The 66,584-nt window shown below is 41.2% G+C and overlaps 1 protein-coding gene and 1 long non-coding RNA gene across 2 annotated transcripts in view; one reads left to right on the top strand and one right to left on the bottom strand.

Moving 5' to 3' along the window:
- LOC117879404 (chondroitin sulfate proteoglycan 4-like) overlaps positions 1-664 on the top strand; it is a 116,852-nt gene extending 116,188 nt beyond the window's left edge. The window contains exon 10 of the mRNA XM_034774583.1: positions 506-664. Coding sequence (XP_034630474.1) covers positions 506-525 — 20 coding nt within the window. The 3' untranslated portion in view covers positions 526-664. The remainder of the gene's footprint in view (positions 1-505) is intronic.
- Positions 665-9,100: 8,436 nt separating this feature from the next.
- Positions 9,101-40,333, bottom strand: LOC117879405. The gene is made up of 3 exons (XR_004646258.1): positions 40,127-40,333; positions 37,378-37,488; positions 9,101-9,213 (listed from the first exon to the last, which is right to left on the bottom strand). It is a non-coding gene; the product is annotated as an uncharacterized LOC117879405 (long non-coding RNA).
- Between the last annotated feature and the right edge of the window lie 26,251 nt (positions 40,334-66,584).

Below are 66,584 nucleotides of genomic sequence, written 5' to 3'. Positions count from 1 at the left end.
AAGAACAGGAGTACTTGTGGCACCTTAGAGACTAACAAATTTATTAGAGCATAAGCTTTCGTGGACTACAGCCCACATGCATCCGAAGAAGTGGGCTGTAGTCCACGAAAGCTTATGCTCTAATAAATTTGTTAGTCTCTAAGGTGCCACAAGTACTCCTGTTCTTCTTTTTACGGATACAGACTAACACGGATGCTACTCTGAAATAATTCTCCTTAATAGTCTTCCTCCAGATAGCTGAGGTGAGTATTCAGAAAGGGGGTTAAGTTCTGTATTTTAAGTATGACCAAGCATCTTTTTTAATAAATAAACTTATATTTGTAATAATACTGTGTGTCTGTGACTTTTTTTTTTTTTTTTTTAAGTGTTGTGATGAAAGAACTCGGGGTTACGTTTGAACCAAGCTGTGTTTTCTATTGCTGTTTTATATGAAATAAACCTTCCAGAGGCAGCTCTTTCATGACTTTTTCTCTTTAACTGAAATTTCCACTTTTTTTCCTCCTAGGATACTCTCAGCCTTTTTGACCTGATTCTTATCAAGAGATGCATTCCCTTTTCTTTGTGAGTCTATTTGGTGGAAATGCTCCAAGCAGAATACTGAGTTTGCATAATTTTAATTGACAGCTGCATTTGATGACACAGCAGAGCCTATTTAATTATTTTACTGTTGTAATTGCCATTTAATTATGAATATGTTTCTGAAACAGTGGCATATATCCTGTGCTTTTGGTAACAGTATATGAATAAAAATCTTATTCTTAAGTACCACTTCAAGAGAGGTTCACGCTAATTATAACCGTAATATATTTAAAATGTAATAATGAAGCTTATCCTAGATAGAGTACTGGATACCAGCCAGTGTTCCTTGAAAGCTTTTTTTTTTTTTTTTTTAATACAATGAAGTATTTGAAACTTCACTCAATTAACAGAGTTGTTTGTACTGTAACATTTGGAATAGATGTTCCCTGACTATTTATTAGACATGTATTGAACTATCTGGCTGCTCATCAACTGGCAACAGCAGCGAGCTACTCCACACAATTAGTTTGCACCTGCAGCTGAATAGCTTGATTTCGTATCTTGTCCTGGAACCTTATGCAACGTGACAGGACACAAGATTAAAAAGTATATCTTTAAGTGCAAACCACAGCAATGTCTGAAATGTTTTTGTGAGCTAAGCTGGCACGTTTCTACCAATGAGCAGTCTGATATTTTTCATGCAGGCTATTATTAGAATTATTTTACTGTTTAAAGACCAGCAGTAGCCTGGTGCTTGTTATTTCATTCACTGTGTGAATCTGGCACAACTGGCAGTTTCTGCAAGTGAGAAACACGGGGCTGGAACAGCAGTGTTGTTGTAAGTCAGGTTTGAAGCCTGCACAACAGTCTGAGTTCCTGCCAATCTGGAAGCAAGGAACTAGAAATCAAACATGGGACTCCCGCTGGGCACAGCAAGGCACTTGTGATATTAGCAATGGAGTCCGTTACAGTCATACCATCTGTGGGTCAGAATTGGTTGGTTATGAAAAGGCACTTGGCACCATTTCACCAATGTTGCTTTTAGAAAATTGATTAACACCATTTTTTCATTTTAGAAACCAAATATATTTACCAAACAAAGCATTTGCTCCTAGAACTCTCAGCTAAAGGGACAGATTTTTCCCCTCAGCAAATGTCTTTTAGGATATTCAGTCAGCATCCTCTCTCAAGTCCTCTATCACATAGAATTTTTCTTTATACAAATGTTTATCCCTGTTCTGTAAATGACCTTTGAATAAATAAAGATTGAGTTAAATTATTGGAGAGGCTCTAACAGAGAAATTCCTATTTAATGATTCACTCTATAATACCATGTAGTGAACAACTCATTCCTAGGCCAGAGAAGGCTAAATGCTCTAACCCTCCTGACTCTGAACAATCAAATGGGAGAAGGTTACTTGAAACCTGGAGGGGAAAAAAAGGAAGAGTTTAAATGAAATCCTGTGCTGTTCCATGCAGCTGCTGGCCCCCAGACCTCTTAATTGGAAGTTTGAGATCTATCTATGTGCAGAACTGGCAGTGTCTCCCATAGGTCATCATCTAAAGGCCATTTCACAGCAATCTAATCAAATCAGGGCCAATGATGAGGTCTCTCTGCATGGCCACTCTGTTTGCATACACCAGAGACACACACCCTTCAGGAGTTCCATTGGACTGGGGGGCTTTGGCAGGCACTCTGCACCTGGGTGAATTATATATAAAAAAAGATACACTGAAATGTTCACCCCAAGTCTGTGACCAATCATTTATTTAATAACTAACAAGGAATTCACCCACTTTAGAAGTCCAAATCCTCTCAAGTCTCAACTAAGCAGAAGGTGCTGCACTAGCCTTGAGAGGTTTTCTGGGCTAATGTCTCCTTTTGCAGTCTTCAGTGGAGGAAAGAGAGCCCATTACACAAGCATATCCATTAGCTATTTTTACTGTATGGCCCTCAATTAATCTCAGGGAAACCAAATACTACTGAAATGAGCTACCATCATCAGTCACTACTAGTTAACTTTTGTAAATTAAATAATTTTTCTGCTGTTGCATCAGGCAACTCATGCTGATAAATGAAGGACCCAAATCACATTACAACATCATGACCCGTAAATAATGGAAACCTCTTTAAATCCATTAGACAGAAAGATGACAGTACTTGTTAGACATTAGGGGCCCAGGCCAGATTCATTTCTGCTGTAACTCCACTGTAGCCAACCCTGATTACGAAAGAGCCACAGCTGGGTAATGATCAGGTGATTTCCCTACAAAGAGCACCTGGGGGGAAATGAAATGAAGATCAGAGACTGATTGGAGTAAGCAACCAGCTGGGACTGAGAGGATTCCAGAACCCATAGGGCCTGCCAAAGGAGGAAAGGGCCCAGGTAGGATGGTCTGTGAGTAGGAAGAGAAACTTGCTCTGTGTGGACTTCACTTGGGGACTTGGAGTTGTATTTGGAGTCTTAAAAAAAGCCTGTGTGGTGTTTGAGGAGCTAAGTGAGACCACCAAGGGGCACTGGGAGGTGGCAACCCATTCGCATCTTTGTGTCCATTTACGTGGAGAGAGGGATATTGAACACATACTACATAAAGATAATATAAAAGCAATATTTCATCATTAACCATGGCCCTTCTATTGCACCTTACATCTTCAACGTCTGTGTAAATTCTTTCTGACACTCAAATCTTTGTACCAGACTTTAAATAAAATACAAATTTAAAAAGTTTACTGTGAAACACTGCTTAAATTATGAACAAACTTAAGTATAGAAAATATGATGGACAGAAGCCTGGAAAACAGAATTGTCTGATGAATCTCAGAGTCTACTGGTTCCCCGGAGTTTTAATTCTAGTTCTGATATCAACACTCTGTGACTTTAGGCAATTTATTTAATCTATCTGCCTCAGCTTCCACCATGTAAATGGGGCATGGGCGGACAATATAAAAACAAAAATAATACCACACGGGTTTGTAAAAATAAGTTAATTTTTATAACTCACATTGGAGATGACTTTTCTGCTAGGTACTATTATCAAATATATTGGTCACTCAGTGGATGGGCTAGCATCAGCTCCCAGTTTATCTACACCTGCTCACTCTGGACTGAACATTGAAATCCAACATTTTTAAATATCAGAAGAGTCCCATAAACAAGCCAATTTAATTCCAGCCTTTCTAATCCACCACATGTTCCAAATCAAAATTCCTACATAGGTACCAATAGTCAAAAATTTTCAAGTTTTCTGGAAAAATTGCTGTTCTAAAGGTTTATTATATTGGAAACAGTGAAACAGAACCCACAGCACATGAGTAAGTGCTTGACTAAATGGGAGCTTAAGACCAGAGAATCATAGACTTTAGAGGTGGATCATGGTAATTATCTTCTCATGTAAACAATGCAGAAAATTTCCCTGCTGTATATATTCAGTCTAGCTTTAACCTTCAAAGAGATACTTCTCCCACCTTTAAGCAGAAGATGGATGGCATACCCAACCAGTGTGAATGAAATAAAGAGCAACCTTTCACTTATGTGAATTTGCAAATACCATTCCCAGCCTCAAACTCAGTACAATGTGATTTTTCTCTGCTGTCTTTGCATCTCTCCTTTCTTCAATAAGTTTGTTCCCTGATGAGCTGACATCAGAGCTCATATGCTACTAGGGAGGTCAGGTTAGCTGCCTCATTTGATCTTCAAATCAAACAATTATAGTTCTAGAAAGAGTCTCTGGAGCAGCTGCTATTAAACAATCCATTGGAACTAAAAGAAACACATCCACATTTGAGACACAAAACCACCTTTTTAATAACATGTTAAATGTTTCCATTTATAGAGTAATTCACAATCATAGCAGGTAACCCTATTCAAAACATTCTTCTGAGCTCCCTTTAGCTGTGTGGATTATTCAACACTAGCATTAAGGTCATGTTTTATATTTTGTAACAATTAAAAGGGCTTGGGCTGAAAAGTTCAGCCCTAATCTAACAATATAGCCTTGGCATTGTAGAGCTGTGGACCCTGTAGGATGTAAGGCTGTAGTTTTAAAGGTGTATATAGGCATTGCTGCACTCAGCAATCTATAAAATTTTATGACATTTTAGTTTCCTGCATGAATTATTGTGTGTCCTTCATTTGTGGCTTTTGTCACACATTGTATCCTGTATTTGGGCCAGGTTTAAACTGGACAGTTACAAGTATTCATGCATGCTCTGTTGTTCTATGCATGAAAGATGAGTACTCTACTTGAAAAGAATGTTTATGCAATTTTCTTTCTAATTCCAGTACTTGAAGCTAATATGAACTCATAGCTAGTGTTGTATGAATTGAATTAGCAATATCATTAGGACACAGTGAGTTCTACCTATATTGCCTAGAACTACAGTACATTTACCATACTGACAGTAATAGCAAAATTGTCTATTACTATTGTACAGTATCCTGTTAACTCACAGTAAAATAGTGGGTCAAACAATAGTCATGCTTTCTGCCTGTTATAAGTATCAGTATGTGGAGTGTGGTGAGCTTTGCTGAGGAACTACCAAGGACCACAAAGTACTTTCCACAGAAGGGAGCTGTGTAGCATTAACCTTGTATGCCATATATAGCACACACAGGCAAACAGTAATCAATACAGGAGTCAAATTCAATCAATACAGCCTTGGCTTTTACTTTTCTAACAATTCAGATAATTTTCAATTGCTGATTTCTGAATTCAGGAGGGTGGCAGTTTCTCAGAGACAATATTAAAGGTTCAACGGAAAACTATCCTGATGTGATGGAAAGAGAGGAAGAATCACAAAAGGCCAACTTGGCTTCATCAGGACCTCTTAGTAGGATTTCTTTTTGATTTCCAGGTCATTAAAAAGCAGAAACATGAACAAATGGCTAAGAATGAGTACAAAAGAATAACTCTAGCATGTAAGGACAAAATTGGAAAGGCTAAGGTACAAAATAAGTTACCCCTAGCAAAAAACACAAAATGCAAAGAGATTCTATGAATACAGTGAGAGCACATGAAAGATGAAAGAAAGCGCAGGCCCTCTGTGTAGTGGGGAAGGAGAGCTCATAACAGATGACATTCAAGGCTGAGGTGTCTAATACCTATTTTGCTTCAGTTGTCATTAAAAAGGTAAACTATGACCAGATATTTAACACGATTAATATTAATAGTAAGGGAGGAAGGAACACAAGCTAAAATAAGGAAAGAGCAGGTTAAAGAATATTTTGACAAATTAGCTGCATTCAAGTCAGCAGGGCCGAATGAAATTCACCATAAGGCTACTTAAAGAACTAGCTGAAGCAATCTTGGAACCATTAGCAGTTATCTTTGAGAACTCTTGGAGGATGAGTGAGGTCCCAGAGGCCTCAAGAAGGGAAAACATAGTATCGGCCTTTAAAAAGGGGGAACAAAGAGGACATGGGGAATTATAGACCAGTCAGCCTAACTTTGATACTTGGAAAGATACTGGAAGAAATATTAAACAATCAATTTATAAGTACCTAAAGGATAATAAGATTACAAGAGCAAATCATGCCAAACCAACCTAATTACCTTCTTTGATAGAGTTACTGGCCTAGTGGATGGGGGAGAGGAAACTGTAGACATGATATCTTGATTTTAGTAAGTCTTTAGGCACAGCCCCATATGACATTCTCGAAGGAAACTGGAGAAATGTGGTATAGATAAAATGTTCATAAGATGTGTGCAAAACTGGTTGAAAGATCATAGTCAAATAGTAGTTGTCTAGTAATGAACTTCAGTAAAGACAAGTGCAAAGCACTACACTTAGGAAGGAAAAATCATATGCACAACAACAAAATGGGGAATAACTGGTGAGGCAGTAGTACTGTTGAAAAAGATCTGTGGGGTTAGAGTGGATCACAAATTAATATGAGTCAACAATGTGATGCATTTGCAAAAAAAGGCCAATATTCTGGGAGCATCATGTGTAAGACATGGAAGGTAACTATCCCACTCAGCACTGGTGAGCCCTCAGCTGGAGTACTGTAGCCAATTTGGGCACCACACTTTAGGAAAGATGTGGGCAAATTGGAGAGGGTCCTGAGGAGAGCAGCAAAAATGATAAAAGGTTTAGAAAACCTGACCTATGTAGAAAGGTTGAAAAAAACCTGGGCAGATTGTCTTGAGAAAAGAAGACCTGATAACAGTTTTAAAATATGTTAAGGGCTGTTTATGAAGAAGACCGTGATCAATTGTTCTCCGTGTCTAATGAAGGTAGGGCAAGAAGTAAAGGGCTTAAGCTATGTCTACACTACATACCTTCCAGTGGCATACCTATACCGCTGCAGCTGCACCTCTGTAAGGTCTGCCGTGTAGCTGCTCTATGCGGATGGGAGAGAGCTGTGCTGGTGGCATAATTAAACCACCCCCAAAGAGCAGTGGTAGCTATGTTGGTGGGAGAACGTCTCCCACTGACATAGCGCTGTCCACACCAGCGCTTTTGTTGGTTAAATTTACGTTGGCTGGGGTGTGAAAAAGAACCTTTTGACCAACAAAAGGTTGACCAACAAAAGTGCTAGTGCAGACAGAGCTTCAACTGCTGTAAAGGAGATTTAGGTTAGATATTAGGAAAATCTTTCTAACAATAAGGACAGTTAACCCCTGGAATAGGCTTGCAAGGAAGATTATGGAGTCCATCTCACTGGATGTTTTTAAGAACAGATTGGACAAACACCTGTCAGGGATGGTCTTGGTATACATGCTCCTGTCTCAGTGCAGGGGGTTGGACTAGAGGATCTCTTGAGGTGCCTTCCAGTCCTAGGTTTCTATAATTATATAGTTTTATTTCAAACTTTGTCATTGTTATTAGTGTATATGGGGTAGTGCCTAATGGCCCCAGCCTTACTGTGCTAGGTACTGTACAAACACATAGTGAGTCGGTGATGGGTTGGACCCCCCCCATCCGGGGGTGCCACCTGATGTGCTGGGGTTCCACTGAGCCCGCCCGTTCCACCAGCCTGGGCTTCCTCCCCCTGTCCTTGCTGAGCCAGGCCCTTGAGCCTTCTCTACTACACACAGATGAAGCCACACCCAGCTGAAGACACAGACTGAAATCAGCTCTGTGTGAGACAATTCAGTTCGGGACTTTACCCAGCACTCGCTTCCACACCTCCTTCGGGGTGTACACCCAAAATTATATTGTCTTGTGCTGTATAGAAAGATCTGTACAGCGTAAGCTCATAAAGATCACCCCCTCCCTGAATGTGGAGGGAGATATGCACAGCTTTTTGTTCCCCCAGATATGAATTGCACAAATTGGGTTTTGAAATAAACCAGAAATAAGTTTATTAACTACAAAAGGTAAATTTTAAGTAATTATAAGGGATAGCAAACAAAGCAAAGCAGATTACTGAGCAAATAAAACAAAACATGCAACTTAAGCTTAATTCACTAAAGATACAGGTTACAAAATGTAATTTCTCACCCTAAATGTTGTTTTAGGCAGGTTGCAGAGTTTCTGCAGCTTAGAGTTCCAGTTATTTCTCTTTACAGGCTAGTCTCAGCCTGGACTCAGCCCTTGCCTTTCCCCAGCTTAGTTCCTTTGTCTCTTCAGGTGCTTTCAGCATTTTTCCTTTTTGGGCAGGGAGGCAATGGAGAAGAGCCCTGATTGATTTACTCCCAGCCTTAAATAGAAGTTGCATAAGGAATTCTTTGTTTCCAGTGGAAAAATACCAGCAGTGTCCAAGGTGGTACTCCATATCAGGTGACATCATCAGATGACCCTGCAGTGTCAAAGCAGCATCCCAGGAAGCTCCTCAGGAAGATGGGAGTTTAGTATATTCAAAGTTCTATTGTCCTTCTTAAAGGGCTCATTCAAACTGATTGCCTATGTCTGGTGGGCATTCCACCAAATACACACACAGTTGTAATTGTTACATAGTCAATATTCCTAACTTCAGATACAGAAATGATACATTTATACAAATAGGATAATCACATTCAGCAAATCATAACCTTTCCAATGATGCCTTATATGACCCATCTTGTATAAAATATCTGTTCTGCCATATTCATAACAATATTTCTATGACGAATATGAGATGTAGCGTCACAGAGTCTCTGCCTGACAATTTTTATTCATCTGAGGCTGCTAATGTAATGATCCATAGTTGCATGCATATGAACACCATGGTCACCAAGTAGGATTTAGATTAGGAACAAGTATCTATCACTTGAACTAAAGTAGTGTCTCTGCCATTTGATAATAAGCAACAAGATACTAACAATGTCCAGAAAAGTCACTGGAAAGAGACAATGGGACATACTCTTGGGGTTTGTCTTGTAGGTCAGGTTTTGTCAGCTTGTTAGCTAAATCTGAGCTAAATTTGTAGTCCAGTCAAGGCCTCAGCCAGGAGATGACACTAGGAACCCAGGTTTCAGAGTAGCAGCCGTGTTAGTCTGTATCCGCAAAAAGAACAGGAGTACTTGTGGCACCTTAGAGACTAACAAATTTATTAGAGCATAAGCTTTCGTGGACTACAGCCCACTTCTTCGGATGCATACTAGGAACCCAGAATCCAGCCGGAGACTTTGGTGTGACCCAAATGTAATATCATTGGACTGATCTCTTTTTCTTTTCAAAGTTTTATGGTAGCTATGCATGCTTTCTGTTTTTCATTATGGAATGTGTGAATACTAGGTGTGGTCAAAACAGTTTTCATGTTGGTTTTCCTGTGGAAAACATTAAAACAAAGATATATTATTTGAAAATTTGTAAACATTTTAAATTTTTGATGGAAAACTTTAGAAGTTTTTTAAAAAATGTTTGTGTTTGAAAATTTTACTTTTGTATTGATGAGAAAAATCCCACATTCTTATTTTTAAAAACTTTCCACTGTTTTCCCCCATTGGAGAAGAAAAAATGACCAGAGAACTAAGTGGGGGAAAAAAACAAGCTTTCTCTCTCTCTCTTATTTTTTTCCCATGGGGGAGGAGGGAAGGCAAAGCATTAATTTGTGTTTCTCTAATTTAAAAATAGAAATGTTAAAAAGTAAGTAACAGAGGCATTTCTATTTTAAAAAAAATGCTTTCCCCACTTTTCTAGTGAAAGAAGATAGAGCAGAAGTGGGAAGGAAGGACAGAAAGTAGACACTTGCCCACAACTTCAAAATGAAATATTTCCAATCACTGAAATGTTGAAAGTTTTTTGTTTAAGAAAGAAACACTTTGCCAAATGATTTTTAATGAAAACTTCCTTATTAGATGAAACCCCACTTTTCATCAAAACACTTTCAATCAACTCTAGTGAATAACTCATAACTTTAATGAAAGTCTGCTTTGCTTTTTCTAATCAGCAAAAGCAATAAAACAGATTCTATCTACTTACTGGACAGGCAAAGAGAAAATAATACAGTCATAACACAAATGCAGACTAGAAACACTACTACCAAAACAACTGAATAAAATTTAATGTAATTATTTACATTTTTTAAAAGGTTCCTGGTTCTAATATCTGTTCTAAGTAATCTTCCATAAACTGGATAGAGGTCCACTTTCCATGGTGTCTGCAACACTCCCTTTTCTCTCAGCAACACACCCACAAGTGCATGTTTTGGCAAGCTTTAGAATTTTGGCACCCGTGTTCCCTTCTTCCTGCCTTTGTTCTGCTTAATGGTAAGTTGATGTTGGACAGCTTCCAGGGGTGACATGCTGTGATGTATAATAGACTGGTGTTATTCTAAGAATTTGGCTTAAAAGCCAGAGAATAGGAAAGTGATGATAAGCACCTGTTCAATACTGGCCAGACACGACACTTGAGCTCCATAACACTGCTGCTTTTTCAAAGAAGGGCAAAGAATTAAACATGCAGGCTTTAATTCAGCAGTCCATCCCTACTCAGCAAATACTTCTTGTTCGGCACATGCTTAAGTGCTTTGCTGAATAGGGATGCACTTTAGCATACGTTTAAATGCTTTGCTGAAGTAGGGACTAAGTTTGTCAAAAATATTCTCATATGCTGGTTTTTTTTTTTTTTTTTACTTCTATGGTCAACATACTGTGGACTGAGTGCTCTGTATGATGAATTATTCATTAAAGAAACTGCAGGAAACCAATAAGGGAAATATGTATCATCTGTAAGTTATGCATGACACTTCCCCCTGAATTAAACAGCTTAAAGTGTGTTTGAATGGAATCTCCCCTGGAAATTTGTGAAAAACAAAAAGGGTCCCAAATGAGGCATCTTAAATGTGAAACACACACACACCTAGACAGTAAGGGAAAATATTTATTTTTGTTTCTTGGGGTCTGATGCTGCAATGCTTAATACTTGATTTCAGTGAGCGTTTTACTTGACTAAAAACTGTAAAACCAAGCCCTACAGATTTGTCCAGGGTGTGATATCAGCCTTGGCAAATTCAAATCTTCAGGGAGCAGGGATAACAATTAAACCGCTTCCCCTCCACCCACTGTTTACCATATAGGATACTTCTGACAACTATACCAACTTCCACAATCATTTTACGGCGTTGTCTTTCTCATCTTGTCATTTTTTTTAAGTAATAGGCCTATACTTCTTCATAAACAACAGGGATGTTTATTTGATAATTGAAGCCCAAGCTAGAGCATCCATATTTGAAGTTGTGTTCTTAGAGGCCATTTAAGGAAAAGATCACAAATCTGAAAGCCTGAAATGTATTCTATTTGAAATCAAGTTTTCTGTAAGGCTCATGTGTTGCTTTGATACTCATAACAGTTCTCATAAATTAAAACTAACCCAGCCATTTGTTCCACTCATTCCTACAATGTTGGATTAAAATGTAAAGAGCTGTTAGTGGAAAGAAGCATAGTCAAGAATGCCATGGCATTAAATATCAGAGAAAATCTTAGAGCACAGATTTTTTTCCCCCCAATAACAGGCAGCTTTCTATTAGAGACATAAAATTTATACAGCGAAATACAATAAATCAAATGACATTCCACAAGTCTCTCTTTTTATACCATATGTTTTATTAATGCTCCAAAATACACAGCAGCTGTAAAGTTCATCCAGGAGCAAGGAGTAAACTAAACATTACCAGCATAAGTTTACTGTAACTTGTTATCCAATACTCTGTCCTTGTAGAATCCTTTTCACAAAGTGTAAGATTTTTGCAGTGGTATTTTTATATTAATTTCACAGGGCATTGAATCTGAATCCCAGTGAAATGTGGTGGCAAATGCCAAGTATTTTTGCTCTGTGTAGCCAGACCCCCAAGAAAAGAAAAAAGTTGGAAGCTGCTCGCTCCAGTTTAGAGTTGTATGGTCAATACACAGACATCATTGAAAAGCTGGTGTCTGTCACTGATCAAAACTATAGCAATGAAGTAGGAAAGGATGGAAGGGAGTGACACTGAGTGGACCCCCTAAACTTGATGGCTATTTATTTTATGGTGTTTTCTTTCAATTTAGAACAAAAAGGGGCCCCCGCAGCTCTAAGCACACTCAGGGCCGGCTCCAGGCACCAGCAAAGAAAGCAGGTGCCTGGGGCGGCCAATGGAAAGGGGCGGCACGTCCGGTGGGTGGTGGTGGGTCCTTCAGACCCTCTCAGAGTGAAGGACCCGCCGCCGAATTGTCACTGAAGAATGAAGTAGCGCAGTAGAGCTGCAGCTGAAGTGCTGCCGGTCGCGGCTTTATTTATTTATTTTTTTTCCGCTTCACCGCTTGGAGCAGCAAAAACGCTGAGAGCAGGCCCTGAGCACACTGCCAATTATTTCAAATGACAAAATGAAATAATAATGTTCCTTCTACCAACCAGCAGCTTTAAATACAAATGATGATAATCCTTCACATTGGCCAGTACTTCTGTCTCCTCTAGCGCTCCTCAAAGATCAGGCAAAACAAATGGGCCCTGTGGCGTACCCTGAAAATCAGCAAATCTGGCCTATGCCAGACCTGGGGCTTAATCCTGCACCAGTCATGTCAATGGGAGTTTTTCCATTCACTTGAAAGGAAGCAGGATTGAGCCCTTAGGGTGGAAAGGCAGTCCAGAATCCCCCATACTTTACACCATGCTCTCTATCCCTGCCCTCTTACACCAAGGGGATCTAGTATCAGCACCTCCACTGATTGCTACATAGCTCGTTACTTGTCCATGGCAGATATCAGGTCTTAATAGCCTGGGGCAGCCTTCTTGAGAGGCCCGCTCTCATGTGGCAATCTGGATATTCTACCATACCATGAACTTCATTAACCATGAAGTTAATGGAAAAAACATCAAATCAGGGTTTTGATTAAATATTGATTAAAATATTACAATGGGTAAGAGAAATGATACTGTGACATTCAATTTAGTATAATCTGCTGTATTGAATGTTCTTTCTACAATTCAATGTGTCATGAAATGTCCAGTTTGCCTCAGCATTCAGTGCATGTATGCCACAGAGATCAGCAGGGCTTGCCATAGAGTTCAAATCCAGCAGACTGAAAAGACTGTGGGGGCCCTGGTTGTACTAGACAACAATGAACACTCTCGTATAGGTCTTAACTTTGCACTACTAGGCATACTGCCAGATGACTAGACAGTAATTTGTTGAAAAATTATTATGCAGTCTCCTTTCATGTGCTGAGCTCTGCATCTTCCAAAATGGAAACTCTCTCCAAAAACAATTGGCTACAATGGAGTTTAATCTATTTACACCAGCCAACGGTCTGGCCTTGTAATTCAGATCAGTCTCCGGCTCCTTCATGTGATCTGATATTGCAATTCCTGGGTCTAGTTCACTTCTGATTGAAGTAAATAAATGAAGTTATGAGTCCAGAGAATTTGGAAACTTACGTTTCAGGAACATAGAGGGCCAATTCAGTTACTCTAGATTTATTCAACTGCATATAAGATCAGAATCTGCCCCTTAGCATCCATTCAGTTCTTTGCAAGAATACATCACATATTTAAATTAATGTTAGCATCATGCTTTTCTTTCATTAAATGTGATTTGCTGTTCCATTACTGCTGTAGAAACAATCCCGTAATTTCCCTGTGGAATACATAATAGAATTCAGTTGTAATCCATTACTATGAATTATGAAGGAAAAAGTGATGCAGGACAAATCACTGTTCTTTCTATGGGAGGACTGAAAGAGGGGGAAAAGGAAGACTCATTCTTTTCACAAATTATGTGACTATCAATAACTAAATCTGCTAATAAAACAAACGTGCAACAGACAAAGTGATATTTATCACATACACAATATTGCTCATTTCCCATCAGCATTTTATCTAATGACATTCCTGGAATTCAATTAACAATAATACTGATTATGTCAAAGCACTTCACAATGGGGGTATCATTATGCCCACTTTAAAGATGGGGAAACTGAGGCACAGAGGGCTTAACTGATTTGGTTAAAGTCACCTGCTGAATTAATGACAGAATGAAGATTAGACCCTAGTCCTAAGGACTACACTGCCTCAGGGACCACACGTTAGATATATACAGAACAGAATCTTCAGAAGACTCCATCCATATAGTAGTAATCACTGGTTTTCTCAAAGGAGTATAAAGCTGAAAGTATGGAGGCTTGAACTCTCTTCTTTCCTCTAGCCTCTTAGAATTAGTCAACATGGCCTGGGAGAGAGGGTGTGGCTTTCACATTAATGACCTCCTATCCTAAGTATGCAAACAAAGATTTCCAACAGTCCAGGGCAAGCAGTGTTTTTACTACTGATTCATGGCACTTCTGAATTATGTGGTAATGTTTCTGGAATTTAAAAACGGGCAAATGGTGAAACAAGACTATTTGCCAATATTTAGTGTGGATTATTTTACTATTAGAACCTCATCTTGCAGTCCTTTATGTAAGCAAAATTTTCTTAAAGTCAGCTTAATTTAATCAAAACATGTTCCAAGATCTCTACCTTCAATCTCTCTCTTCTGTCCTCTTCGTTTGAGACAAGGGAAACTGAACACAAGCCAGCCCTAACAGCCTAATATTCTTGAATACTAATCCCATCTCTAACACCAACTCCCTCTCTGGTCCAGGATCTATCATTTAATCTCACTTCCTCAGTTTCCCTAGCAATCAAATGGGGATAGTATGTACCTCTTTTACAGGAAAGTTGCATGAGAGTTACTGAGTTAATGTTTGAGAAGTGCTCTATAGACACTATGGGTTATTAATACCAACTAACACACACATAAAAACCTATTTAAATGAAAAATGTTAATGTCAAAGTTGGGGGGAGGGTTGAGGATGTAATATTAGAGAGGGATCCTTTTTTTTTTTTTTTTTTTAAGTTATCAAAGTGATGATAAAATATTTTGTTTGCCCAAAATAGGTGTTTTAGTAAATGAAAACTTCCAATAACCACCTCAATAAATTTTTGATAATGATTTCAATAACATTTTTAAAAATATATATTTTCAGAAAGCAATGAATTTTTTTTTTTTTTTGCAAAAAAAGACAATTTGTTGACAACATTGATAAATTTTTGTAAAAACAAATAGTTTAGGGAAAAAGTCCACTTTTCAATTTAAAAACTTTTAGTTTGCAAAATTTTGACTAACTCTAGTTCAAATGCGTTTGAATAATAACCTCAAATAATTCATTATGATTGAATCTCAGGTCCCCTCTCTTGTATTTGTTGACCTCCTCTGATATCCTTGCATGTTTCTGGTCCGTCTCTCCTCACCGTCTACCAGTTTGGCAATCTGGACTTTAAAATAATTTATATGCCTAAAATGTACTTAGTAAGAATTTTATTATTTTGTTTATTATTTCAGGCTTGCCAGCGTTTTCTGCTTGCCCTGGATTACTCCCCCAGCAGTGCAGAGATTGTGGTTTTTAACAGCATATTCTCATTTTTGCTAAAAAAACGTTATTCTGGGATTTAAGTGCTTGTGAAATAACCACAGCAATGCTGTGGGGAAGGGTCCCGGAACTGTCTCAGCAAGCCTGTAGTAAGACATTATTAATAAACAACAGGCAGCATTCAAAGATTCCTGGAAGAAAGCAAACAACTGCATGGTACAAAAGATTGTTGTGGCTTCAACACAATTCTCTATTGATAAGTGAACTTCAAGGGAGTTTAGTTTGTTTATATAAAAGAGAGGAAGATATGGAATAAACAGTGAAATCTGTCTCACTCAAGAGATCAACAAAATAGTTGCATCTAAAGATCGAGCACTATTGTACATAAAGGGACTGATCGTCTCTCACTTACACCAGTGAAAATCACGAGCAGAACCACTGAAGCCATCATTTACACCAGTTTTAAACTGGTGTGAAAAAGGAGACAGAACCAATATAACTGGGGCTATTTTGGTGCAATCTCTTGAAAGGATATTGCTTAAAGATGGTCTTTTGTACCAGTTTCACTTGTGTAGTGAACAAACAATGTTGAAATTGCTTTTTAAAAGTACCAAAACTGGAAAATACTATCCACTGATCGCACACCCCTAGTTGTCACCCCACACTGGAACCCATACAGCATTAAACAATTACAACCCTTACTTGATGAGAACCACATCCTGAAAGATAGCTTTCTCCAACCCTTCTAGCCTCCAGTCAACCCAATCAATCTTGGCAACCACATCATTAGAAGCTAGCTCTCCACAGAGCAGGACACACCAACTCAAAGCAGCACCAGACTCATAACAACAGATGCAAAACTTGCAGCCATATCTCCATGGCTATGATGATCAATACCCCCCACAATACAGCCTTTCAAGATCCATGGGTCCTATGCATGCCGACCACAACATGTAGTATACCTCATCCAATGAATCAAATACCCCCACAACAATTATGTGTGTGAAACTAGACAATCACTACATTCTTGAAGGAACATGTGCAAAAAAATAGAGACAGAAACACCCTATCACCTATGGATGAACATTCGTTCACAAAGAGATAACTCCACATCTGACCATCCTCAAAGGAAACCTGCATACCTTCAAATGATGAGTCTGGAAGCTTAAATTCATAACTCTGCTAGACATTAAAACTCATCACTTCATCAAGACACTGGATTTATGACTCATTATAACAATCTGTAACCCACTAACCTTCCTTTGCTCTACAACTGCAGCATTGTCAATTGACCACTTCATCTTAACTGGTTCTCTTGCAGCTTAGACTACGGCCTTGGCTACACTTGAGAATTCACTGCGCTGCCGTGGCAGCACTGTGAAGCGTGAGTGTAGTCGCGCCGCCAGTGCTGCGAGAGCTCTCTCGCAGCGCTGCAAGTACTCCACCTCTCCGAGGGGAATAGCTTGCAGCACTGCGAGCGAGCGTGCAGCGCTGCAGGTGCTGATTACACTGGCGCTTTACAGCGCTGCACTCGCTGCGCTCGGGGGGGGGGTGTGTGTTTTCACACCCCTGAGCGCAGCAAGTTGCAGCGCTGTACAGCGCCAGTGTAGCCAAGGCCTTAACAATCTGTCCCATCTTATATTCAGCTGTGACACTCTGATTACCTTTTCTAAACGTGAAGAAGAGTTCTGTGTAACTTGAAAGCTTGTTTCTCTCACCAACAGAAGTTGGTACAATAAAAGATATTACCTCACCCAACTTTCTCTCAAAACTTTTGCTAACACTTACAGATTTAAATACCCTTTTTAATGAGAACAGTTACACAGAAATAACAGACCTGATTCTCTCACTCTTCCACCTATCTGAACACTTTTATAACTCCATTGACTTCAGTAGAGTTACTCCTGAGTTAAGCCCTGATTCAACAAAGCACTTACTTAATTTTCAGCAAGTGAGTGATCCTATCTCTATTCAGCAAAGTGCTTAAGTATGTGTTTAAAGTTAAGCAATATGCTTAAGTCCCATTGGAGTCAATGATACTTAAGTACATGAATAAAGTTAAGCATTTGCTTAAGTGCTTTGCTGAATTCCTATTGGGAGGGTTACTCGTACTTAAAGTTAAGTGAGCGTAGAAGTATTTTGCTGAATCATGGCCTTAAACTGGTGCAAGAGAGAGGGGTCTTGTGTCAAATTACAATATTTAACAAACAAAAAACATCATAGGCCTGTTATTTTATCTGGATAGCACAGTATATGTCTCGGCAGTATGCAACAGTTCCAGAATGTTTTGCCTGTGCACACATGTGTAACATTTACAATCTAGGAACTCCTTGGATACTACTTAGTTTCTCTAGGAATTTTCAAATATTTGTATTCTTAGCTGTGAACTCCTTGTATGGAAGCCATTACCATACATAACTTCACTCAGTCTGGCCTTGTCTCTGCACAAACTTGCAAGGTATAGTTAGAGTGACTTAGATAAACTGGTGCAAACTCCTGTGTGGACACTCTTTTCTCTGTTTTAGAGTGGTTAACTGCTGTTTAGCTTAAATCAATAGGAATTGATTTAAACTAATTCAAAATTAGCCTGAGTTAAACCAATTAGGAGCATCCACGAGTTTAAAATCACAATTTCCGTTAAACTACTTTCCATGTAGATAAACCCTACCCTTGGCCTTGAGGGGCAGTAAGTGCATGCGTTCTAATGAACTCATGCAGGAGGCAGACATAATCTGTCTGCGACTTGCTGAAGAGTACAAGGGAACCCTGCCTGTTGTTGTTTGTGATAGTGTGCAATTTCTTGACAATGGGTTACACCAGATCTTGTCTGCGTGACTTTAACTACCTTGCTTAGAAGATGGCAGATTTTCTTACACATACTTCATGTTCTGCCTATTCTAAACCCACTTGAACATCATGGATTTGTATGTTTGACTTGACTTCAAAGATGATTAGGTCAAATAAGAAAGAAAAGAAAGGGAGCAGAGCGGAAAAAATCCAGTGAAAGAATAAATTGCAACATTGAACAGGGAGTAAAAGGAAAGTGACACACAAATAGGGTGAGACAGCAACAAGATGAGGGACAGAAAAAAATAAATGAAAAATATGTGCAGCCTTCTAAAGGGTGAAAATGCACAGCAGCCAGACACATTGCAGCAGCTGGTCTGGGGCATGGAGAGGCAGAACCCCTCTTGGGGAGGTGAGGGGGGGAAGAAACCATTTAAAACTGCCCTGTGTGTCTCTGTCTTTTTAACAGTACTTGGTGTCCCACTGGCCACACTGTCCTCATTCTTTATTGGAGGCAGTGTTGAAGAAGCTTCCAGTTTTGTTTTTGTAATAATAGGACATGAGATTGAAAACAGGCAGAGGCTACCAACAGCTGCTGAAAGCAGGGGCGACTCCAGGCGGCAAGCCACGGGGGGCGGCCTGCCTGTCATCGTGAGGGTGGCAGTCAGGCTGCCTTTGGTGGCATGCCTGCAGGAGGTTTGCCGGTCCCACAGTTTTGGCAGCAATTCGGCAGTGGGTACGCCAAAGGCGCGGGACAGGCGGACCTCCCACAGGCATGCCGCTGAATCTGCATTACCAGCGGACCTCTCGCAGGCATGCCGCTGAATCTGCATTACCAGCGGACCTCTCGCAGGCATGCCACTGAATCCGCGTTACCAGTGGACCTCCCGCAGGCATGCCGCTGAAGGAGGCCTGACTGCCGTGTTTGGGGCGGCAAAATACATAGAGCCGCCCCTGGTTGAAAGGGTATATTGACTCTGTATAGGGAAAAGGAGGGAGAAGTGGTCTGAAGAGTCCAGGAACGTTAAAATGAAAGTCAGACAAAAATTGATTTAAGCAAAATGTATTGAAATTAGTAGAGAAATAGTGATCACAAGCTTTTCACTATTACCGGTAATATAAATAATAAGAATTGCTGCCCCTTACTATCCAACTACACAATCTTCTGCAGAGCGAAAGTATATGGTGTATACATTTTCCCCAAAACCATTCCTGACAATGTGGTGGTTTTTTTTTTTTTTAAACAGTATAAAATTTGAAATTAAAATCTTATATAATGCTTGTATTCGGCCAACTACATTCATGCACTTCCTTTGCCACTGGTGGACTTCTGTCTATAAGGTTCTCATGGTGGTGCCCATCACCACAGTATCTGAGTACTTTCTGTGACACTGTATGGAATCTGGGGGACACTTTAGGATATTATGAATACCAATATTTTAAAATTGCAATGAGCTATGCCAGATATGTCATGTAAAGTATCTGCAAAAATGTTATAATTTGCCAAATATGATCTTGTTTATATGTTTGTGTCCCCTTTGCATTATGGGTTATAGATATGTATGTATTTCAAAACTTGTGCTATGCTTCTAGGTGACATCCCCAGACAGTTTGGCATCAGCACTGTCTAGCCTGGTTGACGGCCCATTAAGGACCATCAGCTATACAATTGAGCCATTGAGAGAAAGCAAGGGATACACCTTATGACTCAGCAAGGTATGCAGGGGCATGCCTCTGGACAGAACTCTAAGGCTTCCAAGCCATGTGCTGGGAAGCTTGTGTTTGGAACAAAGGAAGCACAAGCCGCATGGCAAAATAATATAAAAGGCAGCTGCATCTTCTCCATTTGGTCTTCAGTCCTGCTGCTCACCTCTGGAGTATCCTTTCTACAAACTAAGCTCTGAACAAAGGACTGAATGACCCATCCCAAGCTGTGGATGTGAGACTTTGAAGCCAGCAAATTCACTAGTAATGCTAGGAATCTGATGGACTTTGAAGTCTTTGTATGTATGTGGTTGTCTGACCATTTAACATCTCTCTTCTTGTTTTTTCTTGTTTCTTTATAATGAACTGTTAGTTTTAGACATTAAAGGATTGGCTGGCGGTGTGGTATTTTGGGTAAGCTCCAAACCTATACTTACCTGTTAACATAGCTGACCCTTTGGGGTCAGAAAAACATTTTGTTTATAGTGAGCAGGGTTCCAAATAGCTTCTCACTGTACTGGACCTATGTGCTGATGGGGAGCCAGAGAACTGGCATGCAATAAAGAGGGCTGTGTGATTTCTTTTTTGCTTCTTGATAACCAGTGTGGAAGGTCAGAAGCACAGTTTGTGACTGGTTGGGGAGTTTAATTTCAATGTTACCCACCAGTCTTGGGAGTATCTGCTCTCCGTTGTGCAGCCTACTGTGACCGTGGCATTTCCAGTGCGGGCTGCCCCAGGCACACCGGTCACATCTTCCATAAGTAAGAACAAAACAATTAATTTCTATGTTCTTCCCTACAGACAAGCAAAACATGAAGGTGCAGGTTCTGTCTTTTGTGGCCATGAGCCTTCTGCTATTGGTGGATAGTTTCATTGCTCCAGTGGAACTTACCCATATGGGTGGCCATGGTTATGAAAAGAGTGTCTTTCAGGTAGCTCCATGGAGGGCTTATCAAAAACTTGAAGTTTACTCTGTATTAAATGAGGAGCCAGCACAGAAAGAAATCTGTAGCACTCTTTGCCTTCAAAACGCTTTTAGGGCACGTCTTCACTGGCAACGTTAAAGCGCTGGTGTGGCAGCGCTTTAACATGGCTTGTGTAGTTGCGGCACAGCGCTGGGAGAGAGCTCTCCCAGAGCTCCAAAAAAACCCACCTCCACAGGGGGAATAGCTCCCAGTGCTGGCACTTTACAGCGCTGAAACTTGCAGCGCTCAGGGGTCTGTTTTTTCACACCCCTAAGTGAGAAAGTTGCAGCACTGTAAAGTGCCAGTGTAGGCAAGCCCTTAGACACTACCAGTCTATCCACCTTTTGCATTATATCAGTGCCTCAAGCTGATCTCCTTCTCCTCGCCATCAATAAATGTGAGAATTCTCTCCCATTCCTTCACCCCATTGAAAGCCTCCGGGCTTAAAGCTTTCTAGTGAACATTCCTCTTCCTTTATTGACTCATCAGCCCAGCAGACTTGTGACCTTCAAAGGGAGACTCTGAAGGAAACAATTCCTAAGTGAACAAGAGTCTAAGGCAGGCCTGCACAACATGCGGCCCGGGGGCCGCATGCGGCCAGTGTGGGCTCACTGTGCAGCCCATGGGGGGTGAGTAGGCAAGCGGTGGGTGAGGGAGGGAGGCTAAGGAGGCGAGCGGGAGGGTAGTGGTGAGGGGGGCAGGTGAGCCGGCGAGCAGTGAATTTGTGGCTGACCTGGTCTACGGATCTGGTCTGGCTCCCATCCCCTCTCCAAGAGTTGCAGCTGCCTGGAGGTGCCTGCCTTCCATGCCTTCCTCATTCATACATCATTCATTCAACAGGGCAATTGATTACAAAGTGGGGGGGAAGATCTTATTCTACTTCTAGCAAAAAGACATTTTTCTTTTACCTTAATTATACTACCTTAGGAGCCCGCTATAACATATTACAAAGGTTCAATACCACTGTTTTGGTGGGGCGGGCGAAGGAGGAAGGAGGGTTTGTTTCTGTGGGGCGGGCGGCGCAGGGGGGTGTTTCGGGGGGGCTGGGTGGCGCTGGGGGAGGGGTTGGCAGCGCTGTGGGGGGGGGGTTCGGCGGGGCCGGGGGGGTTTCGGCCCTCAGCTGTTTTCTTTGGAGTAATTTGGCCCTCGCCGCTTTACGAGTTGTGCAGGCCTGGTCTAAGGTAACCAAGGGGGTCTCGTAATTTATTTATTTAGAGAAAATGTGAAAGGCATGTTCACAGTTTGACTCTGGGAATGGGCTAGCTGTTTTTAAAGAAGTACCAATCAAAGGAAAAGGACAATGCAAAATTCTGTCTTTCTCCATTGTCTTAAATGGAAAAGGTAGAACATTTAAAAGTATTAATTCATGCATTCAGTTACAGTAGAAAACAATTTTTGATAATGTCCTGATTTGAATAATTTAATCCTTTCCACTAAATTCTACATGAATAGCTTGTATTTACATGGAAAATTACTTCAGAACAAAGAGTAAAGATGACTCACATAGAAGAAGCTTGCTTCTGTAATCAGCAACAAAATAAGCTAAAAAACACCTCTAACTCATATGATATAGCTGCATTTGTGTGCAATCAACCAGGGTTTGTCATTCTGCTATTGCTACTGTTAAAGCATTTTCTAAATTCTGTCAGTATCTATTCATATGGCACATATGACATCATCTTGGCTATATGCCAAACCCAAAGAGCTGCTTGCAGTTACTCACTCTGTATTGATGCAGCAGGTGTACTGGAAATGTCTGCAATGACTTCTTGGAAAAAAAAATACCCCTAACATAATACCCATTGACCCTGCAGTTGAATGGATAACCCAAGTTACCAATAAAGATATGTTGTTTAAATGAAAACTTTTCTGCCATTAAGATGGCAGGATCTCACTGGTATTATCTGCAAAGTTTTGACTAAATATGCTCCTTCTAGCTTGTCTCTTTCACTTTCATCAACAAAAAAATTAGGACAGGACATTTTCTAAATAGAGCTAGATCCAAACCCAAAATTTCAGAAGCAAGCACCCCAGACTTTGCTGAATGTGGAGCCATACACAAATGTGGCAATGGCCCATTTTCTTTTTTCATAAAGAAGAACAGGATTACTTGTGGCACCTTAGAGACTAACAAATTTATTAGAGCATAAGCTTTCGTGGGCTACTGCCCACTTCTTTGGATGCATAAGAAGTGGGCAGTAGCCCATGAAAGCTTATGCTCTAATAAATTTGTTAGTCTCTAAGATGCCACAAGTACTCCTGTTCTTTTTGCGGATACAGACTAACACTGCTGCTACTCTGAAACCTTTCTTTTTTCATATTATTTGCCTATTTATGTATTACTAATACAGTTTAAGGACAGGAGGGATCATGAGATCCTTTAATCTGAACCTGACTTTCAGTATATCGCAGATCATCGAATTTCAGCCAGTTACTGCTGTTCTGAGCCCAGTAACGTGTTCTGGAAAATCAGATTTTCCAAAAAGGCATCCAGTCTTGATATGAATAAATCCAAAAATGGAGAATTCACCTCTTCCCTTGGTAGCTTGTTTCAGTGGTTAACCACCCTTTCTGTTAAAAATTTGTTTCTTATTTCCAATTTGAAACATACTGTATTTATAACAGCTTGAACTTCCCTCTGAAATCAATGGGATTTTTTCCAATGATTTTAATGGAGTTGGATCAGGCCACAAGGGCAGTGTAATGATCGACAGAGAAACCAGATGTACTTCTTAGAGGGTGAACGTTTCAAAGCAGACTTGCTATAAAGTTACAACACTGAGTATTCTTCAAAGGATATTTTCTCTCCACTCCTTTTTTCACTACGTTCTTCAACCTCATGAAATTAAGAGGAGAAAAATCTTCCTAAATCAGTAGCATTTAGCTCAGCCATCTCTCTTCCAACCTGGCATGCTTTTTCTCCAGTACAAATTCCAGTAAATATTTTTATTAAATAGAAAGGAAAAACTATGATGGATGCCAGAAACTCTTTCCCACCCAATAGCCCAAACCACAGTAATTTTATTAAATGTATTCATTTTCCCATATCATAATGCATCAGAGACAGTGTGACGCTCTGTACCTCAGGGGAACACCCAGCACCCCCATGTTCATCCTTGTAAAATTATTGTGTGGTATCCAATGCAAAGTTTGTCATTTTGGGTGTCTTCAGAAGGCTCATGATGCATTGAGCATAATTGTTATAGTGATGTTATAGTAATTGTTACAGTAAGGTTATAGGTTATAATTTCATGTATATAATTATGAGGCTGAAAATGTATCCCCATGGCTTAAAGCAAGCCCATGCAAAAACTCTCCAAGAACAGAGGCAGTTCACACCTCATCAGGGCATGTATGGGACAAACCCAGCCCAGCCTAACAGGAACAAAGGATGCTGGCCTAGGAAACAACAAAAGGATCAGTTAGGCCCTCCAGGAAGTCACCTCCTTCATTTGGTCAGTTTGGAACTGCAATGAGGTAATGCTCACCTGACTCTGAAGGGGGTGGGGGGCAAAGCCAAGAGGGAAGAAAGGACATGATAAAAGGGAGAGACATTTGCCATGCTCTCTCTCTCTCTCTCTCTCTCTCTCTTCCGCCTACTTCTACAGTCACCACGCCAAGTGACTGAAATGTTGATCAAAGGGGAAAGCCTGGGTGAAAAGCAACCAGCCAGCCTGTGGTGAGAAGCATCTGTTTGAAAGGGCATTGAAAGTGTTAAGATCAGCTTTGAATGCGTTTTGCTTTTATTTCATTTGACCAAATCTGACTTGTTGTGCTTTGACTTATCATCACTTAAAAATCTATCTTTATAGTGAATAAATCTGTTTGTCTGTTCTACCTGAAGCAGTGCATTTGGTTTGGAAGCATGTCAGAGACTCCCCTTGGGATAACAAGCCTGGTACATATCAATTTCTTTGTTAAATTGACGAACTCATATAAGCTTGCAGCATCCAGCAGGCATAACTGGACTCTGCAAGATGGAGGTACCTAGGCTTGTGTCTGGGATCGGATATATTGGGTAGTGTCATTTGGTTGCAAGTAGCTGGGAGCAGTTTACATGCCAGATGCTGTATGTGAACAGCCCAGGAGCTGGGGTTCTCAAAGCAGAGCAGGTAAGGCTGGCTCCCAAAGTCAAGGATTGGAGTGACCTAGCAGATTACCGGTCCAGACAACACCAAAGGGGAACATCACAGACCAATTAAAAGAAATCAATAAAACACAATGGGAGGAAAAAATGGTTAAATTTTGTAAATGGCTGACAAAAGAAGTGCACAAGGCATAGAAATGCGCAATTCAAAGTAGAATTGATAAATAATGCAGGAATCTGTACGTACATTTAAAAGTCATAAAGCTATGGTACAGATACTGAGACCCTCAATGTCATCTATGCAATGTGTATCTAATAAAAGAATAGCATATATCCTGTTTATCTCTTATGCACGAGAAAAAAGACCTCTTAAGATAGTAGAATGCCCTAGACACTTGTCATTCCTGGTCATTAAGGGCCAGCTTCTATTGTAAGTTTGCTAGGATCTTATCATTAAGCACTAGTAAGTGGGTTTTTTTGTTTTGTTTTTTTAAACAAAGAGCTGCATTTGAGGGTACAGGTTATTTTCTTCTGATGCTACTCCATTCACTCCCCAAAGATTCCATTAGATCCTTGTGTTTAACTTCTGCCCTTCCATAGAAAAGTTCAAGGAAGGGGAAAAGTTCTGGGGGGAAAAGTACCAGGTTGATTATGCAGATATAGTGTTGCATCTTCTCATCTTTCTCTGAGACAATGGATTAGCAATGGAATGGAGTGGACAGGGATATGGCATTGAAACTACATGGAGTTGAAGAGTATGTCTACATTGCAATTAAAAACCCATGGCTGGCCCATGCCAGCTGACTCGGGCTCACCAGGCTTGGGCTATCAGTCTGTTTAACTGCAGTGTAGATATCTAGGCTCGGGCTGCAGCCCAAGCTCTGGGACCCTCCCATCTCTGTGTCCCAGAGCTTGGGCTGCAGCCTGAGCCCGAACATCTACACCCCAATTAAACAGCCCTTTAGCCTGAGCCCTGTAGGCCCAAAACAGGCCAACTGCAGGTTTTTAATTGCAGTATAGGACTTACCCAAAGGGTTCCCTGAGGAATCCAATGGGCTTTATGACCCTAATAATAGTCAGAGGCATAAAATGATGGCCATACATTTTGCTGATGCCAATTGAACCCAAAAAAGAAAGATCATACTTCAGAAAATATAGCCCAAACGTTTTAAAGGCATCATTAATAACTTTTAAGGCCCTCATGTTGTCCAATATTTAAAATAACTGTTATTATTAATTTGGCTTAAAATGGTATAATTCATATATTGGTATAAAATCTTCCTCTGAATTTCCTGTCTTTTCCCCCTGCATTATAGTGACTACTTGTTCTCAAAGGCTCTGGTAAATTTTCAAAGTCTAGGAAACATCTGAGTTAGCTCCCTTCTTATTTGCAACACTGAAATCATATTATAACATATAATAACATCTGCTTTTTTGTTGGGATTCTCTTCCACCCCAAGCAGAAGTTCCACAACTGCCAAAAATTCATTAAATATATTTTTAACAAGAGAATATCAGTCTTCTTCCTATTTTAATCCCTGTGGTTTACCTCCGTTTAGCTAATTTTCCAAACTTTCCAGGGTAGTACATGACCAGACAGTATCTCAGACAGACATAGATTCAACATTGAATATTCTTTATAATTGCAGCATTTTGACAAATATTAAATTTGCTTTTTCATACCTGTTCTGAATGCAGGATTATATATTTTTTCTAATATACTGTCTGGCAATTTGATAACAGTGTTTACAAGAGAGCCATGATCAGCAAAGATACTCTAAGACCAAGAGCATCAGTTGTAATCCCTTCTTATATCTCAATAGGATAGAACAGGGATCGGCAACCTTAGGCACGTGGCTCGCCAGGGTAAGCACCATGGCAGGCCGGGTCAGTTTGTTTACCTGCCGCGTCCGCAGGTTCGGCTGATCACAGCTCCCACTGGCTGCGGTTCGCCACTCCAGGCCAATGGGGGCGGCAGGAAGTGGTGGCCAGCACATCCCTCATCCCGCGCCACTTCCCGCCACACCCATTGGCCTGGGACAGTGAACCGCAGCTAGCGGGAGGTAAACAAACCAGCTTGGCCCACCAGGGTGCTTACCCTGGTGAGCCGCTTGCCAAAGGTTGCCGATCCCTGGGATAGAAGAAGGTAGAGGTGAAAACCCAGAATTAGCCTACTGACACTTAGGCTTAAACTCCTGGGATAACACTCCATTGCTCTGGTTCACTTCTGCTCTTTTTATCTCTCAAAGTCTTGCTGCAAAAGAACTCTGGAAAATGTTCAACTTTTCCTCAGATTACTTTACACATCAAGTCACTCTTCACGGTTTTTACCTCAGATCTTTTTTTCTGCTAGATCCTCCTACACCAGGAGGAGTATTAACTCTAATACTTCTGGGGTGAATGCCTGGCCCTACTGAAGTCAAAAGCAAAACTCCTATCGACATCAACAGAGCTAGGATTTCAGCCTTAGTTCTTACAAACTATTTTTCTACCTTCTATTCACTCCTTTGTCCTTATTTTTCACTTTCACCCTCCATCTTTTTTGCATCCTTCTTCATTGCCAAATCTCTCACTCACACACACACACACACACACACACACACACACACACAAGTCTAATTTTCTCTAGTGTTTCCTTCTTAACTACTTTTTCTTTTTTTCATTGCTTCCATTTCTCTTACATTTGGGCAGATGGGGGTGGGAGTGTCTATTTTCTGTATTTAAAAAAAAAAATCAGCATAGTTCTTTTACTAGACTGGATATATCCAGGGTCTAAATTTCAGGCCAAGTATTCGTATAGCCAATACAAACTGACATTTGCCCACACCTCAGTGTTAGCTGAATATTTATTAGAACCCCATGTAGTGAGCATCTTTATTCTCTTGCCTTGTTATTTTCATGGGGTTTAGGCGATTTCTAAAAGAGTGGTGTGTAAGAATACAAACCAAATATCCAGATCTTTGCACATTTTTAGTTAATGATGCCCCAGACTGATGCAATGGGAACATTCCCAAAGGAGAGTTCACTGGAAGGATGCCCACCCTCCCTTCTCTTTATGGCTCTTTGATTGGAGATGGTTGAAATAGCCATTGTTTTTGAGAGGGCTCTCTAGTGTGTGAATTGTTTTGACTGCCAGTCAAGGCATGATAACAATGTATCCTTAGTGAGTGATCCTTAGATAAAGTAGACAGAACTTGTCTGAAGCAGGAGACTGCAGTTATGCTCAGGAATGTAAACAAGTGGGGAAAATACTTGCCAGCTTGAAATTGTGACCTATTGTCTGCCTCTCTCAAGGGCAGAGGTATAATACAGACAGGAGGAGCTGCTCACTCCTGGGGCAATGAGCAGTGGGGCTGGGTGAATAGCAGATTATGTGTATACAGATAATATTTGTCAATCAGGTCTCCTCCTCTGAAACTGAACTGAAAAACCACTTCTCCCCACAATGGGACTGGAACTCTTCCCTCAAAGGAGATGCCTCCCACAAAAACATTCCTCCGTTACTTTAATCACCTTCCTGGGACATCCAGCTGCCCCCACCTTTATTCTGGCTTCTTTAGGGAGCAGCCAGGAGCCTCCATTCTGATTCCTCCCTCTCCCTGAAAATCACAGGAACAGCATACAGGTTTCAGAGTGGTAGCCGTGTTAGTCTGTATCCGCCTTCCGGTTTCCTTGATCTTCAGCAGCATTGGGCTGCTGCTGCCCTAGAACTGGAGCTCTGACAACTCTAAGGACAGAGGGCCTAAACAAATTCCTATTCTTCCATGGGTATTTGTCCCCTAGTTGTGGGATCTTCTGCCCCTGTTCCAGCTGACACCAGGGGGAAAGGGCAATGGAGTTAGGGTGACCAGATGTCCTCACTTTATAGGGACAGTCCCAATTTTTTGGGTCTTTTTCTTATATAGGCTCCTATTACCCCTCACCCCCGTCCCGATTTTTCACACTTGCTGTCTGGTCACCCTAAATGGAGTTCTCCTTCTCTCTCCTCCCTTCCTGTCTCCATCAATATTCATGCAAATCAGCAAATGTACTAGTCCTTTGGCCCTTACTTATCAAATGGAGAAAGAGTCCTACCATTTTTGCAAAACCTCAAAGTCCTTTATCATCGTTAAGGAGGAGAAATTTTTGCTAGTACAAATTGTACTAAACCTGAAAGCAATTATTTTTTTGGATTAACTGAATTTTTAACCCCTGAGGCCTGATTATCAGAATGGGCCTCCAGCGCAAAATCCTGAGCTCAGTTATCTAGTGCTAAGTTGTCAGTACAAACTCAGGGTTGAATCTTTTAAAAATTATGTGACATCAGGGGTCAGCAACCTCTGGCACATGGCTCGCCAGGGTATACACCCTGTCGGGCAGGGACAGTTTGTTTACCTGCCGCATCTACATGTTCGGCCAATTGTGGCTCCCACTGGCCGTGGTTCATCACTCCAGGCCAATGGGGGCTGCGGGAAGCCGCAGCTAGCACATCCCTCGGCCCGTGCCGCTTCTCACAGCCCCCATTGGCCTGGAGCGGCGAACCGCGGCCAGTGGGAGCCATGATTGGCCGAACCTGTGGACGCGGCAAGTAAACAAACTGGCCCAGCCCGCCAGGGTGCTTACCCTGGCGAGCCGTGTGCCAGAGGTTGCCGACCCCTGTACTACATACATAAGTAAGAACTGAACATGACGTGCTCACAATGCATGCTCCTATATACACCCTGGAAAGTCAGGCTCTCATGTTAGTTTCAATCTGGGCACACATTTGTACAAGCATAAATTCATGGGTATTTCTGTGCTTCTGAAAAAATGCAGTATGTTACAGCTGCACATTTAGAATGTTCACTGAATGAGAACATGCATTGTCAGCTATAAAACAGAGTAGGCAATTTTTAGTTAATTAAATGAACAGCTTAGCAATTCAATTTGATTTGCTCAATACAAGGTTTAAAAACTGGAGTATAACGAAACTGTAAGAGAGAGAAGAAAGAACATTGAGACATTAGAAGGGTTTGTCCTTTAACTTTATTAAGAAACCGCACTTTTAAAAAGATGAAATTAAGGGATATGTTTATCAAATCTGTATCTTGGCAAAATGGGTGTTTGATCTCTGAGGCATTTAAAGCGGATTTTGAGTGAAGGAAAAAATCTTCTTTAGAATTTCAGACTTGTCTCTTGAATGATCCTCAGCCTTTACAGTTTAAAATTAATTACATTAATCTGTCCTCCTTCCCACTTAGGTTTGAGATCTACTGAGTTCTGCAATTGTGTATGAGAGGTTGCTGTGTGTCAGAGCTGAATGGGAAAGGGCTTCACTAGTGCTCCTTATTAATTCTATCTATTTTCAACATTCCCAAAAGTGTGCACAACTACTGTGAGTGAGCACACATAGCAAGTGGTTAGACTATATGTTGCCTAACTGGACATTCATACACAGAAATACCCAATTTGCATGTTCAGTAAAGTAATTGATCTTGCTAATTATAGGTTCACAATTCCTCATACATTTTAGCATGGCCCTAGGCTTTGGGCATGGGGGTTGAAAATCAGATCCTAGGAATATCTTTTCATATGTTTCAATTTCTCTCTCTCTTTGTGGCAGTGCTGCCATTCCAAAGGCAGCTTTCTCAGCTACAAGGTTGGGGGGTTAAATTAATTGTCACAAACACAAGGTGCTGCACATGTTCAGTGTCCTAGCATAGCATGGTGAAGAGACACAACATCCTTGCTATGCTGAAGAGCCATATGGGGCTTGTTCTCCCATCATAACACTGTAACTCAATCTTATTTCCCTCCCACCACACACACACCACCATCACCACCATTCCCCAGCTTCCAGCAGCTACCTGTGGCCAATGTCTAGATGGACAATCCCAGAATACCAGATAAAAGTACTGCAGTTTTTAGCTACAGTAAGGAGTCAAGGTTCCCTCCCATGCAACACAAAGTTCTTTCTCTGCAGACAAACAACTGAAAAAAGCAGCTAACTGTATTCAACAAACTGGAAGGAATTCAGAGAGGAGCAATAAAACATTAAGGCTCTGGAAAGACTGCTATATGGGGAAAGAATAAAAGAGCTAAATACTTAGCTTTGGCATTGAACAACTCAGAGAGATAATACCGTCTGTCTCCATGTATTTGAATGGCATAAATTGGAGACTTAGTTAGGGTGAAATACAGTTAGAAGTAATTGGTTAAAATTAATACTAGGAAGATGTCAGATCTAGAGAGAAGTTCTGAAATAAACAATGAAGTTCAAGAAAGCAATAAAAATTGTAAAAGTTAGGGCAGATAAAAGAGGACTAAAGACAGCAGACAAAAGGGAAAGGGGAGGGATAGAAAACCTTCTTAAGATCAATAACGTGTTTTTGCTGATTTTTCCCAAGGGTTGTGAAAGGGGAGTATTTGTATAAATCTATGACTGATTTTTGAATCCTACTGGGGACTTCAATCCAGGGCCGGCTCCAGGGTTTTGGCCGCCCCAAGCAGCCAAAACAAAACAAAACAAAAAAAAGCCGCGATCGCGATCTGCGGCGGCAATTTGGTGGGAGGTCCTTCGCTCCCAGGCGGAGTGAGGGACCGTCCGCCGAATTGCCGCCGAATACCTGGACGTGCTGCCCCTCTCCAGAGCGGCCGCCCCAAGCACCTGCTTCAATCCAACTCTACAATTAGCCAAGCCTTTTTTGCATTTCTTATAATGGTACTGTATATATGCTCTCAACAAAGCCCACCACACACACATGCCTGGCTGCTTTTTCACAGTCTGTTGGTCATGAAAGGTTAATAAATCAGGTGGGGGGTGGGGGGTTAATATTTCTTGTCTGAATTAAAATGATCATATATCTGATATGATGAATCAAAGACCACACTGGCTCCAAAAGAAAAATGTAGGTTCTTACAAGCAAAATTTATATCTTTAAATCTTACGGACTCAGTTTTGCTTCCATACAAACTTCGCCTTATGTCATGGGTGGTGGAACAATTTGTATAGTGGGGGGTGCTGAGAGCCATTGAACCAAATGGTAAACTCTGTATATGTTGGAAACCACTTCAAGCCAGGAAGTGCAGCAGCACCCCCATCACTCCTAGTTCCGGCATCTATGCCTTATATAGGTGGGGAAATGGTTTTTATTTCTTTGAAGCTGAGGCTTTTCTTTGTGTAATTAACTTGTAAAGATAGCAGTGAGTCTGATACTAAAGGGGAGCTATCCAACTCACTGCTACCTCAATTTGATTGAGTTTGAATGTATTTTAAAGGCTATTAATATTTTTCCTAATAATTATTCTAGCAATAAATTAGCAGTATGACTGACTTTAATTAAGTTTGATCTGATTTTAAATTAGGTATTTTAATCTTTTGCTATGCTATTTTGTAAAAGCCTGGAATTGTTATATTTACTGTTATTAATGTGTCCGTCTTCTGGTTTTTAGATCTCTGACATCTTTAGATTTTCTTCATTTTAACTCCACTGTTTCTTTTGAAGCCTTTCAAATGTATTCAAGGTTTTGAGCATATCTTTTTTCCAATATTATTGAATCTTAACTGAAATGTGAGTCTTGATTTTAGTTATTGAATGATGTATCTTAAAATGGTAAATCAACTTTTTTAAAACAAATGAAAATTTAGCTTGATTAAGGGGGCAACCTTTAATAACAATGAGACAGACACTTTGGGCTGTAGAATAGTCCTTCTGGGTAATCAGTGGAATCTCCACTGCTGAGACATTTAAAATCATTATTGGACAAAGCAATAAAACTATACTATAGGGATCATTCTTTCATGCACAAGGAGATGAAAGAGATGACCTAATAGGTTTAATCTAGCTCTAAACTCAGTAATTTCAAGGCCCTTGGGTCCTTACTCACACTTCTTTTTGGAAATTCAGCCCTATCCACCATTAAGCAGAAAGGGCTGTTACAAGAATGGTCTGTTCCCAAATCAAAGTCTTCTGAGCCACCGATCTGTTTTCCTGTATAAAAAACATATTTTACTTGAATATCTGTAGAATTTGGGTTTCAAACCCACAGTATTTGTCTAATTCATATTCATGTACATCCCTTCTATGGTCCAGTAAATGTCTTGCTAAAACTCTTAGTGTGGCGGTTATATTCAGCAATGCCACTAGAGAAGTAGAGCACATCATGGAATTGGCCACCTTATTTCCCTGAGAGAACCTGCTTCAATATATGGAAAAAACCCTCATGGATCACATATCCCTAGTTGTCACCTACCACCCCATACATGATATCATCAAACAATTACAGCCCATACTTGATGGGGACCACATCCTGAAATAAATCTTTCCCCAACCTCTTCTTCGGGCCAAGCTCATCATCAGAAGCAAGCTCCACACGGACCAGGACACACCAACTCAAAGCAGCACCAGACTCTGCCATAACAACAGATGCAAAACCTGTAGCCATATCTTCATTGTTACAATGATCAATACCCCCACAATATCACCTTTCAAGACACCTGGGTCATTTGCATGTCTATCACATCATGCCGCCTCATCCAGAGCATCAGATGCCCCGACAACAACCATGTAGGGAAAAGCAGATACTCTCAAATGAGCTCACACAGAAAAATGAGAAAAGACAAAAACTCCATGTCACCTGTGGGCAAACACTTCACAAAATGATCATTCCATATCTGACCTCTCAGTCCTCATCCTCAAAGAAACCTGAACAACACCTTCAAAAAATGAGCCTGGAAGCTTAAATTAATTTACTCCTTTGGACACCAAAAATCTTGGACTCAGTAGAGAGACTGGTTTTATAACTCATTACAACAATCTGTAACCCACTAATTCGCCTTTGTCCTGATTGCAGACATCTCAATTGCCCACTTCATTTTGAATGGTTTCTTGCAACATGTGTTAACTCCTTATGCTTAACAATCTGTTCCACCTCATATTTATCTGTGACACTGAGTACCTTGCCCAGACTTGAAGAAGAGCTTTGTGTAGCTTGAAAGCTTGTCTCTTTCACTAACAGAAGTTGGTCCAATAAAAGATATTACCTCATCCACCTTGACCTCAATGGGATATTTAATTTGTTCATGTTGCACAAGAAAATGCCTGTGTATGGGTTTCTCTGTGTGTGCATGCAACAGCTATTTGCGCTCACATTGCACATGCAGAGTAAATTACCAGGTTTGAAAATTTGGGCCACACATTCAAACCCATCAGACTGGAACAAGTTCTCTGAGTTAAGTTCAAACCATCACACCTCCATACATACAACATAAACAAGAAGAGGCAATGAGATTTGAACTGAAGACTTTTGACTCTCTAACATAGAAAACACTTTATGTGAAGGAAAAGTGTCCGTGGGTTGGTTGGCAGAGGGAACTGCCCCATATAAGAAGTTCATTATACTGCAGGTGCTGGTACATTGTATAGATGCAAATAAAATAATACAATAGACGTCTCACATTGGAAAAGTTTTGGTTTTCACTATGCTTCCAAACCAAGACAGCTGTTTTGTTCACGCAATCACTCTGAACCTCTATTTATTTATTCATGGTAGTGCCCAGAGGCACCAGCTCCCTTGTGCTAGGCACTGCACAAACTTAACAAAAATGTGATCCCTGTCCCATAATACTTACAGTCCAAGCCATCTCTGGGCATGTCTTCACAGCGTTTTGGGACAAGTGGGGGTGAGCCTCTCAGCCTGGATCAACAGACTTGGGGTAGCGGGGCTCATGTTAGGGCACTAAAAATAACTGTATAGATAGAGCTTTGAAGTTGTGCCTCAGGCTGGCACTCAGGATCTAAAGCTTAGCGAGAGGGGTGAGCTTCAGAGCCCAAGCTGCAATTTCAAAGAGCTGTGTCTATACAGCTATTTTTAAGAGCGCTGGTGTGAGCCTCGCTAGCCCAAGTCTGTTGATTTGGGCTGGGAGGCTTGCTCCCACTCACTCCAAAATGCTGTCGTACTCTATGAGACCACAGGCAACAGGTAAATAAAACAAACATATGGTGAAAGCACAAGGAAACAAGGAAACTATACTCATTGGTATGAAAAGCAGTGGACTCACCAGCTGCCTTACAATTGTCAAGGTTTTTGTTGGCATCACCGCAGAAAAGAGGAAATTGAAGGAGAACGTAAGATGGCCTTAAAGATTTCTCTAACTGAAACTTCCCTACAGCGAGTGCAGCTTGTTGTACTTCTTGAATTCCTTTAAGAAAAGGGAATCAGTTTATTTCTTTATGTTTCTCTGGGGTAGTTTCTCAATTATTGTAAACTTGTGAGCTACACCAATTTACACTAACTGAGGTTGTGGCCGTCTAAGTTTTATCTGTAAAATATCTAATAGGGTTAATTCTTATGTGGTTAAACACAAACTTTGTCTTAGAACGGGTGTTTCCTACCACTGAAAAATAACAGGAAGTTTCTGTAAATCATTAAAATAGCTAAAGAAACTAGACTAATGGTTTTGGCAGAGAGTGGACAGAAAGAGGGAGAGAGAGAGAGAGATTCTCTGGATTAAAATAATGCATTTATATAAAGATTATTTTAAAAGCTAGCATCTTATTTTTAAAAAGTCCCATGCTTTATTGGATGTTTAATTCAAAGAAGGTCAGTCTAAGGGTGAAAATGTGACCTCATTTATACCTAATCCAACCCACTGAACTCAGCTGGGTTGCATGAGATACTCATCAAAGCATAATTTGGCCCTAAGCCTTTTCAGTTTACAGCAAACATTTTCTTGTCATGGGTTTTTGTGTGGATTCTGTGGAGATAACATGAATGTAAAGTTGATAAAAACTAACCATGAAACTTAATTTTCATTGCACCTTTAAAAAAGAAACAAAGATTATGGATCAAATCCATAATAACAAGACTATGCATTGACAGATCATTATAAAAATCACATTGTGCTTGAAGACTCTTAGTTGTGTGATCGGTAAATCAGATACAAGCCCTACTCTCTTCACAGTCAAACTGGCTTGTTATAGAACTTTACAGCATCTCGGCTGGGCAAGCTGATCAATTCCCTCCCGTTTAACTGCAACAATTTGGAATGGTGACTTGAGGGCATGACATTCAAAATATCCACATGGGTTACAAAAAATGACTTCCATTTACACGCAGGTCCCAAAGGCCAAATCCTGAAATTCTTACCTCAGGGACTTTAAACACCCCTTCATTCCTTACACACAGAGGCAGATTAAGATTTCATGGGGCCCTTGGCCAGAGCAAGTGGGGGGGGGGCCTCCCCACCTCTTCCATTTGCAGTCCCACCCCTTCTGCCTGCGGCCCCATCCACAGACCCACCCTGTTCTACCCCTTCCCCCCCAGCCCCATCCCTATTCCACCCATGGCCCCACCCCATTCTGTCACTTCCCTCACTGCCCTGTCCCAGTTTCACCCACAGTCCTGCCCTATTCTGCCACCCCCCCCCACTACGGCCCCGCAACCCATTCGCTGCTTTCTGTCCCCCTCGCCAGGGCCCTGGGGCTGCAGCGGGGAGTGAGAGCTCCCCCAGCCCTGGGGTCGTGGCAGGGATCCAGAGCTCCTCCAGTCCCGGGGCCGCATCTGGGGTCTGGGTGCTGGGGCTTCTCCTGCTGTCTAGAGCTTCTGCTGGGAAATGGGATCAGGGTGTGGGTGCTTTCCCTGCCCTGCCCCACCTGCTGCTTGTTTGTTGGGGGCAGGGTGCCAATTTTTCTAGGGCCCCCCAGTTGGCCAGGGCTCCTGGGCATGGGCCCTATGGGCCCATTGGCTAATCCGCCACTGCTTACATACCCAAAATTTCTACTGACTTCAGTGAACATGTTGGGTGTGCTAGGAATAAAGAATCAGCATCCTCCTTCCCTGTCAAGTCAACAAAAATGTTGCCTGAGTAAGGATTGCAGGGCCTGACCCCAGATGTGTATCATTATGCTTATGGCACTGTTATGATTGTTATGACTTAGGGATTGTCCCAATCAAACTGTGACAACTAGCCTAAATGTTCATAATTGGGTTGTAATACTGGGGAATAGTTTAGTTTATAATTACATATTTAAATAACTTTTTTTTAAATAACCAATTAAATATATTGGCTGGGTGTATACATTATTCCACATCTGATATAGCATATATATTGTTATATATACACACGGTTACATTTGTATATAATAAACATCCTTTGTCTGTCTTGTAAATTTAGATTGTAAGCTCTTTGGGGGCAGGGACTGTCTCACACTAAGTCTTTGTACCATGAGCCCTAATCTCAGTTGGGGTCTCTAAGTGCTACTATAATACAAAAAATAATAATCAGTGATAAATTGAAAATCTGAATAATGCAAAAGCAGCAGCATTGTCCATCAGCTGGAAAGACTGGTCAAGGATGTTACTCCAGAATATTTTACTTGAATTGAGATGTCTAATGTTTAACAGGACTTCTGTTTTCATAAAACAACACACTACAGTAAAAAAGTTATTTTTTCTGAGAGACAATGTTTTTAGCCTCACCATTTAGCCTGAAATCCTGTCTGGTCCTTCTACCACAAGTGGACAAAATACAGAGGAAATGCCAAGTTTCTCCTGTTCAGGAAGGCTAGGCCGTAAAGAGCAGTACAAAGAGATTATGTTACTTACTGTGCATCACAAAGCAGCGGTCCTCAGGACTCTCCATGCCAGTGTACAGTGGGGCATTGTGGGTCAGGTGGAGAGTGACAAGGACATGGTCTTGTGGGTCTACACATGGCACTACAAACAAATACAGAGGGGAAGGCTACAATGGCTGTGGGGGCTGTTGTAGCCAGCACAGAGTGCCTAAGTGGGTGACCTGTGCTGGGCTAGGCATGATTCTGTTCCCAGAACCTCTCTGTTGCATCTCCACATAATCTATATTTTTTCAACCTTAAGTATAATTTAGTTTGGCTTAACACACAAATTGAATACATATATAAGTAAGTTGTCTTAAGATATATATTAATGCTTAATTCCTACCTCATGCAAATGCAAGGTAAACAGAACTGGGAGCTGCTTCTTCTAAATGGTGATTAGTCATACTGCCTATGTAACCACACAGTATTTATACTAGGAGTTACTACACTATCCCATCCTCAGGCTTGTGAAATATGTTTTACTGGTATATCCTGGGCCGGTGCTACCATTAAGGCAAACTAGGGGGTTGCCTAGGGCGCCAAGATTTGGGGGCGCCAAAAAGCAGTGCCCCCAATTTTTTTTTACAGTGTTCCTACGCCCCCTCCCCGAGCGCGCGGTCGCCGCTCCACTTCTCCCGCTTCCCAGGCTTGCAGCGCCAATCAGCTGTTTGGCGCCACAAGCCTGGGAGGGGAGGAGAATTAGAGCGGGGGTGGCATGCTCAGGGAGGAGGCGGAGCAGAGGTGAGCTGGGGTGGGGAGCTGCCGCACGGCTCCCGGGGGGTGGGGAACTGCCGTGGGGGAGGGGGGCGCCTCAGGTCGGGGGGGGGGGGTACGGTGGGGGGGGGCGCGTCAGGGCGGGGGGGGGGGGAGCTGCCGGGGGGGGGGGGGGGGGCGCAAGGTGGAAGTTTTGCCTATGGCGCGAAACTTCCTTGCACTGGCCCTTGGTATATCCATATACCCCTTGCTCACCTATTGGAATTTTTGCCACAGGCTTGGGCACTATTGTCATTGTACAACACTCAGCACAAAGCTGTTGCTCTCTCACCAAGGCTATCGCCACAAAGCCATTGCTGCTTTTTCTTCTTCACAGCAAATTTATCAATACGTTTTAAACAGGAGATGACAATAAAAACAGACAGATCTTTAACTGCAATAAAATGAGGGCAATTGTTCAGGATTTTTTTAAAGTGTTAGTCAGTACTTTTCATAATTGAGTGGATGGAAGTGATCAGAAGACTATTTGCCTTCAACAGCATCAACATGTCATAACTAAACACAGAAAGAAAATTAGTCCTTAACTAGGTTCAAAAGTCAGTAGATCTCTGCACTGAAGTTCAGACCCTTGCTTTATATTTTGCAAGCCTACCATGGTTCTTATTACAGGACAGCAAATAATTAATGAAGAGGAATCATTCATCATTTGAAAAATACGGTGGAATTTGCCAAGGAAATTATTCAAGACCAAACTGTAGTCCAGCAGTGCAAGAGGCAAAAGTAGATTTAGCAGAGCTATGTCACCCACTCGTGCTAGTGAGTGGGGAGAGTGCAGTGGGGTGTGAACTGGATGGAGCCGTGACTTGTGCCATCCCACAACATGCCAGTCAATGAAGCTGAGCCGGTGCACTGGGGAACATACACTGCACTGACTACAGGCTTGATTCTATTTACTTCCTCCCTGAGGTGGGGAAATAGGGAGAAAGATTGTGACACAGACACACAATCGCTCTCTCCTGGGCTGCTCTTGTGGCAAGGGTAAAATACATTGTCCCTTAGTCTGGGCACATGGCAAAACCATGATTGAGCCCTCAAGTGAATATATATTCACTAAAAATTCAATTAGTTCTGTAAGGAGGGCAAGTGATGAAAACAAAATGTATCAAATACATTCAAAACATGTTGTGAAATTAATCAAATGAATTATTTAACAAAATAGTATTTAATCAACTGTAGTTTTGCTAATAATTTCTCTTATCTTTTCTAGCATTATCTGCACCTTTCCTTGTCCATTTTCCATGGTAATAGAGGTTTAGATTCAGATTCAGTTCAGATGGTTAGAAGAGCAGAGTCTGAGGCAGTCTGGATTCCATTCAGATTGGATTACTTCACTGATACATGCAGTCCATCAGACTGACTAAAGTCAACATTTGTTGGGGCCTGGTCCTAGTACAACTCAACCCATTTAAATGATATGAGATCATTGAACCCTCTAAATAAAATACGTGCTTACTCTGGTAATATGTGGAAATGTTTTAGCAAAAACAAAGGTTAACATTCAGCAGCTGGCAGTATTTGCCTCAATCAGCAGTTATGCTGGAAGTGGGCAGAAAGCCTATTCCTAGCATTTGGATAGAAAACAAAATACTGTATGGTATAAGCATTTAAAATACTCCAAATCTAAACACAAAGCACACTGTAAATAGGGGTGTTCCTATTTTTATGTTATTGGCATATATTTTATTATATTGAAATACTTAAAGGGATCATTCCATTTCCTCTTCTCCCACCCACACAAAGAAACTCCCGAAGGATTCCCTCTACTACTGTATGTGGTAGAATATCTGTGAATTCAATACTGGTGCTACATGGGACACAACCACACCCCTACAGATAGAATTGTCAACAATTACTTATTAGTAAACAACATTATGATCATAGGACTCATCATCCTTCCGCAACCTACACACTCATTTATCTCTGCTCAAGTCAGTAATCCCACCGAAGTCAATGGAACTACTCACCAGGTCTTATTTTGCTTAGCTGGCTTCCAATCCTAAACTCCAATCTCCACTCCCTTGGGGTGACAGCCATCTCATTGCAACCCTGCTGCACTAAAGACTGACAGTGAAGTTGTAATTCATTAGTCTAATTTGCTAAATTGTCCATAGATAAGTCATACCAGATGTACATTGCTAAACGCACATCAGTATCTGTAGGGCTACTGTATATTGTCATGTGAATAAGGCTAGAAATCCACTGAGCATATCATATATTAGTGCAGTGCTTTTCTAGCCCGAAGAAGGGAGTTGTTGCATTGTTTCCAGCTAAGTAAAAAAGATACTGAAATTGAACTGGGAATATTTAGCTGCAGCCATGAGTCTGATTTTCCTTCCTCTGCTGCTTCCAAGATTACATTTTTTCACGTGGCAGCAATATTGTTTGAGTATTATGTTTTTCAAAATATCAAACACAGGGGTGGGGAAAGGGCTAATTTGGATTTTTTTTTTCATATTGATATTTAGTGAGAAAGGTTATTTGTTTTATACATCCAAATCATGGGGAGAGTTGGCACTCATTTTTTTCTCCTGTTGTAGAAAGCTAACAGTTCTTTTGGAATAAGTAGCAATGAAAGGGAGAGAGAGAAATGTGAAGTTATATTTAGAGCTGGTCAAAGAATCACCATGTGTCAGAATATGTGGTTCAGTTGAAATGGAAATGCTTTGACAAATCAAGTTGATTTTACCAGAATTTTTTTCGGGGGGGGAGAAGCGCAGGGGAGTCAAAACATCTTATTTCAATTGTCTAGGCATAAGCAAGAAATACCCAGTGCTTAGCCCTAAAGATAATACAGAACTTATTTATTAGAGATGTGTCTATTACTTTTGAAAGTTGATTGCAACTCGTTTATGTATATGTGCTTTCACCTTGTAAATAACCCTTTTGTTTCCTTTTCCTATTTAATTTAGTTTATTATAGGATTGGCTACAAGCGTTGTCTTTGGTGTGAGATCTAAGGTGCAATTGATTGTCCTGGGGTGAGTGACTGGTCTTTTGGGGCTTAGAGCAACCTGAATATTGCTGTGATCTTTGGTGTAAGGGACCATCTATCACAAAGGTATGTGCACCTAGGTGGTGAGACAGATCAGAGTACCCAGGGGGACTGATCTGTGATGCCATGTTTAGGTTGTTGTAGAGCCCGAGAAGTTTATACTTGATAATTGGTTAGTGAAATCTAAGGAACTCACAACTAATTTGGAGTTTGTGCCCTGGTTCTTAGCAGCCTGCCCTGAGGTTGGTACTCGTGCTTTTGAGTCATAGAATCATAGAATATTAGGGTTGGAAGAGACCTCAGGAGGCCATCTAGTCCAAACCCCTGCTCAAAGCAGGACCAACACCAGCTAAATCATCCCAGCCAGGGCTTTGTCAAGCCAGGTCTTAGAAACCTTTAAGGATGGAGATTCCACCACCTCCCTAGGTAACCCATTTCAGTGTTTCACCACCCGCCTAGTGAAAAAGTGTTTCCTAATATCCAACCTAGACCTCCCCTACTGCTACTTGAGACCATTGCTCCTTGTTCTGTAGTCTGCCACCACTGAGAATAGCTGAGCTCCATCCTCTTTGGAACCCCCGTTCTGATAGTTGAAGACTGCTATCAAATCCCCCCTCACTCTTCTCTTCTGCAGACTAAACAAGCCCAGTTCCCTCAGCCTCTCCTCATAAGTCATATGCCCCAACCCCCTGATGATTTTCGTTGCCCTCCGCTGGATTCTCTCCAATTTGTTCACATCCTTTCTGTAGTGGGGGGCCTAAAACTGGACGCAATACTGCAGATGTGGCCTCACCAGTGCCAAATAGAGGGGAATAATCACTTCTCTCGATCTGCTGGCAATGCTCCTATTAATGCAGCCCAATATGCCATTAACCTTCTTGGCAACAAGGGCACACTGCTGACTCATATTCAGCTTTTCATCCACAGTAATCCCCAGGTCCTTTTCTGCAGAACTGCTGCTTAGCCAGTCGGTCCCCAGCCTGTAGCGGTGCATGGGATTCTTTCGTCCTAAGTGCAGGACTCTGCACTTGTCCCTGTTGAATCTCATCACATTTCTTTTGGCCAAATCCTCCAATTTGTCTAGGTCACTCTGGACCCTATCCCTACCCTCCAGTATATCTACCTCTCCTCTCAGCTTAGTGTCATCTGCGAACTTGCTGAGGGTGCAATCCATCCCATCATACAGATCATTAATAAAGATGTTGAACAAAACCGGCCCGAGAACTGGCCCCTGGGGTACTCCACTTGATACGGGCAGCCAACTAGACACTGAGCCGTTGATCACTCTCCATTGAGCCCGACAATCTAGCCAGCTTTCTATCCACCTTATAGTCCATTCATCCAATCCATACTTTTTTAACTTGTTGGCAAGAATACTGTGGGAGACCCTATCAAAAGCTTTGCTAAAGTCAAGATATATCATGTCCACTGCTTTCCCCATATCAACAGAGCCAGTTATCTCAGCATAGAAGGCAGTCAGGTTGGTCAGGCATGACTTGCCCTTGGTAAATCCAGGTTGACTGTTCCTGATCACCTTCCTCTCCTCCAAGTGCTTCAAAATGGTTTACTTGAGGACCTGCTCCATGATTTTTCCAGGGACTGAGATGAGGCTGACCGGTCTTTAGTTCCCCAGATTCTCCTTCTCCCCTTTTTTAAAAATGGGCACTATATGTGCCTTTTCCCAACCACCCGGGACCTCCCCCAATTGCCATGAGTTTTCTAAGATAATGGCCAATGGCTCTGCAATCACATCAGTCAATTCCCTCAGCACCCTCGGATGCATCTGGACCCATGCACTTGTGCATGTCCAGCTTTTCTAAATAGTCCTTAACCTGTTCTTTCTCCACTGAGGGCTGCTCACCTCCTCCCCATACTGTGTTGCCCAGGACAGCAGTGTGGGAGCTGACCTTGTCTGTGAAGACTGAGGCAAAAAAAAGCATTGAGTACTTCAGCTTTTTCCACATCCTCTGTCACTAGTTTGCCTCCCCCACTAGGGTTCTAAACTTTCCTGACCTTTTTCTTGTTGCTAACATACCTGTAGAAACCCTTCTTTGTTACCCTTCACATCCCTTGCTAGCAGCAACTCCAGTTGTGTTTTGGCCTTCCTGATTACACCACTGCATGCTTGAGCAATATTTTTATACTCCTCCCTAGTCATCTGTCCAAGTTTCCACTTCTTGTAAGCTTCCTTTTTGTGTTTAAGCTCACCAAAGATTTCACTGTTAATTCGAGCTGGTCGCCTGCCATATTTGCTATTCTTTCTGCACATCAGGATGGTTTGTTACTACGCCCTCAATAAGGCTTCTTTAAAATACAGCCATCTATCCTGAACTCCTTTCCCCCTCATATTAGCCTCCCAGGGGATCTTGCCCATCAGTTCCCTAAGGGAGTTAAAGTGTGCTTTTCTGAAATCCAGGGTCCGTATTTTGCTACTCTCCTTTCTTCCTTTTGTCAGGATCCTGAACTCAACCATCTCATGGTCACTGCTGTCCAGGTTGCCACCCACTTCTACTTCCCCTACCAATTCTTCCCTGTTTGTAAGCAGCGGGTCAAGAAGAGAACCACCCCTGGTTGGTTCCTCCAGCACTTGTACCAGGAAGTTGTCCCCAGCACTCTCCAAAAACTTCCTGGATTGTCTGTGCACTGCTGTATTGATCTCCCAGCGGATGTCAGGGTGATTGAAGTCCCGCATTAAAACCAGGGCCTGTGTTCTGGAAACTTCAGTTAATTGTCCAAAGAAAGCCTCGTCTACCTCATCCTCCTGGTTCAGAGTCACTGCAAGACAGCTTGACACAAATGACCCCATGTTATTTATTTATTTATTTACTTACTTTTCTTTCACAGGGAATTTCAAATTTTCCAGTGTTCACTCCAATTTGGAACATAGCCACCACATTTTTAAATCTTGAAATCTTTGCAAATGGGAACTTCCATCCTTCACAATTGCCCATGTTCACTGCTTGAGATGGAAATAGGAAGCAATCATAGATGAGATGAAATGCTCTCTGGTGCCACAGTCAGATACCAACTGAATTTATTTTTCTATCTTTGCAAATGTTCTGAAACCCTCTTTTTTAAGATCAACTGCTGAGGAATTTTCTACATTCTTCTTGTTGGCAGGGAAATTCCTCTTTAAAATGCTGGAAAGAGAACAGCAATATTGGAAACCCAATGTCTGAGTGAGAAAGATCATTGATGTGCTGCCAGCATCATGAATTGTGGAGAAGATGTAGAATTCTTATAAAAAGCAGCCTGGCGAGACACCATGTCTCAAGCTTTTCCTTTAGGATTACACATATTCATAATGGTTATTCCTCTATGATCTGTCTATGATTTTATCTCATTGTTTCACTACAAACCCAAAAATACCTGGTTGCATTTTTCTTTGCATATATGCTGGATTAATTTAGATGAAATATACGGGCCCAAAGAGTTAAAGGTGTTAACATGCTGATGTAATTGATCAACGTTAAACAGTTTTAAACATGGTTCAGGCTACAGAGATCTCAGCCTGCTTAGTATCATGACAAACACCATTAAACATCATTTTAACCTTTTATTAAAGATATAGTAAAAAAAAAGGGAAAACAGTTTAAAGCCAATGAAATTAAAGTATTAAGTAAGGCTTTCGTTTTAACAACATCCTTTGTTCCCTTTTCATCTAGCTATAGAGAGTTTTTAAAAGGAAAAGCTCCCTCTTTGACATCCCTCGTCCCGCGCCGCTTCCCGCAGCCCCCATTGGCCTGGGACAGCGAACTGCAGCCAGTGGGAGCCGCGATTGGCCGAACCTGTGGATGCGGCAGGTAAACAAACTGGCCCAGCCCACCAGGGTGCTTACCCTGGCGAGCTGCATGCCAAAGGTTGCCAATCCCTGCTATAGTTAAAGTGTTATAAACCATTAAAACACAATGGTCAACATCGCATGTCAAAATATACAAAATAAATATCCTTAAATCAAACCTGTTTTTACCATACATTCGCTAGTCCATTTGTTAACAAGACTAATTCAAAAGTCAAAACCACTAGATTTTGACTCTAATAGATTCTCAAGCAATATTTTTCTTACTTTGCCTATCTGTAAATTTTGATTATTATTGATGGAAATATTTTTTCATCAGTTTCTTTGTGTATGGTGAAATCAATTTTTACCCACATTTACTGATAAAAATCTCATCCTTCCACGCCTAAATTCACAACAACCTTGAGGATGCAAATCATGTAGAATTACCCCTCCTCACTGCTCATCTATAAATGATATATTGTAAACTAGATAACTCCTGATGATTATGTGTATGCATTGACTGGAGTATTTATGACCATATTACTTTCTGAAACTTATATCCTGCATAATGGAGAACGACCATGTCATTGTTAATATTATTTCCTTTGCATTACATAACCTCCCATAATAACTACTGTATATTTCCATTTTTTTCAGACTTTATGGACCAGGCAAAATTGGTATACATTAATATAGGACCAATTGAGGATCTGGCCCCAGATTTTCAAATTTCAGTGTTTGCCATCATGCACATATGAGTAGGGTGCCTAATTTATAAGTATTAATATAAGTGCATTGATGCTAATCGGGTTGTTATGAATACATATGGCCCGATGGGTGTCCAACTGGCCCTATTTGAATGCTATATCCAAGTTGTTTACAGACATTTGGTATTTGCTTGTGTGTATTAGTGTGTGCAGCTGCAGGCATGCAATTGTTCTTTGTCTATGTTTAAAAATCTGGCCATAAATGCCTTTCAAGTTACACACAATATCATTTTCCAGGTATTAAATTCCACACCCCATGTTCCAAAAAGCAAATGAGATGGATGCAAATATGTTGAAATTTTTATAACTTTTGGAGACAAATAAAGCATGACTAAAACAGATGCACCACAGCTATTAACTCATAGCTACAGAACTGTCTTTGCCTGATGAGTCTCGATCAATGAAAGCTTTCCTGTGTTACTGTGAATTAGTTTATTGCAGTTGTGATGTACTGAAGATAATAACATTAGCTCCTAACATTTCAGGAAAATAAAAAAGAACGAACTATTGCTTTTATTTCCTTGGGGTATATAACAGAATACATAATGAGAATCTGTACTCTGTAGCTCTATCTACACTGAAAGTGAAAGGCTTCTATTACTTAAAGGTTGATTGATTCTGAGTTGGAAAACCTTGACCTAAAGTATGCAGAGGTTCTATTTCCTATGTAGATCTTTATGTCACTGTCACAGAAATTCTTAGATAAAGAATTTGCACGTGCACTTCACTTTAATTACAAACCTACCCTGAAGAAATAGTCTTAACAGTTGGCTTTTTTTGTGCTTGTGACCCTAAGAGGACCCCAATGCCAGATGGCTAGGGGGTCCCTCATGTGCAACAGTAAAACTCAGCTGGCCTGACCAGCTCAATATACTTCACACACGGTTGTCATTATTTTTATTTAAAAGGTGTCTTTTAATGTACCATCTGAAAACTACCAACATGCTGGTCATTAATATCACTGTGAAATGTATGTAACGAGGCTGTATGAAAATTATGGATACTCTCTGATATTAGGTTTTGGAGTCTGTAAACAGACCAAGGAGGCAAAACAGGTTTTTACCAGGCAAAGGAGAATAGTGACACCGCTTTGGCTCAATGGCAAATCATACCAGGTGTGGCCAAGAACAATGGACTATTCATTTGCATCGGTGATCACAGGAAGATCATTTGCATGGTAAAATCACAGGAGACTGCAAAAATTAACATTGCATAAGCTCCCTGTGGACACAGAGAGCTGAGCCCCGGAACTTTGAAAACAAAGATAAACGCTGAGGCTATAAGGAATTGCTGAAAGACTTATGGGTATCCATCACCCAGGGGTAGGGTGACCAGATGTGGCAATTTTATAGGGATTGTCCCGATATTTGGGGCTTTGTCTTATATAGGCACCTATTACCCGCACCACCAGTACGCCCATCCCAATTTTTCATACTTGCTATCTGGCTACCCTACCTAGGGGGCATAGGGGAGCAGCACCCTTTGAGTTCATGAAAAGTGGATCCTCTTGGCCCAAGGGGCAAGAGTAGCTGGAAACTGACCATAGGTGAGAAAACCTGCGTAGATGAAGATTGTAACTAGTTGAAATTAAGTTTTAGTCACTAGAAAGTGTGATTTGTTTTGTTTTACTTGCAACCATATCTGTCTCTGCTACTGTTATTTATTATCACTTACATCTCTCTTCTTTGTTAATAAACTTGCTCTTGTTTGGTTACAAAACCATCTCACTGCTGTGTATGAAACCAAAGAGCAAAATCCTCTGTTGAGCGAATATGTTGGTGTGTGCTCTGTCTCTTCGGAGGCAGTGAACTTGATAACGTCTGTGAGGGGTGAGTGAGAGGGACTGGGCACTGCAGGGGAGATAGTTCTGAGGAGGCTCTGGACTGGAAGGGCTGTTGGTGTCACTCTGCAAGGAGTAACTCGGCTGGTGGAAGCCAGGGGGTTGGGGGAGGCCATTGTGCTGTGAGCAGGCTGCTGGTGTCAGGATTCTGAGACAAAGCTACAGAGCACAGTCACCCAGGCTTACAGAGCAGGTGGTGATGCAGCCCCTTACTGGACTGGGTGAACCTCCAAAGTGTCATAGTGTTGTAGGTAAATTCTCAGGTTTTCTCTCTTAAAAATACTATAGGGACAGATTCCATAAATAGCATAGGGCCATGAGTAAGGGGCACGCAGAATAATACCCTCAGAGGGAATCTGGGAAGAACTGTGTCTCAGTAAGGCAGAGTTCCACCCCCAGAGTCCCAGCATGCAGGGGGTACATGCATGCTTCTCACACACACACACACACACACACACACACTATGGTGCACAGTGTTCCCCACTTACCAGCCTCTCTGGGCTCATATTCTTGTGGGGTACAAGGAAAAAGCAGTGCCAGTGCTCTTCTGAACATAGAGACTGCTTTTGCCCCTGGCAGTTGCATATAGTATGCAAGGGGAGAAAGCCTTGCCCCTATCCCTGGTGCAGTGCATCTACATTAAATGGCTGCAGTAATGCAGCTCCATCAGTGTAGCTGTCTTGGTGCTAAAAGCCCAGCTAAGAGCCTTGCTAGCTATGGTGTTTTAGTCTAGCTGGGTTTATTTTCTCCGTAATGTTTATTTTGTTTGGACATTTCTCTTTATTTTCAAATAAATGTCACTTTTATTTAAGCTTAAAGGAGTTCAATCTAATTATGCAACAAGAAAACTCAGCTAACCAGTAGTGAAAGAAAGAAATTTTCCCTTGTAACACTGGGAGCTATGTTAGGCCAAATATAGGACTGAAACACGGGGGGAAATTATTGTTGTATATGCAGAACTTTTTGCCTGTTCCCAGAGTTGCTCAGTGCACATAAACCAGGAGACATACACAGATTTTGTTCGCTCATGGAGATTTTATTTTTGTTGTTTTCATTTGTCAAAAATAAACCGCATTTGAGGTTGAAAAATGTATACTTTGTTCTTTGTATCTGGAAGCATAACATCCCCTTTTATTATAGTGAAAATAAAGTGAGATTTGAACAAAGATCCAACAGATGAAAAATCAGTTGCATTTTGTAGCTTGCCTCAGGGTGTTTAAGCATCCACTCTGGGTTTCATATTAAAGCAGGTTTCCATCCAGAGATCAGATAAAATAACTGCTATAGCCTCCAAAATCACACTGCTACTATTTCTTGACTTTAAATCTATGCCAGGGGTTGCTCTAGCACCACATATTGTTTATTGGGCAGCAATGTATAAACATTCAGTAAGCAGAGAAAAATGGCCCATTTGGCACTTCGTGGACTGTTCCTCTAAACCGTGCCAGTTTTGAGGACTCTTGGAAATCCATTTGACTTCAGCTATTTTTAGTAGGATAGTCCATTAAAAAGTGCATAATCTTCACAGAACTAAACAGGCACATTTATGGTACAAACTTAAGAAATTGTAGGTTGCACACTCTTTTTCAGATCAGCTTATTGTATGCATATCAGAGGCTTTGGTGTTCCCCCATGTCGGAGCCTTTGGTGTGCCACACTCAGAGCACCATATTCCATCCCTCAACACAATAAATCATCCTTGATAAGCCTGTGGGCTTGAAGGAATGCTGTTAAATGACGTGAGATATTTCCTTTAGAGTATGTTCCTCCACAGCTTAGTTGCCATCAGTCTGCAAAGTGAGAGCTGAGAAATGACAATCAAACCTGGATCTCCACATGGCAGGGCAAAGATGTTGCATTTATCACAATGTTTTTATTTCCATATGAAATGGCCACAAATATTTCCACACACACACCAGCAAATGGTTCCATCTAATGCAGTCCATAAGCTCTGTTGAAACTGTTTTGATTTAATAATATCCCCTAGGTATACACATCAAATGGTTTGGCTTGCTAATAGCAATATCAGTACCAGCAATTTTATAGATCAAATGTCAGGCCTTAATATCCTACAATGAATGTATCTGTAAATGTTTATAAAAATTAGATCACCTTAGTGATTATAATACTAAGCTTAAATAGTAGACGTTAGCCAAAAAGACTTACCTATGGCTTATACAGACAATGCTGCCCTCAGGGAAGACAGAAGATTAAAGGTAAGCATCCCTAAGACAAGAGAAAATTAATACTCTGACTACTATAAGGAGTCATATAAAGTTATATGTCCCATAGGAAATGATTTCTCCAGCCAACTTGATTGCTGCAAAGCACAATTGATTGGGTGTATGTTTTACTATTACCGGTATATGAAATGTATAAGTGTATTGTAAAATATCTGTGAACCAATCTGAGATCTGGGGCTCTGTTCAGCCCTTTAATGAGACAAGGGCTAGCTGTGAAATTTACGTTCAAATTCTTAGCTTCCCCAAGTTCAAGGGAGTTTGGATTATTAGTTTTGGAAATCTTGCCATTAGTTTCAATAGGAGCAGATCAGCACTTTTCATAAAAAGCAACCAGCTACCATTTAGGAGTAGAGATGGTTGAAAATTTTTTGTTCAAACTGTTTTTTTTTTTCAGTTGAAAATGGTTATTCAGCATTTTTTGGTGACATTTTTCACTGTTATAGAAATTGTTTGGCTTTTCGTTGAAAAACTGTAAAATATTTACCCCTTGAAGTTTTCATTTAAAACTCAAAAAATGTGAAGAAAAAAGTAGTGAAAACAGAAAAAGAATTTTTGTCAAAACTTTGCACAGGAAAGAACACAATTTGCAAACCAGTTCTGTGTAGGAATAAATGTGTTCATCATGATGTTAGGATTTGGCCACACAGTGTTGTTGCTAAGTCCCTGAATGCAATGTTGAATATTTTACCCCTAAATCTCATTATTTTCTGATCTGAAAGATGCAGCATTTCCCAGTACAGCCTCAAGATGCAGGGTCAAATTAATAGGTACATGTTAGTGCAAGTCTTTGGAGTTTTCTCTTTATTTTGGTCCAGGAATGAGGGTACTGAAGCAATCCAAAGTAACCACAGAAATTTCCATGAGCTTACTTTAACAATCAGTGTGATGTCTAGGATTATCATTCTGTAATGCAGCATTAACACTGCACAGCATTGAAACTGTATTTCTTGATTTGATTGCTTGCTACATTGCTAACCACTGAGCAATGTGCTAAAATAAGTGCCCATATTTTTCACATGGAAGGTTCAGTTTGGACAGTAGCCAACCCAGGAAACCAGTCAGAATGTTGTAAATGAGCTCTGCTAGTCACTTCAAGATTCAGGCTTCACTAAAATGTTCTTTAGTACATTAATTTCAATATAAGAAAAACCCTTATGTGTTTCTTTTTGCTTACTCATGAAAAGGACACATTTCAGTTGACAGCATGGTTTGCACTAAAAGCATCACCTACGTTAAGAACTAGGATGTTGTATCTAGTTATCCTAGAGTTCTAATACATTTGTTCCTCTACTTACAACAATTGCATAGGTTTCTAAAAGACTTTCAATACTGAATGAAGAATAAAGAAATATAAACAGCCTTTTTTGTCAGCCAAAAATTGTACATAGTAAAATATAATTGAATTTATCTTGTGTCTTTCTTCCAATTATCTCAATATGCTTTACAGAGGTGGGTGATAGCATATTTCCATTGTGTAAATGGGGAAAGTAAGTCATGGGCAGGTGAACTGCTTTTCTTGAAGTCATATAGAGAGTCAGTCCCTTGCTCTAACCGCTAGCCTACACTTCATGTAACAACAGTGGCATATAAAGAGGTTAGTTATTACAAGAATTTAATGTACTTCAGAGATAGAAGGTGTGATGCATGGCCAGAAAGGGTTAAAAATCCTGCAGGATGAATGACTCAAATTCAACCCTTAAAGACATATGGGGAGATAATGTTTGTGTTTTTGTGTATTTACATATATATGGGTAGTGGTCAACAATGTAATCAACAGTCCCTGTCTATGCTGTATTCTGATAATTCAGAGATCAAAAGAACATACTAGTATTTAAATTAATTGTAAACATGAAATGTTTAGCAAATGTATAGCAAATCATCTGTGAATGATGGCGAAACAGGCCATTGCCTTATGTTAATCTGTGTGAATAATTAACAACCATGCATAGAAAATGAGGGCCTATTGTTCCCTGAGGGACTCCAGCTTGTCAAAGAAGGCCTGAAATTGTATAAAAGATCCTTGGTCCCAATCCTTGCTATCTCAGATCTGTTTAAGCTTCATCAGAGGAAGTTTGAGTCACAAGACTGAGGTCCCAGTTCAGCTGGAAACACCCTGACTATGATATAGGACATTGGATTATAATTTATGGAGTAAATTCTAAAAGAACTCTTTGCAACTACAAAGCTCACCATCTCCGCTGTGTATCTGAACCTTAAGAATTGAACTCATGTCTGTATGTATACTGATCTTTTAACCATACTCTCTCTCTTTTGTTTTCTAATAAATTTTAGTTTAGTTAATAAGAATTGGCTGTGTGTGTGTATTTGAGTAAAATCTGGAATATTCATTAACCTGGGAGATAATGTGTCCAATCCTTTGGGATTAGTAGAACCTTTTCTTTTATATGATGAAATAAGATTTTCAGAAAGCTTCATCATATTTGACTTGGTAACTGGATGGAGGCATGAGGCTGGGTTACTTTAAGGGACTCTGTTGTTGGCTTCTGGGCAACTAGTAAGGTAATAAAGAAGCTGTTTTGTGCTGGCTTGGTAAATCTAAATATTGAAAAATCCACCAGATTGGGGATTGTCTGCTCCATTCTTTGCAGTTCACCCTAATTGAGTAACCTCAGCTGGCCCCACTGGGATCCAGGTCACAGGAGGTTAAGTAGTTATAGCCTTAGCTGTACTGTCAGAACATTTAATGAGGCAGGTGCTATGTAAAGCAGGTGGAATCATTCATTGCAAATTACTATTTGTATTTTTCCATCAGCTCTAATGCTATGCTGCATCGACAACTATTTCAGCAGAGCTAAAACCGGCTCCTTAGAATAATGAGTCTGCTCTCACATGAGTTTTACACTAATTTGACTCCTTCGGCCTTGTAATTATTCTTGATTTACTCTGAGTGAAAATGAGAGCAGGCTCATGGAGTGGGAGTCAAACTTTTCCTGCTCTATATCAGAAAGAGTATCCAAAATGTTTTGGCCTCTGCACAACCAAAAACATCTTCTGCAACTGCTGACCCAGGAATATTGCCATCCTTAAAGAAACATCTGAATCTATGAGATTTGTTACTGTCAAAACTTCTTTCCTAAATGCCCAGCCATATATATTTGTTCAATATATATCTTACTGAATTTAATTGATGTCCAATGTTAGCACAAAGTGATGCAAACTCCCTCGCCAATCTCCAACTGAAAACAAGGGGACATGCTTTGACTGTAATTAAAATACTTGTCTGTTTGTTCCACCTAGTGTGGCCCAACAGTTCCAATCCTAACAGACTTGGTAAGTTGCCTCCAGGGAGATGCACCAGATGTGAACTCCTTTCAAATACAATGCATTCAGGGTCTGATGCAGAGCCCATTGAAGCCAATGGAAAGATTACAATTAATTTCAGTAGACTTTGAAAGAGGTAGTCAAAGAGCAAATAGGATGAGTTATTGATCTCAGTTTCACCATCCCTCAGTTAAAATATAGTTTTCAACTCAATAGCAGCCTTATCCTCCTATCTATATTAGGAAATCACTAATGGACTGTAGTGAGGCAGAGTAGCCTCTCTCCGCACTCAAGAGCGAGGGACCACTACTGCTGAAAGTACCAGGACAGGACAGGAAATATAAAAGGAGAGCCCTGGAACTCAACTGATGTTGAACCACTGGAGGGACCAGACATCTCTTCCAGGGAGCTGAGCTCTCTGCAGGATCCCAGACCAGCCCCCGAGCAGAGCAGTGCTCTGCTGACTAAGGAGACTGGAGGTTCTGAGGAGGACACTGCCCCACTATGAATCAGCCCCGCTGAGCCCAGGCAATGCTGCCTGAGTAGGGTAGGAAGTAGCCCAGGGGAATCAAACATTGATATGATTGTGCTGCCGGAAAGCGAGGCAGCGTGGTTCATTGGGTTCCCCCCCGACCCAGTGGCAGGACCATATGCACTTTAAAGGCCTTGGGCCAGGACCCAGTGGAGTAGGGTGGGCCCAGGTCCCCCTCCCTCTGCTGCCAGATCCACCTGTGAGGTTGGCATCCTATGCACCCGAGGCCAGAGTGCCTCGTCATAGACTGTTTATTGTTGTCTGCCCCAGCCCAGGAGGGTCTTGGCTAAGACTGTTTGTGCTCTGCTCCGACCAGAGGGCTAGAGCATCCTGTAGATTGTTAATTGCTGTTTGCCCCCTCCAGGAGGCTGCGGGTCATTGCTCTGCCCCAGCCAGTGGCCCAGGTTTGACTACTGTTGCCTACCACAGTGAGGCGGAGTGGCCTCCCTCCTCACTCAAAAGAGAGGGACCACAACATGGACCAACCAGAAAGACAGTTTTTTTTCTCTTACTTAATTGGCCTCTCAGAGTTGGTAAGACAACTCCCACCTGTTCATGCTCTCTGTATGTGTGTATATATATCTCCTCAATATATGTTCCACTCTATATGCATCCGAAGAAGTGAGCTGTAGCCCACGAAAGCTTATGCTCTAATAAATTTGTTAGTCTCTAAGGTGCCACAAGTACTCCTGTTCTTTTTACTAACATGGCTGCTACTCTGAAACTAGAAAGACAGTGGGATTTGGATGACTGTTTCGATAAGGGATGAAATAAGAGTGTGTCCAAGTTGGACCCAATCCAAGAGATTTGTTATAAAAGGAATGGTGAAGAAAAATACCTTTAGATTAATCTGCTCATTTAAATACATGACATAGATAACATGGAATTTAATATTGTTTTTCTTAATCCTGGTGCACTTATCAGACATTTTACAACATTATATTGCTTAACCATATATTTATTTATTTACTATTTATTTATGTAAACCATTTATTCTTAGTTATTTATTGACCGTGATGGATTGACTTCAGATGTTCAAATCTCCTTTGCATTAAAAGGAAAAAAGTAGCATAAATATCTATTTTTAAAGTTGCAATGAATACTGGGCTATGCAAACTTTCCTAATTTCATATGCATATCCAAAATATTATCTAAATAAAGATTTATGGTGCTTTCTCAAAATGATGTATTCTGTATTCCATATATACAAATAGAATACTGTGACTAAAACTCAGAATCAAAGAGACACCAAATCAGCACGGAGTTTAAGCTGCACGCACATTTGGGACTGGTGTTCAAAAGCTTCAGTTGTGCAAAATCAACATGCAGTAGTGGGATGCCTAATTTTCAGGGGCAGTTAACACCAATCAGTGCACAATCTGGTAAATTGCACAGGTAAATATCCAGAAGTGGCAATTTTTATGCACAAGTACTCACCATGCATGTACAGCTGTGTAAAATGAACAGAAAACATGTATGTTATTGTGCATTAGTTTAGAGCCAGTAATTGTGGACCTGAAGTTTTAGAAAATTTGGCCCTTGGTGCTTTATACAATATTAGAGTCTAAGAACCAGAAAGTGGTGTGTGGATGTTATCAGTGGTGGACTTTGTGGAACAGGCAAGTTTTCAATAGAGATATGAAGGAAAAGAAGGAGGGTACTTGGAATACATTAATCAACAGTGAATTCCAAGTGTAGGGAGCAGCACAAAGTCAGGAGTAAGAGGAGACAATGGGACCAGGAAGGAGAGAAACTTGGGCAGACGTTCAATGACATTTTGCTGATGGAGGCTGGTGACATCTGAAATTGGCCAGGCAGAACTAAAAGGCAAAGCTGTGTTCTATGGCAAGTCAAGATCATATTAGATCTGAGTCTAACTAGCATAGCAAATCCCACCCTGAGGAGCTTTCCATACATTATGTATGTTTGTTGCCAAATGTTTTGCTTCAAGACATAATCACTCTGATTATGGATCCTGTAGTGTGTTTGCAGAACAGGGTTATACTGTAGCTGCCAAAAGCACAAGAAGTTTAATAACTAGCAACATAGTTTGGGCCCCTATGGATATTTGCATTTCAGAAAACAATGGAGCATTGAGAAGTAAATGGCAACAATTAAGGAAAACAAATACTTATGATTTCTATATTTCTTAACCATGCAAGAACAGAGGCTGTGAGTCAATATGCACAATCCACACAAAGAAAAGGAAATAGTTATAAAAGAGGCAAAAACAAAAGTGCCATGTCTTAATCTCTAATCAGCAGATCTCTCCCTCATGGATCTTTCCTCGTTTATTGCCTCCTTGTTTCATCTACTCATCTAACACTGCCCTGCTCTTGGTTGTCTTACCACATTTCTGCTGAGTCGTCTGCTCTTCAGTCATCCTCCACAACTGCTCTGTATCTCTTGCCCCTTATTGAGTATCCATTCCCGTTCAAATATTAGCTGAAACCTTGTTTTCTCCCTCACATATGCCTCTTCCTTATTTCATTCTGTATTGAGAGAGTAAGAATTGTATCAAAGACACGAAACAAAAGAAGGTTGTATTGCAATTTATTGTGATAACTTTCTGTATGCTCCGTATAAGAGTGTCTACATACAAAATTGCACCTCTGTGGGGTTGACCTCACCTAGTGTACCACATAGTAAAACTAAAATGCCTAGTCTTCACTCTGTTTTTATCTGAGGATAGCTCACACATATTAGTTAGCCCAAAATAATAATAATAAAAAAATATGCCTTTTTTGACAAAGAAGACAAGGTTTTTGTCTCCCTTAGCTGAGGATTTTTCAAAATACAAATTAAACTTCCACTGTCCTGGTTAAAGTGCCAAAACAGAAAAACGATGTCATTGTTTGTGATCATTTTAAAGGGACCATAATTCCATAATAATTATAATATAGCATCTGATATCAGATATGATTTTTCAGTGAGTGGTATTTCTAAGATCATAGGAAAGGCCATAGTGGGTTAGACCAATAGCCCATCTAACCTGTATCCTATTTTCCAGTAGGGCTAGATGCTTCAAAGGGAATGACCAGAACAGGGCAATTTATTGAAAGAGCCATCCCCTGTTGTCCAGTACCAGATTCTGGCAGTCAGAGACACCCAGAGCATGAGGTTGCCTTCCTGACTACCTTGGTTAATGGCCATTGACCTATTCTACATGAACTTACCTAATTCTTTTTTGAAGCCAGTTATACTTTTGGCCTTCACAACATCCCTTGGCAACAGTTCCACAGGTTGACTGTGTGTTATGTGAAGAAGTACTTCTTTATGCTTATTTTAAACCTGCTGTCAATTAAATTCATTGGGTGAGCCCTGGTTCTTGTATCCTGTGAAGGGTAAATAACATTTCCTTATTCACTTTCTCCACACAAGTCATGATTTTATAGACCTTTATCATATCCCCCCTTATTTGTCTTTTTTTCTAAGCTGAACAGTCCCAGTGTTTTTAAATTCTCATTACATGGAAGTTGTTCCATACCTCTCCTCATTTTGGTTGCCCTTTTCCGTACCTTTCCCACTTCTAATATATCTTTTTTGAGATGGGATGACCACAACTGCATGTAGTACTCAAGGGTGGGAGTACTGTGGATTTATATAGTGACTTTCCTAATGGTTCTTAACATTCTGTTAGCTGTTTTGACTGCCGCTGCATAGGGAGCAGTTGTTTTCAGAGAACTTTTCCACAACGACTCCAAGATATCTTTCTTGAGTGGTAACAGCTAATTTAGATCCCATCATTTTGTATGTATAGTTATCATTATGTTTTCCAATCTACATTACTTTGCACTTATCAACATTGAATTTTATTTGCCATTTTCCTATCCAGTCACCCAATTTAGTGAGATCCTTTTGTAACTCTTTGCAGTCAGCTTTGGACTTAACTATCTTCAGTAAATTTGTATTGTCAGCAAACTTTCCTACCTCCCTGTTTACCTCCTTTTCCAGCTTGTGTATGTTTCATTTATTGTTGCTGGAAAATTCAGACCAGAAATGGACCAAATCCTGAAGCTGGGATCCTCTTGATCCTGGTATCAAGGGACTGTGGGTCTTAAACCCTGATCCACAGGGCTCTTTGTAGTGAGCAGATTTCAACCTGCCACCCAGGGACCTGATACTTTTATCAGAATAGCAGACAGAAGACCCCATCCTGGGAGCTGATTGGCAGAACACTGGGGTTCCTGACTGGTCCACAGCCCCTATTTAAGCCCAGCACAGGAACAGGAAGTCATCCATACAACAGGGAGCTGCCTTGCTCTGGACTATGTGCCTTCTGACCACTGCCTTGACTTCCTGGTACCCCAGCCCGGCCTGACTCTGGTTATCGATCCATGGTTCTGCTCTCACATTAGTTTGCTGCTTCTGAGTTCCTGGTAACCTGACCCTGCCTGCCTCCCGACACTTGACACTCAGTTTATCCTCTGGCCTGTCTTGGACTCTGGCCTCCTGAAATCTGACCTGACCTGACTCCTGCTTTGATAACTAGATCAGACTGCCTACATCTTTGTTGTGACACCTGGGCTGCTCTGGGAACTGGAGAAGCCCCCCTGGGTAACTTAAGCTTGGTCTACACTGAAAAGTTATATTGGCAAAAAAAACCATCCCTGACTGATGTAGTTATGCTGACATAATCCCCAGTTCAGCTGCAGCTATGTTGATATAAGAGGGCTTCCATTGACATAGCTAATTTTGGTCAGGGAGATGGTGTTCCTGCACTGACAGAAAAACACTTCTGTAGGTGTAGGCTGTCTACACTACAGAATTATGCTGACATAACTATGCTAGTAAAGCCTCCCTAGGATAGATATACCAGTAGAATCTTCACCCACGTGGCCCCACCACTGATATGTTCCCCACTTCCCTTAGCCACACCACCTATGCCAGTCCTGGGGCTTGTATAGTTGCCCCTTTATTTTGCTCTAGCTCTCTTACCCAAAGAATATGGGGGGCCCAAATCTCACCCCGGGGGACAGATATAGGGTCTGCAGGATTGCCTTAAATTGTACTGTTCCTAGAGACTCTTATGGTCCTTTCTGATGTCAGATAACTGTGGCTTTAATAATCTAGGTCATCAAACAAGATTGGACCCTTTGAAGTATGGATGTTTTGCCATTAACTTCAATAGGAGCAAGATAGGGTCCTTCTCATTTCAAATCTCCACATGCCTCTGATAATTTGTATTGATCTTTTCTAGTTTTGTTTTGTCTTTTTTGAGACAAGATGACATTTAGTACTGAAGAAGGGTGTACCACTGATTGCTCCATTTTCCATACTACTCTTCATCCTCTTCTTAATCGAGCCTAACAAGTTGTTCCCTTCTTTGACAACCATAGCATATTGAGTCTTCAGTGAGCTATCTACAAAGTTGCTTTGATCTTTTTCCAGAGATGTGACAACAAATTCAGAACCCACCTGTGCGTCGAGCTAGCTTAAATTGTTCTTTCATACCAAATGCATGGCTCAGAGCCTTTATTGTTTTACATAGCACTGACATTTCAAGTTGGCTCAACTTGTTCTGATATTATTCTATAGTTTGGGCTATATTATATACATGTTTCAGACAGGTAAAATTCTGCTTTTCCTTGATGAAAAGACCCATATGATCAGCAATAGGAGAAAAAATCCATACAAAAACATTTTAAAGGATTTTTAAAATTGATATATTACACTGCTCTACAGCCAAAATGCTTCTGAAATAAATGTAGTCAAACTTTACTAATTCTGGGTCATTGAGAACAAAAATGATGCTTAAAGTTGTTGATTGGCTCTAGTTTTCAAGATATGCTATTGGGTCAGTATATACGACCCTTGACTTGGGAATGGCAGAGGATAAGTGAGTTATAAAGGGAAGGGATCTCAATTTAAACCAGAAATGACTAAAATACATCTTTGACTGGATCTATGAATAAATTTATGACTGGGTTTGGACAGTACTTGCTTTTTAGGCAAAACAATGGATGATGCAATCTGAAGCTGGTATTGTGTCATACATGATATGAATTGCATCATGTTATTCCTAGAAGTCATGGATGATGCAATCATAACGAAGCTTACTTCACTCTGCTGAACAAATTGCCCTATATCAGCTCTAGAAATCATACAGTGTCGTGCTCTCTTATTTGTCAGTGTTTGATTTTGCAAAGGAACACATTTCTGTTTAGCCAAAGTGAGTAGAGATGCCTTGTACTTGTGTGAACAGTGCAGATAACTTCTGCTATGTTTGTGGTGAAGTGACTTTTGCATCACAAAAGTGCAATATAACCACTATGGTTAAGAAAGCCTATTACCTTTATTTTGACTGCAAAATTGGAGATCAGGACAAAAGGTGGGCCCCACACATATGCTGCAACACTTGTGCAACAAATCTTCGCCAGTGCTTGAACAGGAAAAGGAAATCTATGCCTTTTGCAGTGCCAATGATTTGGAGAGAGCCAACAGATCATACCAGCAATTGTTACTTCTGCATGGTGCCTCCAGTTGGGAAAGGTGTGTCAAAGAAGAAAAAGTGGACTGTGCATTATCCAAACATTCCATCAGCTATACGCTCAGTACCCCACAGAGAAGGACTGCCGGTTCCTGATGCACCAGACCCACATTTTCTCCCATCCTCCTCCTCTGAACCACACCTCATAACACAAGGTGAACTGAATGACCTTGTCAGGGATTTGGAACTACCCAAGAGTAAGGCAGAGCTGTTGGGCTCCAGACTACAGCAGTGGAATCTCCTGGCAGGTGATGTTAGGGTTTCCATGTTCCGTGACCGTCAAAAGGATCTTGTCCCATTCTTCTTCATGGAAGGTGATCTTGTAGCCTGCAACAACATCGATGGTGTGATGGCAGCCCTCAACGTCGTTCACGATCCCGATGAGTGGAGACTGTTAATTGATTCATCGAAGACAAGTCTTAAAGCTGTTTTACTGCATAATGGCAATGTTTTGCCATCAATTCCAGTTGGTCATGCAGTCCAGATGAAGGAAACCTATGACAACATGAAACAACTTTTGAGGTGCATAAACTATGACCAACATCAGTGGCAGCTTTGTGGCGATTTGAAGGTTGTTGCTCTCTTGCTTGGTCTGCAGACTGGAGACACAAAGTACTGCTGTTTTCTCTGTGAATGGGATAGTCGTGCAAGAGATTCCCACTACATCAAAAAAGATTGGCCATTCCGACAGTCATTGGAGCTTGGGAGGAAAAGTGTTCAGCAAACATAGTTTATTACCCAAGAGTAATATGCAATGTGATGATTCATTTAATCTAGAAGCAGCTGCTTTCTTTGTCATCTTGGAAAGCAGTATTCATTTTTCTGGCATGAGCACAATTTACAAATTCATCCCATCTCCCCTGAGATTCAGATATCCTCATTAGCATATACTTTGAGATAGAAGATAATGAGCTGCAAGTACAAATGGCTGATAAACTAACTCTTCAGGCACTCTTCCAGCCTCTGTGATAGGAGACAAGATTGACACTATAAGGTCTATCAGTCACAAACTGATTAACAGAAAATAATAATAGAGTAGCTTTGATGTGGGGTTTTGCACACATTCAGGGACACAAGTACCTAGGCATGCAGCAGCCTATAGGTAGAATTCTACAAGAACAAATCTTTGCCACCTGAATCATGAGATCTATCTTCCTTTGCGTTGCACCTTTTATGTTTTGTTTTGTTGCAGTGAGTTGCCAGTATCACAAATGTACTGTACATCTGTTGCCTGCTGGCAACTTGGGTAATAAATATTCAGCAAGCCATAGCTGTCAGATCATGCTGTCAACATGAATTGGGTGTTTTCACTCTATCTAGTGCTATCGAGTGGGTATCACGCTCCTAACATATGTTACTATATAAATGGACAAAGGTACCAATCAAGCCTGTCCTGGCTCTCTCGTTTAATCCAGTGTTAGAATGTATATACTGTCTGTTACTGTAAGTGTCAAAGCTTTTTCACAAACTGGGCTGAAGCAAGTAGCACTGAAAGCCAAAAGGAGCAGAAACACATAGAAAAGAGTGGAACAATACAATCCAAAAGTTTATTGGGAATTAAAGCTGTAGTATCCCAAAAGGAAAGACTCACATCCTGAAGGCGAAGGAAGGCTGTTTTCACTTTTAGCCTAGTCTTATTTTTTTAGTGGTTGTGACCTGCTGGCCAATGAGACACATAATCCCTCCAAGGATTTGCTTTCCTTGTGAATTTCCATTTCTGCTGCTAATGATTAGTAGCATCAGAAGTAAAAGCTCATGAAGAACAGAATATAGACATTTTGTTTGATGTCTGTTGTTTGTCTTTAATAACAGCGGCAGCCAAGTAGCGACACAGTTTTGTTGTGTAACTGGTCCAAACGCTACAGGCTACATAAAAGTATGTGTGTGAGGGAGACTGGGTTTATCTTCCCCTTTAGAAGAAATTAAAAGTTTGCTCAGGAGATGATCTTTATGTTCTGCGTTAAAAAAAAAAAGATCTTTTGCAGAGGAGACTCCCTATTGTACATACACAAGCCTGTGGCCACTGAAGTTCTTAGACATGCAGCTGGTGCTGTTCTCCAAGGACGTGAGTAGTAAATTCTGTAAATGGATTAATGGATTTTAAGGCTAGAAAGGGCCATTATAATTATCTAGTCTGGCCTCCTGCTTAACAGAGGCCATAGCATTTCACCTAGCAATTCCTGTATCTTGATTTAAAAACTTCAAGTGATGAAAAAGCTTCCACTTCCCTTAGTTTTCCTCACTGTTAAAAGATTTGCTCCTTATTTCCAGTCCAAATTTGTCTAGCTTCCACTTCCAGACATTGTATCTTGTTTATGCTACATTAAAAAAATAAACCTTTATTGGAAATCTCTTTCCAGTGAGCTACTCAGACCATAATCAAGTCATTTTGTTTAACTTTCTCTTCAATAAACTAAACAGACTGAGCTTTAAGTCTCTCACTCTGAGAGGTTTCCAGATCTCAAATCATTCTTGGAGCTTTTACCGGAAAGAACCCTTTTCATTATCTCAACATCCTTTTGAAAGTGTGGACACTAAAATTAGACACAGTTTACCAGGAATGGTGTCACCACTGCCACTTACAGTGGTGGAGCTAACAGCAGGGCCGAAAGGGTGAATGTTCACACTCTTGGCCTTTAGGTGTATGTGTGGCACCTTTTCAAGCATTTGACATACAGAGGCCACTCTACACATATGCAAGCTACACTGTTGGCTGCCTGTGGCAAGCTGGGGTGTGGGCTAAGCAGGTGCTTGGGGCGGCCGCTCTGGAGAGGGGCGGCATGTCCAGGTATTCGGTGGCAATTCAGCGGATGGTCCCTCACTCCTGCTGGGAGCAAAGGAACTCCCGCAGAATTGCCGCCGCAGATCGCGATCGCGGCTTTTTTTTTTTTTGGCTGCTTGGGGCGGCCAAAACCCTGGAGCCGGCCCTAGTGCTAACCACCCTGCCTTAGCCTTCCTGTCCCCCATGTCCTAGAGCCATCTGCCAGGTCTTGCCTTTCCATGTAACTCCCATACCATCTGGCCCCTGAGGCCCCAGGGCTTTCCCCCTTCTCCAGCCCTCCTACTGCACAGGGTCTTGCCCCCCACCCCATCTGCCCCAAAGTCCTGCCCCTCCTTCTCTTGTGTCCTGCCTCATCTGCCCGTGTCCTATCCCCTCACCCAATCTACCTCATGGGCTGCCCCTGTTTTCCTAGCCCCCTATCCATCTGTCCCCTTATCCTAGTCCCCCACAATGCTATTTCTCCACCACAGCTTCATGAACCCCACCACATCTGTGCCCTTGTCTCCCTCGCTCCAGGACCTGGCCCCCACCCCAATTCTCTGTCCAGACTCTAATCCCACTGTATTATCCCCTCACTGTTCCACCCAGGTATTACATGCCCCCAATTCCTCAGCCTCATGTCAGGGACCTCCCCCTGCCCTGCAAGTTGACCCACTGCAGCTCCTCCTTGCACCCTATAATGCCCTTCAGACTGACACCCAGAGGAGTTCACTTGGGATGGAGGGGTGAGAGCCCAACTGAGGGGAATGCAGATGGAACCCCACATTGTGAATTTCAGCACATGGCACTGTTGGGGATCCCTAATGTGGGGCTGGGCAGGGGGCTGCAGGCTCCTCGGGGTGGATGACCCTAGTGGAGGTTTTTCCAGGGAAGCTTGTGTATGGAGAATGCAGCTATATTTGCCACTCTGTCACCTCAAAAGGGAATCAGCATGAAGGAGGGAAGCTAGATAAGCTGAGTGCAATCAAACAACATGTGATTTAATACTGCCAGTTCCAAGGTCATACATCTAGGAACAAAGAATGCAAGCAGGATAGCGGACTTTATCCTGGAAAATAGTGACTATGAAAAGGATTTATGGGTCATGGTGGATAACAACTAAACCTGAGATCCCAGGATGTTGCTGTGACTAAGTGGGTGTACACGAGCTTTGGGCGCATAAACTGGAATATCCAGTTGAAGTACGGAGGGGATATAACGGCTCTATGTCGCCAGAGGCAGAGCCGGGTTTTGCAGCCAGTGTAGATAATGGGTCATTGGTGGTGCTACCCTCAATCATAACGATGGGCTTGCTAATTTCACCTTTTCCTTCCTGTAGCAGGATGGCTTGCTCATTTTAAGGGCCACAGGCCTGGGCCCAGCAAACCCTAGTTACTAAAAAGGCACACCTGAGCAGAGATCAGCTGACTCTCTACAAAGAGTAGCAGGAAGCAGAAGGGGGTAGGGCAGTGCTAGAAAATTGTCTGATCTGTCTAGAAAGGAAGGAACTTCAGAGGCTACAAGAGACAGGAGGCCTGGAGTAGCCTTGGATGAAAAACCCTAAGGAGGAGACTGAGGCCAGCAGGGTAATTGCCTAATGTTCTTATTAGCATTTTGCTTTGTTCTTTGAAACCCTTCTGGAAGGGCTGGCAAGACTGATCTGTGTGGAATTTAGTTAGGGAGCTAAGTGGGGCGAGATTGATGGTGGGGGTCTACAGAGTGACCTCTGGGCATGAGGGGCTGTGCTGGAGGAGGCCACCCTACAACAGGCCCATTGCTCACCACTGTTTTCTGCGGTAGGTTAATTTCTTAGTGTAGGCAAAGGTTTCAAAGAACAAGCAGGCAAGAGTTACATGCCCCCAATTTTTAAACTACATGTTTCTCAGAGCAGAGACCCAACCTGCCAAGTTTCTGATTTGCAGCTGTTGATAATGTGCCTTGCTACTATAACAGTGTGCATGAGAGTTCTAATTATTAAATCTGTATCACTTTGACACTAATGCACGTTTTAATTGTATATTTTTTGTCATTAAAAACAGATGACATGGGAAAATACTTCACTAAGAACTGTCTTTTGGGTGGTGAACTGAGGAAGAAAATAGATAATGGTATGTATTTGCCAGCTTAGAACTGAAAAAGTGGAAGTCATCTGAGAATATTGCATTAGATGAAGCCTCATACTCTACAAAGCTCAAGTGCACAAAAGGTAAGTCAGGAAAATCTCACTTTCCAAATGAATCCAAATCTTCAAATATGTGTGAATTTAATACACTATAGTAATTGCTTATAGGACCATTTGTGGGTCTCTACAGTGTAAGCTTCCCCATGCCAATGTGCCTTTACATTGCCTAAATAACCTGTAAGGATCAGTTTTTCTCCAGCCCCATTCAGTCCTTTGTAGCTATGATGAGTACCTGTCCTGTAGAAACTGAATTGAGACCACTAAACTCAAAACAGCCATCACAGGGAAAAACTTTTTGGTTACTTGTGACCCACAATAGATTCAAACCAGTGACGTAGGAGTAATAGGGTCTTTCTTCTATTAGAAAACCCCGTAGCCACCTAGTCCCTGTCAAATTTGTTTTGTTGTGGAAATTGATGAAATCAGAATCTCTCCTTATGCTTTACTCAGACCTAGGAAACCTTGCCAGTTTGGTCATAAAGATAAAGTTTATTGAATCACGTGAATGACAATATGTGCAGTGCTGATCTCAGTAGTTAGAACTAAACCTTGGGTCAGGGCCAGCTCCAGGGTTTTGGCTGCCCCAAGCAGCCAAAAAAAAAAAAAAAGCCGTGATCGCAATTGCGATCTGCGGCGGCAATTCAGCGGGAGGTCCTTCGCTCCGAGCAGGAGTAAGGGACCATCCGCCAAATTGCTGCCGAATAGCTGGATGTGCCGCCCCCCTCCAGAGTGGCCGCCCCAAGCACCTGCTTGCCAGGCTGGTGCCTGGAGCCGGCCCTGCCTATGGTTGGCATTTAAAATAATAAAAGAACATGGGAAATATTTGAATAATCTTCTCTATTTTTCTCATGGTACCGAGGTGTTTGACATAAAGCCCAGCTTTGCCTGGGAGTGGGTGGAATGATCAAGGGCCTTGATCTACGGCACTTTATTCTAGCACCTGGGATATAGACATGCTGTGCATGCACTACATGGTAACTTGGACCCTGTGTGTGTGTGTGATTGTTATTAATTCACTGGAAATGTCAGTCTACAGGTGTAGTGGAGGAGTTAATTTGATCCAAATAGAACTAAGAGATAGTTTTGCCTATGAGATTTAGCAACTTTGTTATCTTCTTGCATATTGTTGCAGGCTAGTTTCTGTTAATATGCAAACTGCTATCAGTTACAAGTATCCATTGAGATTTGACTAAGCTTGAACAATAATTAAAAATGTATAATGAGGGAGTCCAGAAGGACATGCATTTGCAGCTACAAGGCATTGAAACAACACTTCACCTATTAATATTCACACTAGAATTGCGGGGGGGAGCACGCAGGGAATCAAAGGCAAACCTGAAAAATCCCTTGAATATTTATTCAGATATAAAAATGTAGCCTAATGAAGTAAAGAGAGAATCAGAAAAGTGTAAAAATGATACCATCTTATCCAACAGATCTGCTCCTTGTATTTCTTCCACACCATATCTGCTTAATGACCAAAAATGTGTTGCTACTCCCCCCCCCCCAACCCCCGCGTTTAACACAAAACTATGTGGATAAGTTGGATTCTT

This window comes from Trachemys scripta, chromosome 6 (genome assembly GCF_013100865.1).
Source record: "Trachemys scripta elegans isolate TJP31775 chromosome 6, CAS_Tse_1.0, whole genome shotgun sequence".
Classification (NCBI taxonomy): Eukaryota; Metazoa; Chordata; order Testudines; family Emydidae; genus Trachemys; species Trachemys scripta.
Note: the sequence above shows the minus strand (reverse complement) of the source record. Positions and strands in the feature narration are given on the sequence as shown.